This window comes from Alosa pseudoharengus, unplaced genomic scaffold, assembly GCF_046254945.1.
Source record: "Alosa pseudoharengus isolate Yale_2024_CS ecotype anadromous, Long Island Sound unplaced genomic scaffold, YU_APseudo_1.1 YU_APseudo_1.1_scf_23, whole genome shotgun sequence".
Taxonomy (NCBI): Eukaryota; Metazoa; Chordata; class Actinopteri; order Clupeiformes; family Clupeidae; genus Alosa; species Alosa pseudoharengus.
Window position 1 is genome coordinate 24,785,585 of NW_027468685.1, and position 72,089 is coordinate 24,857,673.

The 72,089-nt window shown below is 40.7% G+C and overlaps 1 protein-coding gene across 4 annotated transcripts; it reads right to left on the minus strand.

Moving 5' to 3' along the window:
- Positions 1-395: 395 nt before the first annotated feature.
- On the minus strand, positions 396-16,936 carry ago2 (argonaute RISC catalytic component 2). 4 transcript variants are annotated; one of them, XM_076302125.1, is made up of 20 exons: positions 16,750-16,936; positions 13,648-13,834; positions 13,420-13,540; positions 11,607-11,788; positions 10,019-10,155; positions 9,609-9,743; positions 9,253-9,340; positions 8,909-9,056; positions 8,432-8,551; positions 7,700-7,822; positions 6,720-6,853; positions 6,178-6,362; positions 5,664-5,823; positions 5,354-5,444; positions 4,953-5,147; positions 4,650-4,784; positions 4,444-4,545; positions 4,055-4,254; positions 3,349-3,488; positions 396-2,716 (listed from the first exon to the last, which is right to left on the minus strand). In XM_076302125.1, exons 1-19 carry the CDS (start codon positions 16,772-16,774, stop codon positions 3,380-3,382), a joined length of 2,577 nt encoding a protein of 858 aa, XP_076158240.1. In that variant the 5' UTR covers positions 16,775-16,936; the 3' UTR covers positions 396-2,716; positions 3,349-3,379. The 4 variants fall into 4 exon arrangements, with proteins under 4 accessions (XP_076158240.1, XP_076158238.1, XP_076158239.1 ...); XM_076302123.1 differs by having other exon boundaries at positions 4,941-5,147; XM_076302124.1 differs by having other exon boundaries at positions 7,694-7,822.
- Between the last annotated feature and the right edge of the window lie 55,153 nt (positions 16,937-72,089).

Sequence of the window (72,089 nt, forward strand, 5' to 3'; positions counted from 1 at the left end):
AAGTGCACCCAAATGAATATGTTGCGATACCAGCGCCAAATAATTACGAGGAAAAAAAAAAACAGCTCTCAAGTACTTGATTAACATAAATGCCCCATATACATAGTCAGTTGGTATTTGAGTCAGTTATGAAAACGGACAAAAAAAAAATCAAAAAAAATCAATGTGACTGATTAGAAAAGCACAGGTTGAAAATAATTATAATCTTAGTTAATAAATCAAGAACCTCTTGGACCTGTCCATTTTGAGGTTTAAGGTGACGTTACATTGAGGGATGAAGTACAAGTTTTCCCCTCTGTATACTGAGGGGCTCTAGCACCTACAATTACAACATCCATTTGTGCTTCATATACTGTGGACATTGATAATGGCAAATGTTGTTTGGTTGGGGGGGGGGGGGGGGTATTGATACGGTACAAATAATTACCAATTGTCTGTGTCATCAGAATATATATCTATAAATATATATTTGGAAATGAGGACATAAAAGGCAAATACTGCTACAATAGGTTAAGGGGATTTTGTGCTAAGCCCACTACAAAAAAAAGAAAAACTCACCCTTATCTCCTTATCTACTATGCTAAAAAGTGATCTAAAATGCATACAGACAAACTTGTCACAGCTAAAATCTCTTTAAGAATGCATAGTTAGAAAAATATGTCCTAAACTAAACGGAGTCTTTCCAGGCAAATAATCAATTTTAAGAGGGTAAATACAAGCACAGTTACCAGGGCCTTTTCTGTAATTTTTTTAGACCTTAATGAATGCTTTTCAAAAGGCATTTAAACTTGCATGATCAATCAGTAAAAGCTTGTAAAAAAAATGCGGACTAGTCTTTTTACTTTGCTCTACAAAATAATAATATAAAAAGACTAAAATTTCAGACCCTAGCCGTAAATGGCACTGGAAAATAAATGGAAAATAAATATCTTTTTTTTACCCCTTCTTAACGTGAGATGCTAAAACACAGATGCTAAAACACTGGAACAGAGAAAGTGGCATTATGTTAAGGGTCTTGGCATCCAATCTAAGCACAGTGAGACCATAAATTGTATTACTGGGATTCAAACCCAAGCACAGTTTCTTTGCAAACACACACGCAAGTGGTACCTAAAGCACCTTCTATTTGTTAGATTCCATTTCAGTTTTCCGTTTTGTCAACTGGCATGCAGTGTATGTTATCACCATTGTCCTGCAGATGTAGTGGGCTAAAGGCATACATGTCCAGTCAACACCAACCAGAAACTTAACAAGAGACAGTCATGAAACTGGATCTGACTGGACTGCATAAGATTCTATGCCAACAGCAGAGCATCCCAATGGGACTACATGCTCACCATATACAAATTATTCTAAAACACTGGCCAACTTATTGCAGGAACTTGGTGTATTTAAAAAATTTTAAATGCAACAAAACAAAAACACAAGCTCAACAGGTCAAACACCCAACTTATCTAAATGCCGCACTACGAGATTGAAAGATAAAATCCTGGTCAAATGTGCTCATATATGTATATTGGAAAAAATATATGATAAAAGAAAAAACGTGACAATTCATCAATAAAAGGGCATAATCATCTTTGTGATTATCTTGGCTCAGAGCACCATTGGTATAAGAACTGGGATCCAGTCCCACATAAGCAGTTCGAAGCCTCCCACAAGGGAGGACCACTTACTGATTGTACAAACAAATCCAAAGTGGGTGGGGGGTGGTGTGGGGAGGGCATAAAACAAATGGCGGTCAGATCCTTTTCGTACATAATTTAACCACCATCATCTCTGATTCATCCTCCCCAAGCTCTGTAAAGAGCCAATATCTTGATTTTCGATGTTACAGTTTTCTTTGCCTTTCAATTCATAGCTTAGCAGTCCACCATTTCATCAGATGAAATTGTAGCTTTCAGTCTGGCAAAAAGCCTGTTTTTGGTCACCTTACAAGAAGGGCGAATACAGTAGGTCTAAACAGGCCGTCAAATGACACTAACTGATGAAGTTCTGTTACACACACACACACTGATTAAGTACTTATGGCATGCGCCATATGCCGCTTTTCAGGGGCACAATGCTGGTTAAAATCTTGTTCTACATGGGAAGCAGTGAGGACTTAACTGACTTCCCAACAGCATAGCTACATAATTCATGCTCTTTCAAGTTCATGCCCCTTAGGTCTGTGAGTGCAATGCACACATAGGACTGAGTCGCCAACGGTTACAATCAGGTCAATGTAAACCCACCCCCCCACCCCAGTCCACTCAAGATAATAAACGCCATAGTCAGTGTAAAAGGGATTCTGGATAGGATTGCTCTCCTATGTAAACAAGTTAGCCCCTACATGTACAAATATAAAACATTTACAATAAACATATATATATATAAAAAGAAAACACACACACACACACACACACACACACAATTTAGCGATGACCCCTTTTTTACATGGCCCTCCATCACATCCATTAGATGTTTGGATGGGGTGGGGGTGGCTGAATTTGTTTGGATTTTGGAATACATGTTGTAGCCTTTTGGGAGCGCAACGGGGTAAAGTAGTTTTGTTTTGTTTGTTTGTTTGTTTATCCATGTGGGGTCTCAGACATGGCGCTGTGTAACCTGTTCTGATGAAGTCCATAGAGCACAGAGTGGCCAGGGGAGAGGCAAATCTGGCCTTTGCTAGATCCATATTTCATTCCTTCCAGGTGTGATGCTGCCCTAAGTGTTGCTGGGACAGAGGAAAGAAAGAAAGAAAGAAAGAAAGAAAGAAAGAAAGAAAGAAAGAAAGAAAGAAAGAAAGAAAGAAAGAAAGAAAGAAAGAAAGAAAGAAAGAAAGAAAGAAAAATAGAGAAAGAGATAGATAGAGATAGAGATAGATAGAGATAGAGATAGAGATAGATCGATAGAGACACAAACACACACAGACAGAGACATAATTTAATTTAGAAAACAGTTGAGAAAGAGAACAAAAATGAGTGAGTATGTGTGGGTGTGAGAGAGTCAGAGAGAGACAGAAAGAATGGGGGTGGGGAGACACAGAAAAATTGAGTCACTGGAATGTCATTAGCCTGTCTTACAACATTAACATTCATTTTCCAGATACACGTCTAGCCCTTGTGCCACGGAGACTTCCATGGACATGTTGCCATGAAGCAGGCAAAGCAAAAGCAAACATCACAATCTTGACAACACGAACCGGATGTTACACATACACAATCAATTCCTGACAGAAAAAAACATATTGCAGCACAATAACCCTTTTTTCGACCATTCCAAAACACACACACACTAATATATACAGGCAAACACACACACACTCTCTATGGAGTAGATCAGAGAAGCATGCTCCATCCAGCTTACCCATGGCTGATCTGCCGGCTTTGGCTGGTGCTCAGGCAAAGTACATGGTGCGCAGGGTGTCCTGGTGGATCTGTACCGCCTTGGCCAGGGCCTGCTGGTCCCGTCCATTACTCTGGCCTGATGTATGGCTGCCCTCCGCACTGCCAACAGACACACAGAACAATTAAGCAGAGGTTCACACTGCCATCTAGTGTTCAGTCTGGATCACTAGCCTTTAATCCACAAAGGTGACTAGGCACCTGGTGAAATGTAGCTTCAAATAATCCCCCAAATAAACTTATTGCAGCACTAACAGCTCGTCATCTTGTTGCAGTGTACCTTGATTGTTTCCTTTTTTTAAGTCGTTTTGAATGAATGTGTCAGCTAAATGACCACATGTAAATGTAAAATCTTTGTGATGCGATCTGAGAAAACCCTTCACATAGTACACTCTGTTTAAAACCTCTCTGGTGAAATTTCACCAATTTAAGATTCTGATCCCATCCTAGCAACATTCTGGACACAGTCTCCTTGCCAAATCCAGGATACTATCCTCCCAAAACCTTGGATGTTGCTAGGATGGTATCAGAATCATAAGTTGGTAAAATTGCACTGTGTGAAGGATTTATAACTTGAGAACGCTTGTTATAAATTATCTACCCAATACACATCTTGTTAATAAAGACCACCTCCGTGTGAAAATTGTCTCTGTGCCCTATAAACTCACCTGTCATGCTCCTTGTCCACTAGATGGTAGCGGGCACGGAACGCCACCAAGTGAGCGTAGTAGGCTGGCGCGGGGATGGAGACGGAGCGGGTGCAGCGTACGTAGGTGTGGCACAGCTGGTAGGTGAGCACCTGCAGCTCGTCCGACGTAAAGTGGTTGTCGTCCCACAGCACGTGGTAGTGCGAGGGCCTACTGGTACCCTAGAGACAGGGAAGGCCAAGATTATATATTATTATATAAGATGACAACATCAAGGTGTCTGTTTAAAACACATGTATGTATGTACACAATGCATGTACAATAGCCTGATGTGGCAGAAAGAGAGATCTCAACAGTCTTCTGAGAACAGAGCACTGAGGTTGCACAAATGGACGCATTGCAGCAGCTACCTGGATGCCTGCATGGCTACAGAGGTAGAAGTCAAACTCTGATGGGTGAGTGATTTTGGTGTCCACTGTGGTGCCTGCAGGTATGTTGCCACTCTTTCCCACCTGGAAATAAAAGTAAACCCATTTAAATAATAATAAAAAAATAGGGCTCTCAAAAGAAAGAAAAATAAATTTGCCAATTTATCGCACTAGCACAGATGACCCACCCTCTCATTCCTGTCCATGCAGAAGAGCCTGGTGTGATGTCTCTTCTGCACCACCACAAAGGTGATGCCTGGCTGGTAGTCCTTCTCCAGCTTGATGCATGCCTCGCGGATAGCTAGCAACTCATGTTGGAGGACCTGTGCACAACAAGCACCATACATCTTTCAGAAGATTGACAATCAACACGAGGCTGAACAAGAACAATTCTATAGAACTGTGTTCAGCAAATGGCATTACACCTCATGATCGAATTAACAAAAGAAAGTGAAGTGAAGAACAAGGGGTTGGGTCACCTGTGGGCTCACCTGGTTGAACTGGCCCTCGGAAATGCCATCGCGGTAGTAGATGATGCGGGTGGGCTTAAAGCGGGTGGACTTGTAGAACTGGATGAGCAGCTCCCGCACCATGGTGGCAAGGTCCTGAATGATGTCCTGCCGGTGCTGCTGGACACGAACCGTGGCACAGTAACGACTTGGGTGGGCGTCCATGCTGCCCACCACCTGCAAACATCACACAGAGAACAGACAGGTGAGGATTAGACACGGGAGATTACAGAACAGGAACACAACCTCCTGTCCTGTAAGGATATAAGTCTGGCACTACGCAACCTATTCGGCACATATTTCAAACCTAATACAGAAAATCGTCAATAATGGTGTTCATTTTCACTGCATTGTACATTCATTTTTCTTAACATATGCCTTACCGCAGCGATAGAGGGTTTCTTCCCATCTCCAGCAGGGGGGTGAGTGACATCTGCCCCCAGGAAGATAACAGGCTGCTGGAACACCAGTGGCCTGCAGACAAAACACAAATCCGTAGCACTGCTTAGTGATCATGAACCCCCATTATATTATTAATCCAGAAGAGGATTCACAAAAACACTTGAAGTATTTCAACATGACATACATTCAAAAAAGTATGCAAGAGGAAGTATTCCATGAACACTACATATAAAATCATGCATTCAGACACCACTACAAGTTCCTGGTGTTGCCATTTCAAGTGACACTGACCTGCCCTGCGGGAGCAGTATGTTGTTGACTCCTCCTAGTTTGACATTGATCTTCAGGCAGAGGTTGGATAGGGTCTGGGGTGTGGTCTTCAGAACATTCTTCACCTGCACACACTGAGTGGCCATGCCCAACACTGTATCACCCACACGCTTCACCTCAGCTGCAAGACGAGAACATTGTGTCAAGATTAGGGGTGTAAAGGTACACGGAATTTTCGTATCGAACCGTTTAGGTACAGGACGTTCGGTTCAATACAGATGTGCACCGAATGTAGTCTTAAACAGCTTAAACAGTGTTTTTTAGATTAGACACAACGATGTGTTTCCCCTGCTCAAGTTCCTTTCCCTTCAACTCAATAAGTAAAATGTTTTAACCTCAAAGTAACAAGACATTGAGGTAATTTTACCCACAATAAGCATGATAAACAGAATATCTAACAAAACATAATTGCATAGATTAAAGACAGATAAAAGATACCCCATTAACGAAGGGGACCCAGGACAGGCAAGCTTACCATAGACTGGGGTCTTGCCAGGCAGAATGACCACCACGAGCTGAAGGCCCTGATAGGTATATTTGAGATGCTTGAACATGGGCTCCACGCTGTCGGCTCCCTGGGCGTACTTGCAGAAGCAGGGCTGGCCCTGGATGGGCATGCCAGCGTCTCGAGAGATCTTACGCAGCTGGTCTGTAAACGCCCTGGAAAATGAGCAAATGTTCATCAGGTAGAGAAACATGAAGTCACTACTACATCAACATTTATCCGTTTCAAAGACAATGCTATAAATCTCTCCTAAGTTAAGTTATTTCTTAAAGCATTATTTTGATATGTAGGTCTGCCCCCCCCCCCCAAAAAAAAAAAAAAAAAAACATCTAAAACACACATAGTAAGACATTTTGCAAGGTTCAAGGAAAGGGTGTATCCAAAATATTCACTGTCAATAGTTTAATTCAATAGTCACTGAACAATGCTTGTTTCACTGTAGTGCTGCTGAGAAAGTGAGTGTAACAAAAACTTCTGGCCTATTTGCTGATGAGGTGTGGGGCTTGGCTTACTTGAGGAGCAGCTCTGTGCACTGCCTCTGTGGAGCGAAGCAAGCGATGGCCCAAACCTTGATCTCGATCCCTGTGTGGAACTGCTTATTCCTCATGTCCCACACCCCTTGGATCGGGGTCGCTATTGCTTTATTCTGCAAAGCACAAGGCAACAATTCCAGAGTTTAAGGGAGAGTATAGGGGCATTCAGACACAACAGTTAGGAATAAAGTTCTCATAACTACTAACTGGAGAGGCTACCCCAAGAACTATATAGTTCCTATGGGGTTTTTCTGTCTGCATTCACACAGAGTAGGAACCCTGAGATGACTGGAGCACTCACAACATTGGACAAAAACATTGCACACAAACCTGTCCAACTTGTATAAGCAATGAAGTAAAATGCTTTCAAGATGATGCATTTCCTGAGATTCCTCTTGCATGACTGTTAGCATCTAGTAAGCAGCATGTTTTAGATTTCTCTAGCTCCACATGCAGACCATAAAATGCTACATAATGCTCAATATACACACACACACACATATACACACTGACTATACATTCACTGGGGCTGAAATCACTTGTGGATGTCATGGTGTAGAACAGTGTTTCTCAAAGTGTGGTCCGGGGACCACTGGTGGTCCGCAATCTATCCCAAGTGGTCCGCGAGACGTAAAATATAATATAGATGAGTTATTTGCAATATTGAATCAACTTGTATCCAAACAGTTCTGCAACACTGCCTATGTAAGCTATGTCAGTTTTAATCATATGAATTCTCTAAGCAAGGTGCAAAGACAAGGTTGTTCAGTGAGTAGGTCTATTGTGTAATATAGCCTACTGTTGTAGGTCCTTTTTTTTTTTTAGCTAGGTGGTCCTTGAGGCTTTTTTTTATTGGTTAAGTGGTGCTTGGTCTAAAAAAGTTTGAGAAACACTGGTGTAGAATATACTATCTGACTAACAACATATAGAAATAATCACAAAGTGAGACTCACACATACCCGGCCCCCGTAGAGGATCGATGGTGCTTGGAGGACACGGCCGTTGACCTCTGTCATTTCATCTCTCACCATGACCCCAAACTCACGAACGTAAGGATCAGTGTTAAAGTTGGCACTTCTCATCTGCATTGAAGAGAAAAGTGGAGGTCATTGCATTGCACTGCACAAACAATAATAATAATAATAATAATAATAATAATAATAATAATAATAACATGCTTTATTTGTATAGCACCTTTCATAAACAGAATGCAGCTCAAAGTGCTTTACATTTGGAACACAATAATAAAAAAGAATCAAGTCATTAAATGGCTTTGCCCATTTAAAAAATGCCTGCTGATGTTTGAGAGTGGATGGCTCATTCAGGTTCTTATATATTGTGGCAAGTATGTGCTTCAGTTAGCTGATTACTACTTTCCATGTTTTTGGTTTACTTTGCCAAGCTTCCAACAGGTGATGCCTCTACAAATGAGTTGATTACTGCCCTTTGTAAAAAGCCAAGAGACTCCATGACCTTCAATGCCACTAAACACATAAGGATCCTCAAGGCCTTAATTGGCTTAACTGTTGAGCTAATCAAGAACAGGAAGCCACATTCTTCAGCTCATAACAGCTTGAGACGGTGAAAAATACAGTTATAATCAGGGGAGTTCAAACAGGCCTAGTGCTGCATGAAACACATGCTTCTTCAGGAGGAGGAGGAGGACTGGGGCGACCCCCCACCAGACTCACCAGCTTGCTGATCTCGTCTTGGCGGTCAGGCGCGGACCGGGCAGTGGCACGAATCATAGTGGAGGTCTGATTGTCTGTCAGCTTCTTTATGCACCTCTGCCCCGCAACTATGTTGCACACCTGTAGGGAGTCAGCATGACAAGTTACACAAGTACACAACCAAAGGGAGTGAAAACCTCTTCCTCAGGATCTGGCCTATCTATCCTATTTAACACTTGACTAACTAACTGACTACATGAGCTCTCTGGCTAAGCTTAACAAGGGGAAATCTCACATGGAGGTGAATTGGAACAGAAAGACAGGGTTGTGGTCAGCTCATATTAAGTCAAATTTCTACAGGGATGATACGGACAAAAATAAATTGGGAGGTCAACCGTTCTGCTTTCTAAGAACTATATTGCATGATATTTCTCATTGAATAATTCAAATTTCTTTCAAGTGAAAGGAATGTATGGGCGAACAGATGGGTCAACTTACCTCAAGAGGAAGGTATGTGTGCTTCTGCTCCTGCCCCACCTGTAGGCATGGCAGGTGAGGATACCTCAGCACCAGTTTGTACTTGTCTTTGAAGTACTGAGCTACAGTGCATTCAATGGTCTGGCCATTCTCCTGCTGCAGAGGGAATCTGTTGCCCCCAAAAAAAGAGAACAGATTCAGAAAACACTTAGCACAGACTACCGTCTACAGGGACTGCTTGACAAAATCAACAAAAGGCATCCATTCAACACTACACTCAGCCAAAAGTGCTATTCAGGCTGAAAGCCAGCAGTTAAAGGCTTGTGTATGCCAACAGTAGAGAAATGAAGGGATTGGCCTCTTACGTCTGATGGCTGGCGGGTCTTCTTGTCACATTGCATACCCTGTACTTCCTCTTCATCTGTCCACAGTGAGTGATCTCAACCTTCAGGCCTGCGGGAGTAAGGAACAGTGCAATCAGCACAGCAGCATTTGCCAGCAGAGTTCCACAAAAACACCGACATGCTCAGAAATGACAACTTGCATAACAATGAAATAAAATCCTAGCGCAACATAGATGGTATGTGATAATAGTAGGGGCGGTGAAGGAAGAAAATGAACGGCAGTTCATACAAAGCATCACAAAGTCATCTGTCGTCACAAGATGTGCCTTCAGGTAACCCTGACCTGTACCATCTTGGTAACCAAGCATACGTCTCACCTTTGATTTCCTTAGTAAACTTTACTCTCTGGGAGTCGGTTAAGGGCTTCTGTTGTTCTTCAATGCTTTTGAAATCCAAAACTTCACACATGAACTCAATCACAGGCTGGGCTTTGTAGAAAGCAGTGGCCGACACTGAAAAATACAATTCAGAAACATCATAATTAGGCACACACAAAGCACTTGCAAGTTCACAAACACACACTGAGGACAGAAGAGTTTGTTGTGTTACTGTTGTATTATAAATAAATATACAACAATTAGCCTAATTTAGCTGTAATAATTCTGCTTTAAATTACTTTGCATGCTGCTTATACACTCTTATATTCCATAAATATAATAAAATTACACTACAATCAAACTAAATATCACTATACATTCTTTATCACAGTTATTATATTCCAACCCACCATCAATATTCAGCATCATTTTCCACAAGGAGGGTCTGACGGACTGGTGGAAACCAAACCAGACCTCTCTCCCACCACCCAGGGGGTTGGAGCAGCCCTCTGAGGAGGTGAAGAAGGAGCGTCCAACGGGGGTATAACTACAGCAGAGGGGTGGGAGGGGAAGGAAACAAACAGAGGAGTCCATTCAAATGATCCACACACTTTATAGTATATATACACTCTTTTGATCCCGTAAGGCAGCGGTTCCCAAACTTTTTCCCCCGCGTACCACCGCCTACATTCCGACTCAGCTCGCGTACCCCCACCATCCGACACATAAACACATAAAAACGTAACGCATTGACAATATTTGTCCGTTTCCCGGTTTTAGGTGCGTGCATTTGGTCAGTTAAAAAGTTATGAAAAGTAGCCTGCATAGTAGCCTAACTACATCCACATACAATATCTTATAATAGGCCTACAACAACGCCTGACAAGGATGTATTCGTTTGGACAACATTAGGCTATACAGCCTAGAAAGACTAAACAGGCTACCTTTAGTTTGTTAAATGTAAAGCCTAGCTTAATGTTACCTTTCTTTCCCATCTGAAATAACTCGTAGCTTTGCTCCTTCCCTCCTTTCTGTTTTTGTTGTTTTCAAAAACCTGTTATATCCGCAAAACTTTCCCCCCACGGACCATCCAACGCATTCAAAAGTAGCCTAACGCATTCTATTAGCTATTCCAGGCGTCATGTTTAATAAGCTGCCCTTTTTTTGATGAACACATACAGAGTTTATAAATTATATCCTTTAATTTCATGTTTCCATATCATTATGACCTGATTCGAAATTATGTATTTATTCATGAATTAATTACAAAAGATTTAAAATGTTCATTTTACACCTGTCCGCCATAGCCCTTTTCATCTCGCGTACCCCCTAGAAGCAGCTCGCGTACCACCGGGGGTACGCGTACCACAGTTTGGGAATCCCTGCCGTAAGGGAAATTTGGTCTCTGCATTTATCCCAATCTGTGAAATAGTGAAACACACTCAGCAGCACACAGTGAACACACAGTGAGGTGAAGCACACACTAATCCCGGCGCAGTGAGCTGCCTGCATCAACAGCGGCGCTCGGGGAGCAGTGAGGGGTTAGGTGCCTTGCTCAAGGGCACTTCAGCCATGGCCTACTGGTCGGGGTTTGAACCAGCAACCCTCTGGTTCCAAGTCCGAAGCGCTAACCAGTAGGCCACGGCTGCCCCTACTTCCAGAGTATTGCTGAAATATCCATTCATGTGATTTGTTTACGAGTACATATACAGTGTAGATTCTTAATAACGGTGTCTGCCCCTTCTGACACTTGACTGATGATTCATTCAAATGTGGCAACAACAAATGCAAACAATCATCAGGCAGTGGCATCAACTAGGGGGCAGCAGCAAAGACAGCCCCACCAGTATGAATACTTGATTTCTGGCCCTGCCAGCTTCACGTCAGCCTTGGGAGGTCACTCTCTGATCTGCTGGCACTACCTCAACCAAAGACAGTGAAGGCAGGGTGTATAGAGTAGACACACATTTAGACACACACACACACAATTTTACTCACTTCATTGAGGGCAAATGCCTCATGACCACATCCAAGGCCTGGATAGTCTCGAAAGGGATACTTGGCAGACGTCCAGACAGCGCTTCGTGGAGGGCTTGCAAGCTGACACACGACACCCACTTAATGGCCACCTTGAAGCTCCTGTCCTTCCCCTCCCCAGGGATGGTCACCTCGAGCTCCACCTGTGCAGGCGGATTCCCACATCAGTCAGCACACTTCAGAGCACAATACTCTGGCGTCCTTACCAAACTTATGTAGCTCAGAATAACACCACCAGTTGTTGTAATACTTGCAATACAATACAGTGTAAATGACTAATGCTGACTGCTTCAACCTCAAGCATTAGATGAGAGTAGGGCTGGGCAATATGGCAGAAAAATTAAGAAAAAATCTTTTTTTTGTGCTGTGGATGATTCTAATTTTTAAACAAACGTTTCCCTCTCTCTACCACAACTCAAATTTAGATGTGATGTGAATGATTCTAAGTTTTAAACAAATATTTCCCTGTCTACCACAATTCAAAATAAAACATGATTTAAACATTCTAAATCCCTTCAATCTCCTTTTTTAATACTATTGGCTAGACATCTCCAGTAACCAGGGGCCGTATTCACAAAGCCTTTTATCTTACCACTAGGAGTACTCCTAAATCGCACTAAAAGATTTTAGCTAGGAGTTTTCTCTTAAAAGTTATTCACAAAGCCTTTCAGACCTACTCTTAGTAAGGAAAAATGACAACTCTTAAACTAAGAGTGAGTCTTCGTTGCTATGGATGACGTCATTACTCATGCACAAGCTTTACTGAAGTGACCACCTTGATTGGCTGATGATTGTAACGCGGGAATGATTCCAAACACCTCCCTTACAATGATGAGTGACAGGTGACAGGTCTGAGAATGCGTGCGCTACACAAGTAGTGCGAAGGACGGAAGATAAAGGCCTAGCCTAAATGAATAAAGAGTAAGGCAAAACAAATAGCCTAGTAGCCTAATGAAACATAGGCCTACGAATTGATGCAGCATCTTTGCAACATTATTAAATTAATCTGTCACCATATGCCTATGTTTGCAAAGAGGAGAACATTTTAATTTGATTTACAATGAAACGTTACATTTAATTTACATGTTTACAATGAGTCGTTTGGGTTGTTGTTGGTGGCGTTATTGCATCCCTTTTATGCCTAAAATGCAAAATTGTTCCCTCGCGATTGGAAGCTCCTGTTGCCGCATACGCATTTCAAAACATGGCGACGTGAAATGCCGCAAAAAGCTGTTTGTGAATAGGTCTTATATATAGTGAGTTAGGAGTCCTCTTGACTTCTTTTAAGCCGTTTTGGTTTTGGTGCGATTCATTTGACCGTTGACTTTGTACTTTAAAAATGGCCTATGAACTATTAATAAGACTAAGTCATTCATAGACAGAGAAAAGGGCCTATCAGGATAACATGCAAAACAGCACCGAGGGCGTAAATCTGCGTCAATCCTAAATTACCCATTTTGCCATGTTGCTTAAGTCACCTCCAAAGTTTAATTGGTTCTTGGCTCATTACTTAGCTCAGAGCCTACACCGCCGTTGTTGTGAGCATTTGCATTTGTATGCATGGTGCTTCTTGCTACGCAATTCATCACCAAAACAGTATAGTTGGACAAACAAAGCATCTTGTATGACAAGTGCTGGTGCTTGACTGACAGCTGAAGAAGCACTTCTAACCTTGATTTCGTGATTTAGACTTTTTTTCACATATTTGCAAACCATACACTCAAATTAATTTCAATACATCTCCCAGCCCTAGATGAGAGCGAAACAGACTTACTTTGTCCCTCCCTATGGGCAATGGCATAGCTGTGTAGAGGTTCTTTCTCCCATCATAGACAGGCTTCCGATCTCCGAAGATCTGTGTTTTAAAGTGCTGCACCATGTGCGCCACAATTTCACTACACAGAGAAAGGGGGAAAAAAACATAACAAAAAAATAATTAACTTGGCAGAAAATATTTAACAGTAACAATCTAAATGAGGCGCTTCTCACAAGTAGACCATACCGATTGACTCTTCTAGGGCATTTCTCAGGCTTGATGTCGATGTCGTAATGGTACACCTCCAGTTTGGGAATCTCCATCTCAAAGAAGTTGGCCTGCAGCTTGATCGGTCGGCCCATGGTGCCGAAATCCGGCCGCGGAGGGGGTTTGAATACATACTCTGGAGGTGGAGGGGGGGGAGGAGAGGAATCTGGAGGAACAAACAAAAACACACGTTTACTGAACACGTCCACTCAGGATCTGGCAAATGACAGGTGGCCAACAAAAACTCCTGAAGGCCTACCTAAAATATCAGGTGATTTTATGGAAGAAAAGACGCCAAACTACACAGAGCAGAAGCAAACATTTCTCTTACGCAAATACTTAATACTTGCACCAACATGAAATTAATTTAGGCTCTTTCTATTATTTTATATGCCTGCGTTTGTGTGGTTAAAACTCCTTCTGAGGAACACCCTAAATTAGCTCAACTCTAACCTACAGTAACACACACACAGAACTCTGACCATCTAACAAAACAAAGGGACAACTTTCGAAACGTTCCTCAAAGCAACAAGTGACACTTATACTATATTTTGCACAATAACATGACAGTCCTATGGTCCTACCTACAGCCTTGAAGACGAACATTCAACAACTTGTGGGATACCATCCTCAACCACAATACCAGTAATAAACTTGATTTGGCCTCAACCCTCTTGGACTGTTGCAATGGATGCCATAAAAGGATGCAACTTAAGTGAGTGAAAAAATTGTCTAACTTCCCATTTCTGATAGCTGGAAGGGAGTTTGTTCTCCTGGGTTGCCAAAGACAAACACATTTCATTAACAGACTCGCTGATCAAGTACCACATACTATGCAGGACTTAACCCTTGCATTTCAAAGCTCTTAGAAAATCCAATGTAACAGTTAAAAATATATTTATTATGGTTCCTTCCCACATTAACTTAATATTAGACAAGAAAACAGCTCCCTACTTCAATCCCTAAAACAAAACAGTAAGATGAAGAAAAATATGAAAATGCTAGTCCTAATGTGTCATCATTAATGCATTAAAGTAACCAGAACCGCGTAAGCAGACATTGAGGGGAAAACACAGAAAGGACTGCTGACACTCCCGATCTAAACAAACTTTTGTCTAATCCATTTTCCATGTATTTTGTGTGAAAGTGATTCATGACCAGACATGAACTGACCAGATATGACATGCTAACCCTACTTAGTTTTCCCTCATTTTTTGCCTAGCCCAAAACACAATTAGTCATAACCTATAAATAAATTATGGGCAGGCAAGAAAATGTTTAATGCACATAGGCCTACTTAAAAACATAGCTGGTTTGTTTGGCGCTATAAGTTACAAAAAGACCAAATAATCAGCTTTTTTGGTTTTTGTTATTGATGGCCTATGGCCCAGGTCGCCAACACAGGAGGATCACAAAAGGAAAACTACATCATCTTTAAAACAGCCAAACACTGATGTACCTCTCCAATAACCTTTCTGAATCCCAGTTCATCGCAACAGTCTAAACAAATACAAATCATTTTGAATCACTTCTGGTCGAGTTAGTTACTCAAACATCTCTAGACACTTCAACAAAACTGCAACTATCATTTGGTCGACACCCCACTCCGCTACAACTTTGCTAGGATAAACAACACAGCATCTCTCTGTGCAACAGGTGCACAATTCACTTGCTCTCAAAACAGTGCCAAGATCCAGTCCATGCCACATACCACAAATTCCCCCCAAAAGCATAAATGTACAACCACACAGCATGATCCGAAAAAATCAGGCCAGGTATGTTTATTTACAACAACATAGAAAGAAAATGAAACAACTTTTTCCATAATGAGGACAAGCCATTAAAGGAAGGCCTTCGAGAGCTCAGAGAGCCTCGACATGCACTGGCTTTAAAGTGACTCCTTGCCCTTATCGGCCACTGACCAGCAACTTGTGAGAAGAGATTCTGAGAAGAACATCAGAGAAGACGCCCTGAGGGCCTTATCGACAAGTTCACCCCAGCAACTTAAAAACCTGGAAATCTAGTTAACTTTTTGCCACGCCTTAAACTAGTCAGGCAACTGAGGACACTATACCAGGCTTCGTTATAAAACTTGATCAAAGCATTAAATGTAATTTGTGTGCCAAGGCGTCGCATTAGTGGGACACAGCAGTCAGGCTAAATGCAGACTAAGTGCCGTTAACGTTGTCGTTTGTACGAATGAAATGGTCCAAATTACAGTGTACAAAATTAGGCGTAAATGGGCACTGGGTCATCCTGCAACAATCACAACATAAAACTCAGGTTAAACCCACAGCAAATCGAAACCCCCCGAACATACGACACCTCTGAATAGTTTTTCATGCAATAAAAGTAAGTTTCTGTCAGATAACATTAAATTCTAATGGCACAATTTGCTACTATGTAGAATCATCTAAAACGTTAGCAGGACTGTAACTAAACTTAACAATAATTTAGCTAGTCAGCTGGCAATGTTGGCATACAACGAGCCCACACAGGTAGCTAGTGTTGACTTGCTAACTGGCTAATTCCAGAAACGCGTTTCTTCTGTTGCCAAACACTAGACTCTTTAAAGATTGAGCTTTCTAACAAGCTAGCAAAAGTATCAGGCTAGTTAAGCGAGGATTGCTGATTTTACCTACCAAACATGTTCCTAGTTATTCAATACAAAAATACGAGGGAAACCACAAATCGAACAAATTTGAGGGTATTCCTCTCCTTCCAAGTGTCGAGTTCAAGCTCGTTAGAGTTAACCAGGTAACGTTATGCAATTTACCGCCTAATGAAAACAGATTAAGTTAGCTAACATGGTAGCTTGCATGGTAAGATTGCTAATGTTAGCACAATGCCTACTAGCCAACCTTAGTGGCAAGAAAAACAACTAGGCCTATATCTTAAATACTGACGACAAGCGCGACAGCAAACCCTTTAAATATTACGTATGATATCATATTGTAAAGGTCGTTAGCATTTACACATACTTCGTGCATTCGTGTTCAACAAGACTATCGTTTCATCGCTAATGTTAGCTAGCGAAATTATGGAAGCAAATGTTTGCTAGCTCGCGAGCTAGCTACTTACCCCCAGCTGCTCCACTCGGATACATTTTGGACGTCCTCCTGCAGCACCGTGTAGTTGCAGTTATTCCACTACAGTTATTAATAGCTATAGGAACACATGCACTGGTAAATAATTACTTTAAAACAGTATGGTCTGGCAGGGACAAAAGGTTTAACACACTAAAATATTCCACGAGAGGCTGTTGATCCCTGCCCCTGCTAAAATGGCCGGCTGGCAAGAGTTCCTTCAAAATAAAAGGCCCAAAGTGCACGCCTCTGCTGGTCTACCCTGCTGCTGTGCTACATTTTGCTACATTTTGTGCATAATTTGTTGCATATATTGTATAGAACTAGTACACACATAATATTACGTAGTTAACATATTTACATACATTTTGAATGTTTAGAACACAAATAGAAATATGAATGACTAGGGCTATGGAATTATTTTCATGATTGATTAATCTGTCGTTTATTTTCTCAATGATTGATACATTGTTTGGTCTATTAAATGTTAATTAAAGCTACAACGTGTTTTACAAAGGCATACAAATAAATCAAAAATTCATTCACAAATATACATTCAGTATAGGCCCTAAAGAGAGTCATTTTCAAAATAAAATAAAATAATAATTAGATGTGTAAAGCAATACACCACGCATATGGAGAGCCATGAATCAATTAAGGCTTACAGATAAGAAGACAATTGTGTAGGCCTAATAAAATCAATTCATTTTGAAGAAATTATCAAACTTAAACAAAAAATGTGTTTTGAGGAGTGACTTAAAAGAGGACACTGACTTAGTCAACCTGATTTCCTCTGGTAATTCAAAAGCCTTGGCGCCCTGACACTAAATTACCTGTCCTGTTGTCTAGTCTTGAAGTGGGCTTAAAGAACAGTTAAAGAACAAATGCTACCAGAGGATCTCAATGTAGGCTATGTAAGCAGTGGTGCAGTGGTAAAATGAGTGGTGGGTAAACCATGAATTCTGTAATCATGATAAGGTGAAATGTGCCATGCGTTATTGGATTTTTTAAAAAGGCATTCAGAACATGTTTGATGATGGTGGAGGTTATTGTCCAATGTTTATAATAACACCAGTGGTATTAAAGAGTGTTGATGAGTGTGCATATTGTGAATGTGGAGGATAATGTGATTTTTGAATGTTAAAAGTTGCAATTAGTGAATAAACTCTTTTGAGAGGTGGATACACTCAAATAAGAGGTGGATAAACTCTATCTGAAATTTTAGAGGATAAACTGCATTTACTTGTATTTAGCCATCACTACATCCCTGTACGTAAGGCACTAGGTCAGATATAGCTGGGAGAGAGAACATATAGTTTTTTAAGTATTTAGAAGAATCTTGGAATCTATTCTAAAACAAACTGGGAACCAGAACCACAAAGCTAAATCAGGAGTGATCACAACTCTGGAAATTCACAATTTCGTCGCCGTTTTTTTTTTTTTTTAAACATAGTCCAGTATTTCGTTCGAAATTGAAATGAAGTTGTATGGACTGGACTATGTTTTTTTTTTTTTTTTTAAACGGCAACAAAATTGTGAATTTCCAGAGCGTGTTACTCCACACTTCCCTGAAGTTGGCAGCAAAGATGGCAACATTTCCGGAAAGGTACTGGCTTGATGAAATTCATTCTGGACTCTCTATCCGACCACATAAAGACCTCGGGATACTTCGGTTTGGCTATAGGGACCCTCTACTCACTACCACGTAAGTGTAATGTTGTTTGGAACTGTAGAAGAGGTATAAAAATTGCGTTTTGTAGCGGCGAAATGACATGCCTCAGTCACTTCCAGGCTAACGAGTTTTGACTAAAAACGGTAAAATCGAACTTTCTTAAAACACATCCGAATGACATGATTTGGATGTCAACTCAACGTATGTACTCCCAATCATCCGTAAATTGATCTAAAGTGCATTTTACTCCGGATAATTCCTTTAACCCTTACAAATACGACCGTTCTAATTTCGTTAAAATTTTAATGATGACCAATCATTTAATATCTCAGCTGTCCAATGACTGATTTTATTTCTGAAATCTTCCCCGTAATGCTGACAACATAAGCTTCAATTTGATATGATTGGTTAAGGGATTTATGGCGCGAAATGTTCTGGATACTTGAAGATCAGTCGTGAAAAAAAACTTTTCACTTCAGTCGTATATATTGATATGGACAGCCAGATGCCACCTGCACTTCATTGGAGTTTACCTCGACTGGAAACCACACAGCTGGATAAATTGAGGTAATATATGTTCTTACATTGGTTATAGTTATGGTTAATCTTAATTTGTAGTCCTAAAATCATGTTATTTGACAGAAATATGCTTTCTCATCAACGTCAACATTATGGCATAGCGGGGGCTAAGTGCATCGTCATGTAACTTTAGCTAGCTGCATTACTCTGAACTGCTTGCAGTACTCTCGTTTGCTTTTGATGTCAGTTATTTTCATTTGACAATTTCATTTAAAAACCTGTTAGTATATAACCTGTAAGTAAGTTTGTTTTCTAGTACCAATTTGTTAGGTAAGCATTATTGGCAAGTTGGATAAAAAAAGCTGGATAAATCAATGGGCGCTGCGTTTGTTTGCGTCGGTTCTACATGAAATAAGTTGAGCTATATTTGTTCTCCTCTCAATATGTAGTTGTAGAAAACAAGATGTGAAATCACATATTCTGTCAGAAATGTAGTGCTAATTAATTTATTGCCTGTCCTCGAGTTGTTACCTCGCTAGGCAGTTTGTAGTGAACTGATTTGGCTTGCTAACTTCTAAATGACAAACATCAGACGTGCTTGTCTCAACATTTTCTAAAATGACATGACTTGATAGCTTTTCTAGTCCTCTCAATATGTAGTTATAGAAAACATGATGTGAAATCACATATTATGTCAGAAATGTCATTATTGCATTTTTAGCAGTTAGTTACTAGGTGAAATGTAATCTGTCTTTATCTTGATCAGATTTAGGGCAGCTAAACCCATGTGTAATAAAATGACTTTTCATACTTCTGAATATTTTTGAGTTACTCAGAATGCTTCAATAGTTTCAAGGCTACCTCTTCTGGTGTATGTATGTGCACACACACATACATCGGTAGTTTTGATTTTATTTTGTAAATTAATAAAAGTATTACATTTGTATGATTTTACTGTTGTTTCAGATGGAGGATAAAAAGACCTACACAGACCTCGTTGCAGGCCTAAAGAGGTAGCTGACTGCTGATGAGCTTGCGCTCACAATGTTGAAGACCATGTGAGGATGGAGGAAGGTATAGATTTAGGTGGCGTGCATAGGGTGGTGTAGACTGCCACTAAAACACTGTGAAATAGACTTGTTATGTTGTTTTTTATATGTTGTTGTCCCAGGCATATGTGGTTTTATCAACCGGAACGGGTGGGAGGTTGTGCTTAGTAGGCCGTCGTATGCAAGCACACAGTGCAGGGGCATGGGACGAAGAGACTCCAGAAGACTTTCACAGTTTTCTAGGATTGATCATTGACATGGGGCTTCACTTCCCTCCCTAATATCCATTGCTACGGGGGAACCAAGTCTCTGAAGGGATCAGGGAGCGTTGACCAAATGATAAATACATATTGTGTACACTTTTTCTCCATTGACATTGTCGTTGTCAGTAGTTTCTTATTATTTCAAGTTTGGCAATGCAGAATCTGGTGTTGAACCTAGGTTTGGTAGCTACAGCCAGAAAGACTTCACAACAGCTGGCAGGCCTTCAGCTGCTCCAACTTCTAATCTGTCGTCTTTTCATCAAGTACATATTCCTGTACAGCAGGAGCCAAAAAAAAAAATGGTTGGCTTTGTTATAAAAATAATACATAATAACACTAGTAGCTTGTATGGCCCGGAGTTTAGCGGTAGGTGACTTCGTTTTTTTGGTTAACAAAATTGCTGTCAGATTTGGCATTCTACTAACCTGACTCCGCCAGATGGATTTGCTCCGCATATCCATCTGGGAACTTTTCATTGAAGAACTTTTGGGAAGGGGCGGACATACTGGTTAGCTGATTGGATAAACCATCTGTCTATCACCACCTTTGTTGGTTATCGACGGGCCAAATCAACCAATTAGATGAACAAAGTATTCTTCTAATGCCGTTTAACATACAATTGAGTTAGGTAACGTGACAAACGTTAAGATGTTTTAACTTACCATTTATGAACCTAATCAACGTTTCGTTATGAGTCATAGGTCTTCTGTGTTCAACCTTCAGGATCCCCACCCCACCTTTCCCTATCCTCCTCTTTGTGTGTGTGTGTGTGAGTTTGTGTATAAATGTGTTTATTCTCAACAGGCTTGTTCTATGTAATCCACTTTCAAATGTTTAGAACACATTGATTTTTGAGTGATGTTGAAGTTGATTGTATTCCTAGCTTTTCATAAGTAATAATACATTTTATAGATGTATATAATATAAGGAAGTTGTATCTGTTGAATCAAATGTATTTTATGTCTCTATTCGAAATGATCTTCAATAACTATACAGTATACTTACTTCCCGTATTACTGGTAAGGTACATGGTTTTTTTATATATCATTATTATTGACTGTAGCATTTGCTTATATACAAATAAATGGTTTATTCTTATGGACCAAATAAATCTAAACCATTGTGTCTGTTTGTTTGTTTGTTTGTTTAATTTAAGGCCATTTCCGCAACTAAGGTTATTTAATGGCCAGAACACTGTATTACAGAAACTTAAATATGTTTTTTAAAATCTATGCTAATAAGATATTCTAAAACCTTCAAAGGTGGGACCTTACTAAAAACATCAGCTATAGAATTTTGATGATAAAATTGTTGTCTTTTGGTTCTCAAGGCAGGGCAACAGATCAAAATATGTCTCACTGACAGAGGCATTTTGCAAAATTGGCATAATGGAGAATCTTCACCACTCAATAGAAAGCTATGAGTGAGTCTTGAATGTCCTATACGGCACCTGGTATAGACTATTTGATCGTGTCTGGATTGAAAAGAAAAAAATAGTCTCTTCCTTACAGTAGGATGAATTTCATATAGCTTATTGTTGGTACATTGGTCCCATTCAGACTGCCACTTATCTGTGATGTAAGAGTTCAACATAGGTTTAAGGTCTGAGGCAGGGACTTGACATTCTGTGAGTTCTTCGTTAAGGGCTTGCTTAGCAGCACTGTCCGCTTTCTCATTTCCTCTCAGACCAACATGGCCTGGGACCCAGCAAAAAACTACATTAAAGTTCTGGTTCTTTAGTCTTTCTAGTTTATCAAGGATGTTGACAATAATAGGATGGTCAGTTTTTAAGGATTCCAATACCTGGAGACATGATCTAGAGTCTGTAAAAATTAAAGACTTTTGTTGTTTAGTCTGATCTATATATTCAAGTGCCAAATATAGGGCACGAGCCTCAGCCGTAAAAATAAAACATATTCCTGGTATTCGTAGTCCACACTGATTCTGTCCAACTACCATTGCTGATGACACACAGTTATCTACTCTGGAACCATCAGTATAAATGGGAATGTGGGAGGGGAAGCGACATCGCACGTCCATATACTGCTGCTGGTACTCATTTGGGTGGGTTCTTGATTTCTTCCTGTGACTTAAATCCTTAACAATTTCAGGTTGTCTCAAATTCCACGGGGGAATAGAGCAAAAATGAGTCTGCGTTACACTGTCCAAGTTGATGTTCAGATCCTCAAGGTAGGGTCTTATTCGGATTCCAAAAGGACTGATATACTTTGGTCTAGCTTCATACAACGGCAGTTGCTGTGGCTGAAAAACTGTTGAGTAGGCTGGGTTATCTTTGCATGCTTTAAGCTTGACTGCATATTGAAGAGAGAGTTTCAAGCGCCGATTTTGAAGTGAGGGTTCACTTGCCTCCACATAAAGACTCTGTACTGGGGAAGTCTTGAAAGCCCCCAGAACCAGCCTTAGACCTTGGTGATGAATAGTATTCAACATCTGTATGTATGTTTTCCTTGCTGATCCATAAACAATACTCCCATAGTCCAATCGGGATCTCACAAGCACTCTGTATAGTCGCATTAGCACAGTGTGTTCAGCCCCCCACTTTGTTTTTGCCAATACTTTTATAATGTCCAAAGCTCTGAAGCATCTATTTCTCAAACACTTCATATGTGGAATGAAAGATAGTTTGTTATCAAAAGTAAGTCCAAGGAATTTAACCTCTTTTACTACTTTGATGACTTCACCATCCAAGTAAAGTGAAGGGTCATGATGCAAAGATCGTAGTAGGCAAAAATGTATGCATACAGTTTTTGTTTTGGAAAACCTAAAACCATTTTCAACTGACCATTTATTAATTTTATTTATGCATAGCTGCAACTGCCTTTCAATAATGCTCATATATTTCCCTCTGTAGCAAATACAGAGATCGTCAACATAGAGACTACAAAAACAATTTGGACCAATTGCACTTACAATACTATTGATTTTGATGCTAAAAAGAGTAACAGAGAGGATGCTTCCCTGAGGAACTCCTTGTTGTTGTAAGTGTGGATTTGAAAAGGTAGTTCCTATTTGAACTTGAAAATGTCTGTTGGACAAAAAATTTGATATAAAAAGGGGCAAATGTCCTCTAAAACCCATGCAGTGCAGATCCTTTAGAATGCCATATCTCCAGGTGGTATCATACGCCTTTTCAAGATCAAAATAGACAGCTATCACATGTTCTTTTCTGATAAAACCATCACGAATGAAAGACTCTAATCTTATAAGGTGGTCCATTGTGCTCCTTCCTCGTCTGAAACCACATTGGAAATTATTCAAATGTCCTTCAGATTCAAGCATCCATACGAGTCGGTTATTCACCATTCTCTCCATGGTTTTGCAAAGGCAACTTGTCAAGGCAATTGGGCGATAATTATTGGGATCAGTGTGGTCTTTTCCTGGTTTTGGAATGGGTATAATTGACCGATCCCAAGCCCCGCCCCCTTTTACTATGTCACAATGAGGACTTCGGAGGACCTCGGTCAATTTTGAATTTTCTAGTGTCCATTCTGTATGACAATACGCCGGTTATGCGAATGCTATAATGCTTCTTTTGCGAGTAGCCTAAGTAACTAAATAACTAAAGAGCTCAAAAAGGTTCAAAGATAAGCCTGGGATACTTGTAGAAGTGACATCCGATATCCTGACCGTGTGAAACGTTAACACACATAGCATAGGCCTAACTTTGCATAACTTTGGATAGCTACTTTTCAGTAAAGAAATCTGAGTGTGTACGAAAATGTTGCCTTTATTTGAGTTCATAACTACACACAAAAACATAACTAAATCTGGTTTCCACTGATGAAACGAGAACATAAGCCTACGCAAAAAATTATACCTACCTTGCAGGAACTGAACTCGCACATTCATACGAAAGACGCGCAAAAGGCTACACCTTCAATCACGTATCGCCTTACACACAACAAGAATAAGCCTACTTTCAGCTTTGCTACCTTGCCATGTTTAACTTGGGATAGAAGACTGTTCACAGAAATAAGCTAACGATCATTTTTTCACATGAACGCAATAATAGCCTACTACTGCATGGCTGAACGAGAGATAGCCAATGTCTTCTAAAGATCGAATCGTGCAAATTCAAAACTATGCCTTGCTATATAGGCTATGCAGTCTCGAAATCGCCAATATTAGACCTAGGCTACTACATTGCCTATGTTTAAATTAATTATAGCATAAGCGGGCACTGATGAAGTCTAGTGCAAGACAAATCACGTCTACAAACATATGTCATGCGTGATATGGGTTTGAACTCGGAGTGGTTTCTTTTCAATACACTTGTATCATGTTTATTTGAACTCTTCCTTCTAAAGCAGCCATTCAAAATAATAAGTAGGCTATCGGCCTACCGAAGAGAAGCTATCTCTCCACCCCAACATGAGCTGCTTAACAGGCTAGTCACTCTCCTAAGTTGCGTGGGAACTTGGATCTGCAGCACTCCCGTCTTATTAATCCTTGAAATATGGTTAGATGTTGTTATGGACACGTCGACACCATATTTTTGCACAGACCTGTTTATTGAATCAGAGTCACATCTGCAGCAAATACGGTAAACTACCTGCTCGTGATAACGTGCTAATTGTTTATCCCCAGTTAACATGCATAAGATCCACGACACCGGATTGGTTTGTCCTCAATTTGTGGTGTTCCACCTCGTTGATAACAGCGGACATTGTGAATGTGTCCATCTGCATACTGAAGGCTTTTCTGACCTCTGTTTTTTGAATATATCAATATTACTTGACGCCCAGAAATCCAGCATACTGTTGCACTCGGCTAAATAAGGGTGCTGCGTCCCCATGTTGAACACGCGTTCTCGCACACTTTCCTGCAAACTTGTCCGACTTAGCAACAGTAACTATGGGACTGACAATGGGAGGAGGGGCTTGGGATCGGTCAATTAAAGCTTTTTGCCAATTTTCAGGTATGTTTCCTGTTTCCCAGATTATATTAAAAATGTCCAAAAGATGAGATAAAGCATCATGAGGCAAGTGTTTTAAAAATTGATAATGGATTTGATCTGGGCCCACCGCAGTATCATGGGAATTTCTTATAGAACATAAGAGTTCCTCCATTGTAAAAAGTTGATTGTATGGTTCAGTATTATCTGACCAGAAATTCAATTGTCTTTGCTCTTCCTTTATGCACAAGGCTTGAAAATCCGGGTGGCAATTTTCCATGGATGAATTCCTTTCAAATGTCTCTGCAAGCTGGTTTGCTATATCTTGTTTTGTAGTTAAGAGACTGTCTTGGCATTTAAGGTGCTGAACTTGTGATCCACCTCCCTTGCCTTTCATCTTTTTAATCAGACTCCAGACCTTCTTTGGAGATGTATTGGATGTAAGGCTTGATACATACTTCCTCCAACTTTGTTTCTTTGTTTCATTGATGGTTCTACGTGCTTGAGCTCGGCAGACTTTTAATTTGGTGAGATTTTCTGTTGTTGGATGTTTATTAAACAGTCTCTCTGCTTTTTTCCGGGCTTCAATGGCCTTTTTACAGCTGTTATCAAACCACGGATTAGACCTGCGGTACGGCTTTCTAGTAGTCTTTGGGACAGTTTCGTCTGCAATTGCAATTAATGTGTCTGTAAAGACCTGTACCGGGTTCTCCATGTTCTGGGGCATCTGACTGAGTTCATGAGTCCATAGGTCTTGAAACAAATGCCAATTTGCTTTCTTTAGTTGCCATCTTGGGGCTCTTGATTGTATATCCGCTTCTGTAGATGATACTATCAAGGGGAAGTGGTCACTCCCACAAAGGTCATCCAAGGTTCGCCAGGAAAAATCCAGCAGTATATCAGGATCACATATGGATAAGTCAATGGCTGAGTATGTGCCATGCCCTGGATGTAGGTAGGTATAAGATCCATCATTCCACAGACATAAATCATTCTTAGAAATAAAGTCTTCTAGTGTTTTGCCTCTGGCATTAGAGTGATTTCCACCCCATACAGGGTTATGTGCATTGAAATCTCCTAGAAGAATGAATGGGGATGGTAGCTGTTCAACTAAATGTTCTAAGTCTTGCAGTGTTATAGACATATCAGGTGGGATATAAATGGAGCACAAGGTTATAGCTTTATGTAGAGTTAAACGAACTGCCACTGCCTGTAAGTTGGTAGTTATAACAAGCTGACTATGAATTATGTCATTCCTTACTAAGACAGCTGAGCCACCAGATGGATGTTGACTGTTTGGGCCATATGCATTATACATTAAATAATTTTTCAGAGACATAGGGTTGTTGGGTGATAAGAAAGTCTCTTGAAGACAGAAGGCCAGAGGGTTAAGCAAAGCAATTAAATTCTGTAGTTCATAAAAATTGGCTCTAAAACCACGACAATTCCACTGAATAATATGGCTAGTAAGCATAGGGGGAAAGACTGGAACAGGCCCCTTGCTCCTACATTTGGGGGAGGAGCTGCGACTACGTGAGGTTGTAGCATCCATCATCTCTATATCCTTTAAATTCCCATTTTTGTTTCCTTGGCTTGCTCTGGATTGACTTGTAGTGCTGGATGGTTTCTTCTTTTCGTTTGATGACTGAATGGGTTCTACTGACACAACTGAAATTTGACTTGCAGGGGTCTGGCTTATCATAGCCTGACTTTGAGTGCTCACAGTTTTGTTTTTAGTTGAGACTCCAGAAGTTTTGCTACCACTAAGTGGTTGTGGTTTGTCTTTGGTCACCCAAGTTAAATCTGTTTGGCAATCAATAGTTTTCATGGTGGGTTTAACAACAGAGGCAAACGTTTGTTGGAATTTGAACACAGGGAATTCCTCCACCTGCTTCCGTGCCTCTGGGTAACTTATCTTCTTGGTAGCCCTGATTCTTTGAATTTCTTTTTCTTTGACCCATACAGGACAATCCTTTGATGAAGCTGTGTGATCTCCTAAGCAATTACAGCATTTTGGTGGTGTTGCACAGACAGAGTCATGTCCTTCTTCACCACATTTGCAGCAAACTGACTTGTTTTTACATCCAGCAGAGCCATGGCCGTATCTTTGGCAGTTAAAACATCTCAAGGGATTTGGGATGTACCTGTCCACAGGTACTCTTAGGTAACCAATCAGGATTCTTTCAGGGAGTTCATGCAGGTTAAAGGTCAGGATATAAGTGCCTGTCTTAATTATTTTATCTTCTTTCCTCAAGGTTATTCTTTTCACATGCGTCACCCCTTGTTGTTTCAATTCAGCAGCTATTTCAGTTTCTTCCATATCATGCAGATCCCTGGTACGGATAACACCTTTACAACTGTTTAGTGAGGGGTGAGGGAAAGTCCGTACTGGTACACCTCCTAGTGCATTGCAGTGCAACAGACTTTCTGCATGAGCTTTTTTTGAACATTCAATCAGAATTTGTCCAGACCGCAGATTTTTGATATCCTTAACTACACCTGCTATTCCTGTAATGCCTTTCTGTATAGCAAAAGGGGACAGCTTCGTAAGAGGCATATCTGGTGACAAGGATTCAAGGACTATAAATTTCTGCCAATGATCAGTTTCTGGGGGGGGTAACCACGCTATTGCTGGGGCATCATCCAAATCTCGACTCAGCAGTCTTCTTTTAGTGGGTTGTTTAGTAGCCATATTAGTAAATTTGGGATTCATCATCTCTGCTCCTCACCCACCTCGGAGTCCAACAAGGGGATGCACAGAGCCGCGGTTCTCCTTCAGATGTGCATCAAGGATACAGGGATGGTATACTCGAGCAATTTAAACAAAAATAGTTCATATCACTCAATTGACCCTCAGCCAAAGCCTTCTGGGGATAAAAAAAAGAATGGTCCTATGAAATTGTCCCAAACTTTGACAAGCCGATTGATTGGATCGGGTCATTCCAACCTCCCGTCTAAATGAAGTAGGAGCCAAAGCACTGTGTTAGACTTGTGCCAGCCGCAGCAAGACACATTCCTCAAGTACCAGGATCTCTTCCTCCATTGACACGGGTAGCAACTCACGGCAAACAAGTCGCCCCATTTGTCGCCTCTTACGATCAGCAAGGGGGTGCTGGGGACCTATTCTACCCCGGGTCCCCACGGGGGCCATTGTGTCTGACTTCATTATTAGTTTTTATGCATACTTTTATGTTTTTGGTGAGAAAGAGAATGTGAATTCTTTCAACATTCTAAATCCCGTTTCCTGCATTTTTTTACACTGATCACTAAATTTATCATAACTTTTGAAAGGTTAATGATATTCCAATTAAGTCTTTTTTGTTAAATAGCCCACAACTTGCTGAACATGTCATACACTCTATATTTTTCTCTATCTTGTATAGAAATATGATGAAAATTATTTTTTATGTGAATGAAATAAAATGTTAACGAATTTTGGTATACATCTGGAGGGTATTTTCAAAGACTGTTCATTACTATATCAACATTACCATAGGTATTTTACACCATTTGATAGAACTGATCCTTCTGATTACAATGGTATGTATATCCCATTGATGGTATGTAATATACTCAAGAAATACGTTTTTTTGTGTAAGGAGGTCATCCAGCACCAAAAATGGAATGTTCGGCACGGGCACGAAAGGGTTAAGGCCCTCTCTCAAAACAATGATCCAACATTGACCATTGGACAAGATGTATGCAAAAACATGTCACATGGCTTAGAATTTAATTCCAGAGTGAAAGCATATTTATTATTGGTTATTTGTTTGCATTTTGTCTGATTTGTCATGGTATTGCTGGCGTCAATGCTATCTGATATTAATCCACGTGTTTATAAAGAGACCTTTTTGCATATATGCAGACAATATTCTGTCCATTATTCAGCAATGTGTCTTAATGTGAGACAGATGCAGATTTTTTCTTTTTCTTTTTCAGATTTTTTACATTCGATTTCATATTTCATACTTTGATCATAAGCAATTTCCATTCCAGTTTTAACATTAATCACACATTATGCATATTTTACCTTGTCAGCTTTTGAGGTTAAAGTGCACTAAATTTGAATACTGAAATGCAGTAGTCATCACAGTTTGTCCCTTCAACATTATCCTGCTTTAATCATTATAGCTACACCAACAGCAACAGTGTGTCCAAAAATTCTTAAAAGAAACTCCTCAATTTCTTGATGATTTTAAAGTTTGGGGGGAGAAAACATTTAGGGGTGGGTAGAGCAAATTGTGCCTTACACCAGTAGGGGGTGCCTCACATTGCAAAACCTTTCTTTGGGTGAAAATAATAACTGTTCACGAGACAAATACTTACATAACAGTCTAGAGGTGCATGTACAGCTACCAACACACACACACACAGAGATAGAGAAAATGGGCAGTATTTCTGATTCACAATAGTATTTCGTAATTTATTGGGCTGAAGAAAATGTTGTGTTATTGTTGTGTATTTTTGTATATTAAAGATACTGCAAAATACATGATGCATACAGTCTCTGATTGGTGTTGACTAATGCTTGGTAGAGGGAACACAGGGTCCCCGCATTGATAGCTACTTTTTAAGAAGTGCATCAGGTCAGTCGGTTGAAGTTCAGCGACAGGAAGTAACCCACAGTTCGCAGGACATCAGCACCCTTGTTGTTGAGGAAAGTTCTAGCACTGAGGTAGAAAGAGAGGCCAGTCAGCCAAGGAGAGAGAAGATTAATGGTCAGGCCTTGGGTCAGATGACCAGGCGCAGCAGAAGGTAGAATATGGGAAGATGTTAATTAGGGTTGGGCACCGAAACACGGTTCTAATATGGCACCGGTGCCGACACAAACGGTAGTAACTGCATCGAATAACAACGTGGATTTCGGTGCCTCATTTCGGTGCTTAAATAGCGTTTAAAAAAAAATATATATATTATACGAGGCATCACTGCATGTCATGCGCCATCTCTAACGTCTTGCTCTGATAGCAACACATCCAGATACAGTTAGCTAACATATGATAAACACTGGATGTATAAACCAGAGGGGTGCACCACATAGGCGTGTGGACAGTGTTTGACAGCTTGCGTGAGCCCAAGTAGCTTACTTTAAAGCGACATGCGAGCTCCTGTCAAAATCTAGCAGTGGGCCTAACTACACACAAGCAAAAGGCTATGAAACAACGTCAACAGTAGGCTAGCCTATACATTACACAATATCCTTGCTAATGCGCTAACTGACATTTATTTGAAATGTTATCAGCAAAGTTGTAAGGTGAAAACTTTATTTCACGGTGTGTTAAACAACATAATGGCATGATATTAATCTTTCATGTGCTTGAGGCCCATATAGCATCACAATGAATATGAATATCATGTTAAAAGTTAGCTGGCAAAAACATAAATATGTAGGTTACATACCTGATGTCACTGAGCTGTCAAAGAGGCTATGAAACCATCTCCGTATGTTATCGCTAATTAAACTCAGCTGACTGGTGTTAGCGAATAGCCATAGTTGCTGTTGTTACTAGGCTAGCACTGGGAATCTAAACACTTCAGAACCGACATGTAGCCTAACATGTTCAAAACTACTGCGTGTTATGGGTTAAGACAAGACATTTCTTGAAGCATTTGGGAACACACTGAATTAACTGGAAAATAGAGTCCCTGTTAGATTAGCTTGCTTTCAAATGCCGTTGTCCATGACCTGGCAGTTTTATGGCAAGCGGTTTTAACATGCATTATGGCAAACCGCCTACACTGGGTAAACCATAGACTGTTCTATATACAGTCTATGGGGTAAACTTGAAAGCAGAGCTCACCATTGTGTGTGCATGCATGGCAAGCTGTTTTAACATTTAAATGTATTATTCGTAGGAACAATGAGATATTGATAGTAAATTGAACATAACAGTTCAATTTCATGTTCAAAATTGTCTTATCAATAAAAAAAAAAGCAATTCATGCTTTAGACCATTTTAATTTAAAACATCTTAAAAACAAAGTACCGGTTCAGGCACCGTTTCGGCACCGGCACCGTTTTAAAAGTATGGATTTAGCACCGGTATCGGATAAAACCCAAACGATACCCAACCCTAATGTTAATAGTAATTTGGTCAGCATCCTGGGTCAGCTCAAGGGGACGGCTGAAAACAAATTAGAGAAAATGGGAGTAATTATTAATAGCTATGGTAAGGAAAGATTTGGGATTATTGAGATAAGGGCAAAACGGCAACATAAGGTAGTCAAATCTAGTCGCCAGCAGGAGATAGATAAACTCATCAATGAGAGGAGGCAGCTTAAGAAGCGGTGGAGAAAAGCTACAGATGATGAGAAGGAAGGTATTGACTGCCTACAGGCAGATGCGAGGGAGCGGTTGGGTCATTCCACGCCAACTCAGCCACCCAGGCAGAGGTGACTCTTTTAGAACCCCATATTTGGACCCCCAAATGACCATGTGGACACTTGATGATCCTAACGGGATTTATACCAGATAAAGATACATATTTGTTTTATCTTTTAATGTTTTAATGTTCTTTTAACAGATGTTAGGGCTTCCAAAAATGGCAGAAGATGAAATGTGAAATTCCAATGTGTCAATTTGAGCCGTGGCACCCGAAATTCAAATGGACGCCACAGGCAAACCGTTTGAGATATTGACCTGAAACTTCAGATTCCTTTGTTTGGTAACATAAGGCATATTCACTGCTTTTCAGCAAAATCTGAGAGGTGTCATGTACATGATACCCTGATATTGGCTGTTTTCACATGGAATGACCCGGTTGGCAGTGCTAAGAAGAACTGAAAATATTAGGAAAAATAGAGAAGAAGAAATCACAAGGTCGATAAGCATACTAAATTTGTTAAGTCTTTATTCGTAATGCAAAAGAGTGGTAGTCTTTTGGAACCTAAGCAGAAGCTTGAGGAGTACTTAGAGGGAGTGCACAAAGATAGGGAGAGGTTCAGAGAGATGGTACTTCCCGCTGATATCCCACCTATTGGTGAATTAAGTAGCCAGTGTGTTGATAGTCCACCAAGGTGGAAAGAGGTGCAAGAAGTAATAAAACGTGCAAGGGCCTCTTTAGCCCCGGGACCTAATGGAGTGCCCTACCGGTTGTATAAGAGTGCATCAGATGTTTTAAGATTTCTATGGCAATTAATAAAAGTAGTTTGGAAAAAGCAGAGTATTCCCAAGGCTTGGCGTAGGGCTGGGGGAATATTTATTCTCAAAGAAAAGGATGCAGTGGACATTAATCCATTTAGGCCAATTAGTCTATACCAGTGTTTCTCAAACTTTTTTTCTGGGGACCCACTTTTTAAAAATGACAGACTATCGCGACCCAACTCGTGACTGTGGTAGTTAACAAACTAGATCAGTGGTTCTCAAACTTTTTCTTTCATTCCCCACTTTGATCAAAGGGGCATTCTTGAGCCCCACCTGTCCCTCATCGCTCTAAAAAAGTGGTAGGTCAAGCTTAAAGGAACACGCCACCCAAAATCAGTAGTGATATATGTTCTTACCGTAACTTTCACGAGTTGAGTCGTACCTCTCCCGCGTCGGTAGGTGCACTCAAACGCTCTGTTCCGTGGCTCAAATGTGTTAGCATGTTGCTATGCTAGCGGGCTCTGCCGTGGCCGTAGAGAGAGGCACATAGCAGTATTCAAACACCTCCACGTTTTACCTACTTAAATACAGTTGCACGAGTAGTTGATGAAAAATGTTAGGGCACACAACATGAAACGTGACGATTTTCCAAGGGAATAAACATGAGAACTACAATGTGTGGCGCAATAGCACTTGGGAGTACTTCGACCTAGCGTGGTAATATTATTAACACCTAATTGTAGATCCTATCCACCACAGAGTTTAGAATCCATGCTGGATCGACCCTCAGCCTCTCCCTCCCCTCTGAGCGAGAGAGGCACACACACTAGAGATGCGCTGATGGGCTATTATTTCAACCATAACTGCATAGCAAAACTTATCATCCATCAGCACCAAAGTTTGTTGACCAATTTTCAAAACGGCACCTGCCCACCATCCGCTGGTTGTTTTAATGTAGGCTATATGGGTGATGCAGCGCTGCTGACGTGAGGCTAGAAAGCCCTTGCCTGTTCTAGAAAGACTGATCTAATGCAGCAAATATATTAAAAGGCAAAAGTCGTACATTGGCTAGGCCTATCCCCAGAATATCAGCAGCAAACTCATTCTCTGTCGCGCAAAACAGTCTCCAAATAAAACGCACATCGGCCTGTTGCCTATTCTGCCAGCTTGTGACAATATATCGTCCAAAATGCTTGATTGCATTGCATTCTCCACATTTTTAGCTACATTTTCATGTACCACATCAGCATTTTTGTTCAGTGAATCTTTTGTAAATTGCTTTACAATTACCGTCGGGCCCTTGTCAGCAGACTTCGGCTTGCCTCTTGCCATATTCACTCCTTGTCTTCCGATGTCATTTCTGAGTCATCTACAGATGTTCACCTCCCTAAATAGAACCAACTTCAACCTGTGTTATATCCTAGATGAGACTGCCTGGGTTATTTTGTTTAGATATTAGCCTATATATAAAACACATAATTGTAGCCTACCATTCAGGGAATAGGCATTTAAAAGAGAGACAGAGAGTGATATGACTAATGACATCGGGCGATGGCAGTGCGAGATGTTCAGAACGTAAGAGCTAAAACTTCTACAAACTCACTAACATCCACAGCGGAAAAAGAAGGTAAGAAAAATAGTCGGAAAACTTAGATGTGTAAGGCAAGCAAGCAAGTTTGGCGGTTGTTACTAAAAATGTGAACATGCACGTTGCATTGTTGTGCGGTGGACTTTCAGAATGAATGGAGTCGGAGTTTCTTTAATATCGAGGCGTCATATTTGTCCGATGGCCTGCTATAAAATGAATTGCGATGTCTGTCTGAAAAAGACGCGCTCGTGCAGTCAAAATGAATGGGAGTCTTCAGAACAGGCTTGTCAGTCAACCTGACATAACAGTGTGTAAAGTAGCCTATAATGTGAATGACTTGTTATTTTATCAAGGATTTCTTTCTTTTTGCAAAAAATAAAGTACAATAGGCATTAATTAGTAGGCCAGGAGCATGCTGAAATTATGTGGCAAATTGCGTTTTTTATTACAATGATAAAATTGTAAAAGGACGTGACCGAAGCTGAGGCAAGCCAGGCCTCAAGCCTATAGGCCCGACGGTAATTGTAAAGCAATTTACAAAAGATTCACTGAACAAAAATGCTGATGTGGTACATGAAAATGTAGCTAAAAATGTGGAGAATGCAATGCAATCAAGCATTTTGGACGATATATTGTCACAAGCTGGCAGAATAGGCAACAGGCCGATGTGCGTTTTATTTGGAGACTGTTTTGCGCGACAGAGACTGAGTTTGCTGCTGATATTCTGGGGATAGGCCTAGCCAATGTACGACTTTTGCCTTTTAATATATTTGCTGCATTAGATCAGTCTTTCTAGAACAGGCAAGGGCTTTCTAGCCTCACGTCAGCAGCGCTGCATCACCAATATAGCCTACATTAAAACAACCAGCGGATGGTGGGCAGGTGCCGTTTTGAAAATTGGTCAACAAACTTTGGTGCTGATGGATGGCTGATGGATGATAAGTTTTGCTATGCAGTTATGGTTGAAATAATAGCCCATCAGCGCATCTCTAGTGTGTGTGCCTCTCTCGCTCAGAGGGGAGGGAGAGGCTGAGGGTCGATCCAGCATGGATTCTAAACTCTGTGGTGGATAGGATCTACAATTAGGTGTTAATAATATTACCACGCTAGGTCGAAGTACTCCCAAGTGCTATTGCGCCACACATTGTAGTTCTCATGTTTATTCGCTTGGAAAATCGTCACGTTCATGTTGTGTGCCCTAACATTTTTCATCAACTACTCGTGCAACTGTATTTAAGTAGGTAAAACGTGGAGGTGTTTGAATACTGCTATGTGCCTCTCTCTACGGCCACGGCAGAGCCCGCTAGCATAGCAACATGCTAACACATTCGCGCCGCGCGACAGAGCGTTTGAGTGCACCTACCGACGTGGGAGAGGTACGACTCAACTCGTGAAAGTTACGGTAAGAACATATATCACTACTGCTTTTGGGTGTCGTGTTCCTTTAAAGGAACACGCCACCCAATGTCAGTAGTAATATATGTTCTTACCTTAACTTTCACAAGTTGAGTCATACCTTTCCCGTGTCGGTACGTGCACTCCAACGCTCTGGTGCGCGGCTGGACTGTGTTAGCATGTTATGTGAATGACTTGTTATTTTATCAAGGATTTCTTTCTTTTTGCAAAAAATAAAGTACAATAGGCATTAATTAGTAGGCCAGGAGCATGTTGAAATTATGTGGCAAATTGCGTTTTTTATTACAATGATAAAATTGTAAAAGGACGTGACCGAAGCTGAGGCAAGCCTGGCAATAGGCCTATAGGCTTGACGGTAATTGTAAAGCAATTTACAAAAGATTCACTGAACAAAAATGCTGATGTGGTACATGAAAATGTAGCTAAAAATGTGGAGAATGCAATGCAATCAAGCATTTTGGACGATATATTGTCACAAGCTGGCAGAATAGGCAACAGGCCGATGTGCGTTTTATTTGGAGACTGTTTTGCGAGACAGAGACTGAGTTTGCTGCTGATATTCTGGGGATAGGCTACAACATAGCCAATGTACGACTTTAGCCTTTTAATATATTTGCTGCATTAGATCAGTCTTTCTAGAACAGGCAAGGGCTTTCTAGCCTCACGTCAGCAGCGCTGCATCACCCATAGCCTACATTAAAACAACCAGCGGATGGTGGGCGGGTGTGGTTTCGAAAATTGGTCAAAAAACTTTGGTGCTGATGGATGATGAAGTTGAAGCTGATGGATGATGAAGTTTTGCTATGCAGTTATGGTTGAAATAATAGCCCATCAGCGCATCTCTAGTGTGTGTGCCTCTCTCTCGCTCAGAGGGGAGGGAGAGGCTGAGGGTCGATCCAGCATGGATTCTAAACTCTGTGGTGGATAGGATCTACAATTAGGTGTTAACAATACTACTACGCTAGGTCGAAGTACTCCCAAGTGCTATTGCGCCACACATTGTAGTTCTCCGGTTTATTCGCTTGGAAAATCGCCACGTTTCATGTTGTGTGGCCGTAGCATTTCTATCAACTACTAGTGCAACTGTATTTAAGTCGGGAAAACGTGGATGTTTCTGATTACTTCTACGCTTAGTTACCGTCAAAGCCCGCTAGCATAGCAACATGCTAACACAGTCCAGCCGCGCACCAGTGCGTTGGAGTGCACGTACCGACACGGGAGAGGTATGACTCAACTCGTGAAAGTTAAGGTAAGAACATATATTACTACTGACATTGGGTGGCGTGTTCCTTTAAAATTGTAAAATTTATTGAAATAATGACAAGTTCTAAATATATCCTCTTCAACAGAGTTAAAATCAGCTGGTGCTGCAGATATAATAATAAATAAATACATAATAACACACATATTTCTGTTTTCCAGCAACATATTAGGAAGCATAGGCTTTTTACAGCATTGTACAATATATTCAATGAAAACATGCTGCATTAAATGGATCCATAATCCAGTCATACTGAGCACTGCTGGTTGGGAAATATTTTTGAAATAAACTTTGCAGGGATGTGATGTAGGCCTACTGTTTAATACATGGGATCACAAGAGTGGCTCCCGAATCAGACGTTTCAGACGATTTCGCTCTGAAATCTCAGGCATAATACTGTCGCGATCGAGGCACCTAGCTGTCCCATACCTCAAGTTTTTTTTGGTGAATGCAGTAATCTTATTTGCTAGGTGAGGTAGGTGCTTGTCTTTGTAACTGGACATTTAACTCAAATGTACCTATCGCTAAGATATATCAAATATATCGCTAAGATAGGCCAGCTTCGTCAAGAAATGTTCATTAGTGAACGTGCTTGCAGATTCAAACATGCACTCTTCCTCCAAGAAGAGGCGACTCATAGCTCAAACACGCGCGACAGCACTTTACCTCGGAAAAGCCACCTTGCCTCGCTGTGAAACAGTACACCCTTTTGGTCAGCTACCATCTCTTCGCAAAGTGCGGAGAATAGACGCGCTTTTAAGGGCCGGGTTTTGATGAAATTCACCACTCTCACAACAACGTTCAAAATCTCATGTAGGTCGGGACTAACTAAGCTGCCTTGACACGAGCGCTTCCCTATGAATAACACAGTGTGTCCATTGCGCATCGGGTGCTACCTGGGCCCATGCTACAGATAAAAAAATTTGCGCCCCAGTAGTGGGTCGCGACCCACAGTTTGAGAAACGCTGGTCTATACTGAATGTTGAAGGGAAGGTTTTCTTCAGTGTTGTGGCACGGAGACTGACAAGTTACCTTGAAAGGAATAAACTAATTGATACCACGGTGCAAAAAGCTGGAATCCCTGGCTTCTCCGGTTGCTTAGAGCATATCAGCATGATTTGGCACCAAATTCAGTTAGCGAAGCGTGAGAGGAGAAACCTGCACGTTGTGTTCATGGATTTGGCTAATGCTTTTGGATCAGTACCACATAATCTGTTGTGGGAGGCCTTTGTTTATTTCAGAATCCCAGGTAGCATTAAAAGACTAGTAAAAGCATACTTTCTGGATATTTAACTATGTTTACTACAGCTGATTACACCACAAGGTTGCAACAACTCGAGATAGGAATCAGTGCGCGATGTACCATCTCCCAACTTGCTTTTACAATGGCAATGGAGGTCATTATTAGGGCCTCAAAATGGGTAGTGGATGGGGGGAGAAGTTGCAGAGAAGGCCACGCCTCCCCCCGATTAGGGCATTCATGGACGACATGACAACCTTGACATCAACCATCCCATGCACAGGTTGCTGGATAAATTAAATAGCAATCTGCAGTGGGCCAGAATGAAGGTGAAGCCAAGTAAGTCTAGAAGTCTCTCAAAGAAGGGAAGGTAATAGACAAGAAGTTTGCTATAAATAAAGAGGTGATTCAAACAGTCCTGGAGAAACCAGTGAAGAGTCTGGGAAGGTTGTATGATGCAAGCCTCAGTGATAAGTCACAGGTTGAAGACTTGAGACAGGACACTAAAACAAAATTGACAAATCAGGGCTGCCAGGTAAGCTCAAGCTGTGGTGTCTGCAGTTTGGTTTATTGCCTCGGCTAATGTGGCATTGACAGCCAAGGATACAAGGATACAAGGAAGTTTATTGTCACATGCATATAGTTACTGGAAGTAAGAAATGCAGTGAAATTATGTCTGGTGTTAGCCTATTTGTGCATTTATGGGGGGGGGGGGGGGGGTAAAAAGTGCAGTAGAAGAGGGGTTTAGTAGATTAAGTGGCAAGGGCTGCATAAGAAAGGTGGGGGAGGATTGGGATTGGGGGGGGGCACCAACAAGGAGCACCCAAGAGCAACAGGGGCAAGGAAAAACTCCCTTACCAAGGAAGAAACCTTGGGCAGATCCACGACTCAAGGGGCTAACCCAACTGCCAGGGGTCTTGGTGTGTGTGTTGGGGGGATGACAAGGGAGATGGGATAGTGTGCTGTGTATGTGGGGAGAGGGCAGTGTGCAATATGTGTGTCGGAGAAGCTTCCTCATGAGACAATGTGCTGTGCATTGTGCCATTGACAGTTTATGAAGTTCCTCTGTCAAAGGTATGGAAGCTGGTAGGATCAGATTTATGGTTAGGTGCTACATGATGTACTCCTATCTCTCAAGAACATAAGTCAATGGTTTGGTGAGGATGATAAATGCACACTTAAATGTTTATGTGTGGGCAGCCTCCACCATATCCTCAGGGTGCAAGGTCTGTCTCACCCAGGGGCGGTATATGTGGCATCACAACCAAGTATTGAAATGTTTGGCAGCTGCAATTGAGGATAAAAGGAGAGAAGTCAATTCATTAGCAGCTAGTAAAGGGGTTAGGCAAATTAACTTTGTACATCAGGGGAATAAACCTTGTTCCGCGAAGGCCAGGTGTAAAACTGGCCAGTTGGAAAATGGAGCGGGCTGGGAAATGAAGGTTGATCTTGGCCAGCAGATGGCGGTACCTCCACATATAGTGAGTAGTAAATTAAGACCCGATTTACTTCTGTGGTCGGATTCAGTGAAGATAGTTTACTTCATTGAACTTACTGTTCCTTGGGAAGACAGTGGAAGAGGCCAATGAACTGAAGAGAGCGAAATACACTGAAACAGCAGAGGAGGCAGCCAAGCGAGGTTGGAGTGCACGACAGATCTGCTATTGGCTTGCTGTCTGAATTGGGCATTTGTGGACAAAGTCTAAGGCAGGTGGTTAGTAACATGTCCTTGGCAGCAGAACGAGCAAGCAAATGGTTGTGGGTAAGGAGAAGTTACCCTTCCTGGGGCGCAAGCTAAGGTAAGCTTACTGGCTCGTTTGTGTTGTTATTGTGACGGACTGTGCTTAGGTTGATGGTGGTTGGTTAGGGTTTTTAGGGTTATGGTTCAGTCCACATCAACGGGACGGACCAACCTAATCAACATAGACCATGCCTAGGTTGGTTAAGAGTATTTGGATATTTTATTGTGGCAATATGGTGGCAACATGGGGCATAAGCTAAGGTAAGCTAACTGGCTCATTTGTTTTGTGTTTGTGTCGGACTGTGCCTAGGTTGATGGTGGTTGGCTAGGGTTTTTATGGTTATGGTTCAGTCCGCATCAATGGGACGGACCAACCTAACCAACCTAGACCAAGCATACACAGTACAATTCTGACCCGATTTTAGCCCAGAATCAGACAGATCCAATAACTTTCTGAATCTATTCCATCTGATTTGTCATGTAGATTGAGCAGGGTCACGACGGGCATAAAACGCAATGTATCAGATACAGTCCAATCTGATTGGATATCTGGTATGTCTGAATTATTTGTCTGTTGTCTTATATTGTTGTCTGTTGTCTTATATAAGGGCTTTCAGATATAACCTCCGGAGTATAAGCGGAGGTTTGTCAAACGGACGTTCTACCCCTCGGATGATTCAGATATGTTGCTAACCTGCGGACCTTATGCTGACCTTGTACGGACCTATGTGTGAACCACATACACGCACATTACAGAATCTTCGTGTGGTTGACGAGTGAGGGATGGGGGCTTGCAGAGTTCGCAAGAGGCGAGATATGACGCAGAATATATGCGGCCGCTGTCACAGCTGCTGTTTTTGTTTATAAAATGTATGCATTATGTAGGCTAAAGAAGAAAAATCTATTCTGCGTAGGCTAATACTTGAAGTGGTCACGTAGTTGTGCATACTTAAAGCTGACCTACAGTATTTGTATGTGTGCTTCAAATAAACACATTTATCTGTTTTCAACGTTATGTAGCAGAATTACTTGGCTATGTAACCCTAATCTGGTTTGCGAGAGCATGCACGAACTTGGTACCAGCCAATTCAGTAGGCTAACTGAAGACTTCAAGGCCATTATATACAACGTTTTTAAACAACAAACAAAATACTAACATAACAGTAAAGTGGTTCGTTTTTTTGTGGTTTATTTTTCCAAAAGCATCCTCTCCCATATGTCTATAGACCCCTTTGCAACGGCAGTGAAAACATAAACATTCGGGTGGGCGTGACGTCACTGGAGGCAGAAACAATCGTAGTGAGGCGGCTAAAATTAGACAGTAGCCTACTCTAAAATCTTTGCTAAAATGGCTAATATAACACAATATGTAAATTAGGGATGTCCCGATCCGATATTTGGATCGGATCGGACGCCGATATTAGCAAAAAATGTGGGATCGGCCTGCACGGGAAAATCCCGATCCGGACTCCCGATTCAGTTTGCACCGATGTAGGTAATCCATTCCAGTTTTTTTCAGCTTTTCCCCCCAAATCCGGTCCGCGTTTTTCAGCACACTTAGCGACCTGTCCAGCATCCCACTTGTCTGTGCATGTCCCACTAAGAATTTAAAGTTATCGAGCAAATATTTCATGTCACAGTTGAATTAATATAGCCTAATGTTAACCGCGACTGCGAGTGTGAAAGTAATTGTGGTGAATAATTACTTAATATTAATCTTAGACTGGCAAACTTCTCTGGCAAGCAGAGAGGGTACAAAAAATGGTCTATGTAGGCCTAGCCCAGGCCTGTAAGGCCTAGGTTGGCCTGTAGCCAACCTCTCCTCTCTTCCGTTCTACATCCTTCTAGTCTTAGTCTAAGTCCAAGTCTAAATCTAAATCTGACAAACATTGCCGTTTAGTTACTTTTAAATGCTTTAAACAAAGAAGAAAATGGCGCCAAAACAAGCCCACATGATTGGTTCTCCAGTTGGCATCAGACACACCTACTCACACCCACTTCACACCTATCTGAATAGCATGAGGAGAGATATCTTATATATCAGAAATATCACTTATAGAATGTTCCAAACATTCTCACAATCAAATCATTAAAATCCTTGTACTGAGACTATCACAATGATACCAGACATGAATACATTTACATTTCATGACACATGGATACATTATATCAAGATAACATCCTTTGTCCTGTGTACCTGAACCACTACATTAGCATTTGATTGGGGGAGGGGAGGGTGTCTTTGTTTTAAGCCAAGAAGGGCCACATGGCAATTCAATTATTAATAATTTTAACCGTAAACTTATTGCTATCAAGTGTCCGCGAGACCCTCTTACTATTAAGGCTCTTATGCATGTTGCTGCTGACAGCTTTGCCTGTCTAACGAATGTTATCTCCGCGATTTAAGATTGTTTGTGTAATGTATAGGCACAGCACGCACTTTAATTTCCCTATTTTTACAATTGGCTAGCCTAACAAATGCATTTCATTTCAAAAAGCAACCTGGTCAATCGCTAACAATTAAGTGCACCTAGGCCTACAACTCTACACATCCAAAAGGGTAAAAGCTTCCAGTAGGCTATCATAACTTTTTTTACCGTTTAGTCTGTGCATCGGCGCAGCCTACGACGATATGAATTAGTGACAGCTGTTGTCGCGGTAAACTGGCTCCTGTCACTAAATAGTGTAGATAGGCCTACGTGCTATGTTGCTTGATTTTCTGTAATAAATGCAGCCTGTAGCCTAGGTTACTTCCGCAAACCCAGACCAGTTGTGGCATCAGTTTCGCTTTTAAAACGCAACAGTGAGAGGCTTTTTAGCGCAGTCTCACTTATCATTGATGAGCACAGGAGCAGGCTGACACCTGAGCATGTTGAAATGATCACCTTTGTGAATAGAAGAAGAATCTCCCCATCATGCTCAGACTGCAGCCAGGGAAAACAGTAGAAATTGAAGGGAGTATGGAGATGGAGCAGTAAAGTGTGGAGGAGATAGCAATACTGTAGAAGGCGTGACAGTTATTTGGGTTGTTATAGTGTGTGTGGTAATTTGACTATTTTCTACTCAGGTTTTGTGTGTGTTGCTTTTATATATCATTTTATATTGTTTACAATATTGTTTACACGAATGGCTTTTTTAAGCCTTGGTTTACACTCTTGACCAGAGCACTGATGCCAATTCAGTTTGTGTGGTTAATTGACTATTTATTTTCTACTCAGCTTTTCTGTGTGTTTTGCTTTTTTTATACAGTTTACAATATTGTTTGCACTAATGGCTTTTTAAGCCTTGGTTTACACTCTTGTTGTTCAAGAGCAGAGCACTGATGCCAATTCAGTTTGGTTAATTGACTATTTATTATTTTGTGTTTATTTAACCCTGTTAAAATAAACAGGTCAGCTTCTCATTACCAACCACTGTGGAATATTTAAACTAACCTAATTAAGTTGGCTAGTTGTTCTTAAGAGTAAAACCCTTTTCAACATGAGTATAACAACAAAATAAGTAAATATCTTTAATCTTTAATACATGCTTGGATCGGCCGGTATCGGTATCGGCCGATGCTAAAAGCTACAATATCGGTATCGGATCGGAAGTGCAAAAAGCTAGATCGGGACATCCCTAATAAATACATTCGGTGTACGTGATCGGGAGGATTATTTTAAAAAACTGACATTATCAGGTGGGACCATCCTGACAGACCCCTATACCCTCACTGATTGGAGAGAAGACGTGACAGGTTTGCCCTCAGTTGAATGGCCAGACATTTATAATTACCTTATTGAAAAACCTAGCGTCTACAGTAAGGAGAAGCTGAGGGTGTATAAGTCATTGGATGCCTATAACTATGTCGTAAATGGTCATGTCCAAGACTTACAATACAATGATGTTTCGGATGAGTTTTGTGTTGTAAGAGCTGACATATTACCGAGCCAGCGCCAAGGTCACAAGGCAAAGATGTACCAGGCTTGGGTTATCGTGAGTCGAACGAACAACTACGTTCTCACTGGAAACTGTACTTGTATGGCAGGGTAAGTAACCTACATCTCATGTTTTATAGCATATTTTCACAGTATGTGATTCCAATGTTAGCACATCAGTTATTATGACAGCATAAAGCAGACCAGATCAGTGTAACATTTAACAGGCATTTAAATTAAGCTCAGTCAATCTCATCTGTTAAACTCAGTCAATCTCATCTGCTACAAATATAAACACACTAACTAGTTATGCTGCCCTCATACTGCGTCACCAGCAGGCAGAACTAGACAGCTAGATAACACTGTTTGTCAAAAGCTCCAAATAAATCCAAGGCTTGACTTTTCTTGTTTTTACTGAAGTTTCCAACAATAATTCAATTTGTTTACGTTTTCTCTTTTTTTAAACTGTAAAATAATACAGAAAATACATATAACTAATTACATGTGAAATACAAGTCTATGTTGCTAACCACATAGCTTGTATACAGATCGCTAGCAAATAGCGTTTTCAACATGACTCGTGACCAACGAGAGCTAGCATAATTTAGCAAACTAAAGTATGCACAAAACATATATCCAAGTTACAGAAGTACGAAAACCAAAGATATATGACGAGGAATATTACTCTAACACAAATAATCTACTTACAGACAAATAATGTCCAAAGCTCAAACGTAAAAAGTAGAATAGCTGGCACCTTGTTCATCCGTGTTAAAACTCGTGGTAGACTGAAACGTGAATCAGGAAGTATTGACAGGAAGTAGTACTTAACTAAACAGTTACCCCAAAAGACCAGAAGGTGGCAGCATATACAAAGGAATGTGAAATAAGGTAATATCACAAATACAAAATAGGATGCATTCTTATGGAAGGCAAAACACTAGTTATCTAGCACTCATCTAATCACAGATCACTATCACTCATCACATCTGATTTTCCATCTGATATTGCAGCCTAGGGTCCTGTTGCAGTCATGCAGCAGCCATACTATGTAAGGTGGAGTTGTATGTTAGGATGGGAAGAACAGCACAGCCAGCAGTTACATCAGGGGAATGCCTCTGGAAAAAGACAAAGAAAGAGGTCCAACCAGCCAGGCTCAGTGACATCAACTTCCAGAGGCTTTCAAAAGTAAAGTTGACAGCAGCTCCAGCCAAAGTCAGAATGTTAAGCAGCAACGCTAGAGGTACCAGTATTAGGCTTAAAGGTTCTGGCCAGTCATGATCAGTGTTGGAGGGGTGGAGGGAGAGAAAGGAAGGAAGTGTCGGGGAAGGGTAGAGAATATTAATATAATCCAAGCTATATATTTATTTATATATTTCCTTCATCTTCCTCTAGAACTCACAGAGGAAAACCTTCTAGAGTGCCGCTCAGTTGCTCCAGACGCTGCCATTCTTACCAGCATAGAGGGCAGTGATACAGACACGGCATAAGAGTCTGAACAAGCAGAGGATCCAGAGGAGTTGCCCGAGCCTCTCACTGCCTTGTTCGAACCAACACTCAACCCAACTGGCAGTTGAAAAATGTGAAGAGGCTTACCTCAACATCAAACGTAACATCGACCCTGAACAGTGTGAGAGACTGGAACAGAAAACAAAACAGCAGGCAAAGTGCCAAGACTGGCACACGCATAGGGAAGGTAGGATTACCAGCACCACCTTTCATAGTGTGTGCACAGGTAATATAGTATACCACAAAGCACCCTCAAGAAGATAATGCATTATGATGACGCAAACCTACAGGTTCCAGCAGTTGTGTGGGGAAGAGAGCAGGAGGAAATGGCTAGGGAGTGGTAGAGAGGTCAATAAAATCCACCAAAATGCTAAGGTTACCCTGTGTGGTTTTGTAGTACGTTCTGATGAACCCCACCTTGGTGCATCTCCTGATGCTTGAGTAGTATGTGATTGCTGTGGGGAGGGGGTGGTGGAGATCAAGTGTCCATACAAGTATAGAGACGGCCTACTGGGTGTCAGTGTTACTAATGATTTCTGCCTTGACCACAACTATGACCTGAAGAAGACACACCCCTACTACTACCAGGTTCAACTGCATATGTATGTCTGCAATGTACAGCACTGCGATTTCGTTGTGTGGACAACTCCAGAGATGTGAGTCGCATCCCACGAGATGAACAGTTCTTGCAGAAGGCTTTACCTGTAGCTAAACAGTGCTATCTCCATACCTGTCAACACTCCCGTTTTTCCCGGGTTTCTCCCGTATTTCAAGGTCATCTCCTAGCATCCTCCCGTTTTGTTATTTCTCCCGGAAAACTCCCGTAATTTGCATGGCCATCAAACTACATTTTAAAATCATTGATCCATTCAGGTTGCAAGATTGTATATGAAATACACCCTACACATACACGATCACTTAGTTTCAATTTCAACTGTTTTGTCATAGGCTAAAACCTGGCAACCCAAAACCCAAATAAGGAAGCGGGTGCCAACTGCGCAGCCTGAGTCTCGTCGTAAGCAATCGGGCTAGTTGAATGGCCTACTCCAGAACTAGCTGTTGTGAAATTGTTGGGAATTTAATTGATTAACACATCACATAAACTGTTATTGAGTGTTGTTGATAGCCTACACCGAACTTGTTCCCTCGGAACCAAATCTGACAGCAAGCAGCTTTGGAGTTTTGGAAGTAGGCTGCAGGCAGGCAGCAGCTGGTGGATACATAACTGGCATGCGTAAGGTAATGGTAAGGTAAAAGCAACGACCGAAATGCAGTGTTGAAACACGTGTATGAAACGTATTAAATATGCAAACACTGATCTGGTATAAACACTGACCCCCCCCCCCGAAAAAAATCTCCCGTTTTGGAAAGCTTTATTTAACCCTGTTAAAATAAACAGGTCAGCTTCTCATTACCAACCACTGTGGAATATTCAAACTAACCTAATTAAGTTGGCTAGTTGTTCTTAAGAGTAAAACCCTTTTCAACATGAGTATAACAACAAAATAAGTAAATATCTTTAATCTTTAATACATGCTTGGATCAGCCGGTATCGGTATCGGCCGATGCTAAAAGCTACAATATCGGTATCGGATCGGAAGTGCAAAAAGCTAGATCGGGACATCCCTAATAAATACATTCGGTGTACGTGATCGGGAGGATTATTTAAAAAAACTGACATTATCAGGTGGGACCATCCTGACAGACCCCTATATCCTCACTGATTGGAGAGAAGACGTGACAGGTTTGCCCTCAGTTGAATGGCCAGACATTTATAATTACCTTATTGAAAAACCTAGCGTCTACAGTAAGGAGAAGCTGAGGGTGTATAAGTCATTGGATGCCTATAACTATGTCGTAAATGGTCATGTCCAAGACTTACAATACAATGATGTTTCGGATGAGTTTTGTGTTGTAAGAGCCCCCCCCCCCGAAAAAAATCTCCCGTTTTTGGAAAGCTAAATGTTGACAGGTATGGCTATCTCTCTTGTGTACTGCCAGAGATTCTAACCCGCAGCCAAGATCCTGCCCTTAAACCACCAGTAACTTGTTACACATGCAATATGCCAGAGGTAGGAAAAATTATCAAGTGCAAGATGTTAAATCACACCTTCCATTATCAATGTGTACAGGTGAAAAGGAGGCTGAAGAACTGGCACTGCAGTCTGTTAGGTGAACTGTACACCTCACACATCTGCATCCTGCAGGGTAGAGAAGGTGCTTTTGAATGGGGTTTAGATTTGGTTTGATTGCTGCATTGATCCCACATGCAGCTAGTGAACACAGCAGAGTATCAGTATGAGCCAAAAGTCTTGATTTGTTTTATGTCCCAATCAAAATAACAATACAGCACTTGTTTATATGTTTGTATTTCTAGACAATGCATTAATATTTTCTTTGATGTTATGTATCTATCTGAATGAAATACAGTAACAGTTGTTGAAATTGACATTTATTAATTTCATGTAATTTGTAATGTAATGTAATTTATTCATTTAAATTGACATTTGGTCATTTGCTGTACATTAAATGAAGACACAGTAATTCAATCCAAGTTCTATTTGGTGATTATTTCCATCTAATCATCAATCATACAATCATACAACAATCATTTATGCAAATAGCATCACAATTATCACAATCTACAAAAAAGCTTATAGTATTAAAGGTTTCTCCAAAAGGAGCACTTTAAAAGTGAAAGACTAAAAAAGCATTAATGTTCTGAGTTCATCCTTTTACCGGCACAATACATTTGTTACAACTCTCCCTGGTGGTCAGAAGACCAGGGATCATACATACACATACTTTATCTGGGCACTACAGATTTGCAGAAATTCGTAAGGGCACCACAAACTATCACCATATCATCCAAAAGGCTCACTTGGGAAACTGGAATGATAGAATGCAAAATTTTAAAACTCTTCCATCGGCTCATAACTCTTTCTACATGTATTCTCACACGTGACAGTCGTCTTGATGAGTTTCACATGCAGGTAACTGACTCTTTCCTTTCGTGAAACTTGGTATACGCAAGGTGGCACCATATGCTGCGAGTTCGTCTCTTATTAAGAATCCCCTGTCTGCTAAATATTCATCCATTGGCTCTACTAGGTCCAAAAATCCTGATTCCCGTGTTATTTGTTTATCCGACACTCTCCCACCCCATCCTTTGGACAGGAATGAAACTGCCCCTGCAGGAGTTATTCCCACCAGGTACTTAACCGTATTATTATGTTTGTAGTTGGACCAGGTCAGAGCTCTAGCTGTCAAGTTGGTAGGTCTCTCCATGAAAATCTCTGTACAGTCAATTATACATTGACATCTCTTGAAATGTTTCCTGAATCTCTTTGGCATATTTTTAAGGACAGCACCCTTTGTTGGCCACTTAATAGCAGATTTTAAAATGGTTGCCATCACAGGTAGCCAGGATCTCAGAATGTTAGAAACTGTGCTTTCAGAGACTCTAAACCTAGGCTATATCTCTATTACTGATTCCCAATCTCAATTTATAAATGATCTTCTAGTGTGAGAGATGCATATAGCTTCTGCACACCACCTTTTATTTTACCCAGTAACCAAATGAAGAGGAATGATGTTAACCCAGTGAGAAATAGCATGTAATTAGCATTGTCTTTGACCGTGGAAAACGAGAAGCGTGATTTCTGAAGCTCTTTTAATCTTGCATTCTCCTCTCTGAGTCTGTAACAATCTTTTCTCAGGTTAACATAGTCAGTACTAAGCTGGTCATACTTTAGACTGAGACTGTTGTAGGCTTCTTGTGGGACCATATTCTCTTCTGGTTCATCTGCTGTCAATAGGGCATCATCAGCTGAAAGATATTAACACAGTGTCTCCAGTCAGTGTCAGCGCAATCTAATGGCATAAATATGAAAACAACTGAATTCAAATGTTCTCACCATGGACATGCGAAGAAGCTTCCTCCTGCTCATCTGTCCGAGTAGCGTTATCCCTTTTCTTTTTTCTTTCAAGCCTTGGAGAGAGAGAGAGAGAAAGAAAGAGATGGACAGAAGCAGAGTTAGGCAGTTATTATAAAAAAATAAACATGCATACAACAAAGAAGGGTAAGGACCTCTTCATACAAACAAGTGTCTGTGACTAGATGTACAGATGTGTCATGGCTGCCCATCTGTACTTTTTGTCATAGGCTAGAGATCCTTATGATGATATCTATACATAAATAAAATATATGTCTGGTTCTATACAACTTTAGAACAAGTAGGCTACAGTTGTCTGAACTTGAATTTTAACTTCAGCAGTTTATAAACCTCGATTTGACTAACCTTGCAATCTTTTCCATAGACCTGGCACTCTAACCTGACCCTATAGCCAGATGAATTTCGTTCCGCTTAGCTCCGCCTAGCTTCACTCACATCCATCTGGGACCTCTTCCATTGAGAGTGATTTCTGCAACCGATTTTATGGTACAGCCAATCAGGACGCAGGGCGGGAGTTTCATAGATGTGACATAGCGTAGAAGCGACTGTAACCTAGCGTTCATGGGCTTCGGAAAAACATTTCTCCGAGTGAAAACATCATCATTCCGCGTCATTCATGTCACTTAATGTGTGAGTCAGAGGTCGGAAACTGGGGCTAGAGTTGCCCAGTTAGGGGCTCGTCATCACTTTTGTCGTCACGTTGTAGTTCGATTGTAGTCCATGTGGCCTTTCATGTCCAACAGTTTTAATGTGAACTTGGGAATTTGCCCTTTTTATCACTTGAAAGCTGCATATCTTTCTTTCACGAGCGTCTTACTATATTTTAAGCAAATACAGTTGTTTGTTTAGGATTAGTGAGTGTATGTTTTAACCTTTGTTGTGGCATCCGTGTTTGTCACACATTCAGATGGCAAAGCACATGAACACTTGCTGTCGGAAAAACAAAGTAGCCATGGGGGCGGTCCTTGTCATTCCGAGGTGCTCTGAATGCACCATGAGACTGTTATCAGCGTCATGGGTTGGCTTCGATGTGAGTGGTTGAAGTAGCAAGTGGCTTATTCAATCATATGCAAGCATTTTTTGATTAGGCCCAGCCTTCTGAAGCAACACTTCAATTGATCGTTTCCAGAAGGATGAGTGGAGCTAGGCGGAGCGAAATTCATCTGGCTAGGGTCAGGTTACTGGCACTCTGCCGACCATAGGAGGGCAAAATCTGGTTTGTTCTCATCTGTAGAAGCCTCGCCTACAAAATAAGATGAAAGCTATGTCAACCTAAAAACTGAAGTAAGCTAGCTAGCTAATGTTAGCCTAGCATGCCACATATTGTTATTGGGCTGGTTAACATCAGCAAACATTTGCTACAAAGTTAGTTACCAAATAAGAAGATAAAACTAGGCATGATCAAGATACACCAGAAAAATATGTATTTAGCTAGAAAAGCAAGTTTACCTAGCTAGCTAGTAACATCAGTATTTACCTGTTATGAAGTGTGCGCTACAAACACGAGCATTCTTGATGATCGCCTTCGTCCAGTCCTTTATTTTGATGGCATTTAGCCATAGTTGTCGTCTTTTTTTTTGACTGACCGGCGGAATTCTATAGTATTTCAAATTTAAACCATTACTTTTTCCGTTCTGGCACCCGACAGCACAGCATGATGACACCATGATAACTGTTCGTTTCAGCTTTCCAGCTGAGGTGATGGTTTGTTTTGCCTCCAGTGAACGTTATGACGTAGGCTCAGAAGGTACCTATATTGCATTTACGTAAGGAGCTTGGAACAAAGTTGGGTTTTCTTTGTTTTCATTTTCTCTAGGCATTATTCATTCTCAACAATATCTGGCTCAGCAGTGAGGTCATGAGAAGGCTATCAATGAACAGAAAACCGACCGTGTTGGCTAACAATTTATTAAATACTCCTGTTATTGTCGTCAACGACGTCGTTGTAGGCTACTGCCTTTTTAGCGCCTTCTGATGATGATTTGGTCTTTTGAATTCCTTTGGCCTTGCGATGCGGTTGTAGGCTACATCAACATGTCTCTTGCCATTCCCATCACAAGGCTGTCTGCCCTCATGGACAGTAGCTCCGTGATGTCTGCATCTTTCCAGGTCGGAGATTTTCTGGACAGCACTATATGCCACTCCGATCATGACACTGGAATTTATGGCCTTAAGTCAGATTTAAGTGCCCCCACCACATAGACGCACGAAAGAAACGTCATCAACACGCCCTTTAGGTGTGAATTTTAACCGCATGTTCTACGCTTCGTTCAGACACAGCACATTTACATAATGTCCGGAGGAAATTCTAGGAGGGGAGCAGTAGAACAACCGGCTAAGTTCGGACTTCCATATGACCGTTTATGTTGTTCAGATATATGGCCCCACCGTTTAACATCCGCAGAACCTCCCGGTTCCGGCATTCTGATTCTTGGTAACTGATGAGTGTGAATGTTGATTGGCTGATGTCATTCAGGTGCTGTTCAATGGTGTGAATCTTAAATGACAAATCCTAAAGCTCTAACAGGGATTCGAACACTCAATCTAAGAAACACCAGTACATAGTGCTGGGCGGTATGACCAAAAATGTATATCACGGTATTTTTCAAAATTCTTACGGTTTCACGGTATATGACGGTATTTTTTTTTCATGCATAATCAGATGTTCACAGCATTTTCAACAGGTTGAGAGAGGAATTGCTGCAGTACATTGACTAAGGATGGTCTATTTTACTGTCATGATGTAGAATAACTCCACAGTAGTGGTAATGCAGTTGCATGGCCCCAGAAAATGATGCTGTTTACAAAGAGCCACTCATGATTCTAATGAAGAATCTAATCAGAATGCAAAGACAATTGCAGTCAAAATACAGAACTTTTACTGTGCAAATTTCACAAGTACATCTTGTATAAAACCAATACAAAAAGTCGTGCAACTTGCAATAATTATACTTTTTTGAAAATGATACAATTTAAAATAAAACCTCTCTGTTAATATGCTTACTCTGTCAAATAGGCCTATCAGAAATGTATTGTTATTGTGTGGTTTACATGACGTTAGATGTGGATGTCTTGTTAGCCTGCCATGAGCTTCGGTTCGGTTCGCTAGGCAAAACATTAACAAAAAAGTTCGTTTTGGTGCACTGATGACAGTCAGGATCATTTCTAACTAGCCAGCTAGTATTGCTCAGTGCATGTCTATAACATGCTTTACTTGCTACCTGGATAATTTCAGCAAATATTCTTAAGGTGAGATGAATGATAAGATCATTAAACTTCACTGTGTTCGGTGGGTTGCTAACTAACGACATCACCTACTACTAGCCAGCTATTTACAGCTGTTGAACAATCTCAATAGAATTTTCGTTACAGTAGGCTAAATCCTTTTCAATGCAGTATCCCTTAACACTCAATCTAAGAAACACCAGTACAAGGCATTATCCCACTGAGCCACTGTCAATCCAACATGTTGGCCAGTCACATTCACATGGTCAAAATGTGTGTTGGTAAACACCCAAGAAAAACTCCAAGCATACATTTGACAATAAAATGAAGGGCTTTCCTGAAAGAGTACACCTGAAATCTTTTTGAAATTCTGGGGCAATTAGACATTTGTAGAGAAGAACACTAATGGATGAAATATAAATATGATAGACTTAATGATGAAGGAAAAATAGTAAACAAAGAAGTTCCCCTAAATGTCAGAGTGTCTCGGCATTCTGATTCTTGGCAACTAATGACTGTGTATGTTGATTGCCTGATGTCATTCAGATGCTGTTCAATGGTGTGAATCTTCAATAAACAATAGTATTCGAGCTAGAGCCTAAAGCACTACCGGGGATTCGAACTCTCAACCTAACAAACACCAGTACTAGGCATTATCCCACTGAGCCACTGACAAACCTATATATTTGGCAGTCACATTCACATGGTGAAAATGTGTGTTGGCAAACACACAACATCAAGAAAATTCCTAGCATACATTTGACAAAAGAATTAAGGGCTTTATAAAAAAGAGTACAGATCTGAAAATGTGCACTGTTAATGGTATCCACATAATGATGGTTGTATGGTTGTTCTCAAAGGAAAAAAAATACTCATATAGGCAGGCGCGCGGGAACCTATTTTTGACCAGGGGTGCTGAATAACAAAAATAATGGATGTCCGACGTGTTTCGGATTTTGACTGCTAAATAGCCTACATCATTTAAGTGCGGTGTGCGGGTGATAGCGAGAAGTTTTAGAAAAGTCCTGGGCAGCCACAAATTCCAATGTTCCGCGACAGCACTCCGAGTCCACTGCGCCTCCCTAATCCCACAGAAGCGCACTTGACATCATTAGCCTATTTCAGTATAGCTAAGCAAAATTACTTTTCTGATCGTCAAAACCACACCAGAGATGTTAGGTAAGGGATAATGCCCGACGAGGTGTCCATTATCAGAAATAAATGAACGACGCGGAGGCGTGAACTGTCCGACGCAAAGCGGAGGACGGTTGCTTCTGCGAAGTCCATTTATTTCTGATAATGGACGCATCGAAGGGCATTATCCCGTTATACCATGGTCACTTACGAAATAAATAAATATGAAATCAATTATTATAATACTAAATGAGTTTTAGAGTTAAAATCGTTCGTTTTTTCAGCTGTTTTTGCAATGCTGTGGAATGTTGATAAGTCACAGCTGAGCGGACTAACTCAGGTGTTGTCAAGCAACGTCATAATAATTTTATAGGTGTAGTAGGCCTATATCACTTTTTAAATGACACCCTTTTCAACCTAGACCATGGTATAAGCTTTAAATAGGCTAATAATCAGGCTGCAATGATCTCGCAAATAATTTTTGGATAGCCTAGTGTGTCGTCTCCACAGCAAGTAGGCCTATGTGTTCTAATTTCTATCTTAGCGACTAGTAGGCTATAGTGAAATTATTTCACTAGCTATACATTTATTCGTTTCTTTCAGCTTATCCATGCTTTTTTTTAATGTGTAAATCGCATAGAATATGTAGGTCTATATCAACCGTAGGCCTAGGCTACACACTTGATCGCTATCACATAGCTGAAACCACGCTACGGTTCTAACTGACTCACGTTCACGTTGATCTCTATAACTGTTAATTTTTAGTAGCCTATATTCGAACCTATCCATAACCCTTTTTTGCTATTTGGCTCATCATTTCACATACAAAAATATAAATAATGTCAGACAGCGAATTAGTAATTATTTAAAAATATATATAATAATTTTTAAAAATCTATCTCCTGCCAGCAGGGGGTGCTGCAGCACCCTCAGCACCCCCCTTCCCGCGCCCTTGCATATAGGAATATAGGTGATATAGGAGAAATGGGCTGAGTGGTCGAACTTTATTGGTCTATATCTCTGAAATGGAACAACATATCCAAATTCTTTTGATAACTTTTGTGAGGCTTTGTCTAAACATTGTCTGTGAGAATTTTGGTGAAGATTTGATCATTTTTGAAGCCCGTGAAACTTTTTATGATGTTTGGCTTTTCTCTGAAATTGTGGCAAAAGTAAACATTTTTAGAGCATAAGACCAGGGTGAAAAGATGCATCTGAATGTAGAGATTAATATGATTAAAGAATATTGAGTCTAGGTCAATCTGGTAAGGAGAAATAAGCATTTTTGACAAGAGCGCCACCTTTGGGTGCAGTACCCCAAATGTTGGGTTATGGTTAGTGGGGGGTACTGGTAACAATACTTGAAAATGTGAAGTTTATAGGACTTACAGTTTATAGGAATATAGGTGATCTAGGAAAAATGGCCTAAGTGGTCTAACTTTATTGGCCTATACCTCTGAAATGGAACAAAATATCAAAATTCTGAGCGATAACTTTTGTGAGGCTTAGTCTAAACATTGTCTGTGAGAATTTTGGTGAAGATTTGATTATTTTTGAAGTGTTAAACGTTTTATAATGTTTGGCTTTTCCATGAAATTGTGTCAAAAGTAAACATTTTTAGACCATAAGACCAGGGCCAAAAAGATGCATCTAAGTTTAGAGATTAATATTATGAAAGAATTTTGAGTCTAGGTCAATCTGGAAAGGAGAAATTAGCATAATTAACTTTTTTTTTCAATAGCGCCACCTTTGGGTGCAGTACCCCAAATTTTGGGTTATGGGTAGAGGGGGGTACTGGTAACCATACCTGAAAATTTGAAGAGTTTTGGAGTTAAGGTTTAGGCTGCAGTATGACTTTTACAGAAATTTGGACAAAAATGAACGGTACAGAAACAATAGGGGTCCTGCAGCTATGCTGCTCGGACCCCTAATAAACAGAAAGAAAAGAAGGGGAATGTATAAATAATAATAATCAGGGTGCGATTTGTAGGGGGGGATGGTGAGGATTTCCCCACCTCTGGTTTTCCTATCCCTACCTCTGCTAAATTATTTTTATCGTCGGGGGGGACAACATTTATCCCCCTCTGCCCCTCATATTGATTAATGCTACTTTATAAGTAAAACGCTGCAACGTGAGAACAGTCTAGTAGGCTAGCCTACATAATAATCTGACATCAGAAACGCACCGTCACCGTCAGCACTGATGCTGCTGACACAGTGGCTGCGTGATAACTTAATTTGGCCTTGATCGTGCAGGACATTTCAGAATGTCAAGTGTGTAATCCATCATAAATGGCTAGGTTCAATGGAAAAGTTAGCTGGACAAATGAAAGAAAACGAGAAGGATTCAGTGAAGCATAATAATGTTTTAGAACCTTCAAAATTAGAAAACTGATGCAACTGAGATGGAGGACAACTGCACGTAGAGTAGAACGTAGGCCTATTGTCCGAAGGAACTTACATTAAATGATGAGATATTTGCTGAATGTCACAAAAAGTGTTACAGAAATTGCTTGGCATCGCTTATTCAATGGCTCTCTACCGAAACACCTGTAGTTTGCGGAGGACGAACGAGAAAGCACTCGTTTGATAAATCAGCCAGTAGTAGACAAATAACTTTTAGAAATAATCTGTACTGCAAAAACGAATGTTGGTGGGTATTTAAACTATCTAGCGGGTGTTTTAACAGCTGCAAGAAATAGAAGCTTCATGGTCTTTATGTTCTGGTTCGTAAATTATTTTCATAAAACTTCAAGTTGCCCTATAACTTTACTCTCCAAACTCTTCACTGCACTGTAGGCAATTAACTGACAGTATTTATTTATTTTTTCAACTTTTGCAATATTACGCACTTGGCTACTGAATGCAAATCAGCAGGAGAGAGAATGCACGTAGCCTACGCAGCGTGTAGCGCAATGTGTAGGCTATTTGGTTACCAACTAACACTGTTAGCCAATTCACTAACTTAAGACTTCAGTGCCATCATATACAACGTTTTTTTACACAACAAATACAGAAAGGATGGAGGCAGCAAAAGTAGAGAAGTCATTTCAGATGGGGCAAGAACAAGTGAATTTGTATGCTTGTCAAAACTTAGTCCTATACCCTGCATTAGAGGAGCTGATCATCATACCAAGCACACTCGCTGTTTAAAGTCATACACCACGGTAAACTAAAACTAAAATGTTACAAAGGTGGCAAAAATAATATAGGGTATTATTATGACATTACTAGGCTATGAATCGTTCGTTCATTTTTTTTTTTTTTTTTTGGGGGGGGGGGGGGGGGGGGGGGGTTACAACCCTTATTGTACTTATTCAAAATCATCCCCCCCTCTGGTTTTTACACAAATCGCACCCTGATAATAATGATATAAAAGGTCTAAATATCAGTCAAAGCAAGAACATTGTGCAACAGCCATATCATCAATCATACCCTTAAATTGGTCTAGTGACACAAACCTATCTAATTTCGATAACTCTTGCAATTTGTTCCAATTATTAGATACAAAAAAATTAAAACCTAATTTACCAAATTCAGATTTAATTTGAGGAGTTTGAAGAGATATAAAACCCTGTGAGCGTGTATTGTGGCAGATTGATTTTATGTTCAGAAGAGAAGTTAGGTAAAAAGGTAACTTTCCCAGTAATGCCTTATAAACAAAAAGGAGGCAGTGCCTTTCCCTCCTATCATAGAGGGAAGACCATCCTACATTTTGTTATAAAACGTAGTAAACTGTGGTAAACTGCATCAAGTGATTTCAGAGTGAAAGGGGCTGCATGCATATACACAATGGGTGTGTTCGAAACGGGAGACAGCTGCCTACTGCCTCCCTCCCTACATAGAGAGCTGTCTCACTAGACATGACTTTGGATTAAATGCATCTTTTAAAAATGAGCGTAGCACTCTAGAATCTTTGGTTAACCCTTTAGCCGCCAGGGTTTAAAAAGAATAAATTGGATTTGTAGATAAAAAAGGCCATGGCTTGCAAGTGGTCAGAGATAAAGTCCTACTGTAAATGTGAAAATCATTTAGTATGAACAGAAGTTTATGAAGGGGGTAAATTTACTCATCTAATTTGCATATTATGACGTCACTGGATGGTAACCACCGTGAATTATGCACATTTCAGTAAATACTAGATGTTGAACATATTTGAGCAGTTTTTCTTTCTTTTTTTGTAATTTCACCGACATAACAAATGAACAGGAATACAGTCACATGTAAACCAACAATAGTAAACTATTACTATAATCACAAACCCTATGCTACTATACAATAAAGTAGCCTGGTCAAATCAGTTCCATATCGCGGGTGACTTTGTAGTTCTTCAGAGCCCTATTTTTACAACCCCTGCTGTCTATACCACGTCCATTACGGACACTATCATCACTATTGCCACTGGCACCTCCAGCTATGTTGGGCAGAGGGTCGAAATCGGTCGAAATAAGCATGGTATGCTTAGTGGACACTGTCGCAAAGACGTACCTCCATTCACAGACGCACCGTGACTATCAGTCAATAGACGATCGATCATATTCTCCAAAAGGCAGATATTCTCCTTCAGAATCAGAATAGGTGAATAACAGATCCAAGACTTCATCACACGTGAATTTTTGAACATTTGGTGTATTTCTGCTTCAATTTCTGCAAAACTATGGCCCGCATCGCTTCCGCGTTATGGAGGAAATGCACGTCTTCTTCGTGTGTTTCTCGCGTGTTTTCGCATGCTTCCTGAAAACTTTGAAAAAAAAGGTTGAGCTTGAATCGAAGCTCTGGGTGTCTGCCAACTAGTGGTCAAGAGTACAAATGAGATTTTACACTGTACTCACGTCTATCGTCTGTTTTATTCAGTAATGACGCTTGTCGCAATATTGCGACAGGGGCGGTTAGAGGGTTAACACTACGGTATGACGTTAGCAAAGGCCTGACGTTAAACTAAATTAGTTTACGTAAGCTAGCAGGCTAACGGTATAAATTAGTTTTACGGCCGGCAGATATATCAGACCAGACGCTATTAATGGTTACAACAATGGCATAATCAGATAGTAAATTGTTTATTTCTAATCTGTAATCTACAAATCTAAGCAAAATAAGGTCACACAAATGACATTTTAAACAAATTCAGCAGCCATTACCGATGTCATCCGCCATGTTTGTTTACCTTTCACAGCTGTTTTAGACGTTGCCGCAAGGGATTATGGGTAGGAGGGAGCATGAAGTGTGCATCGATGCTGCCTTCAAAAATGACCGTTATTTGGGAATTCTAAGATATCTTAAAAGGCAGCAGAATTTGTTTTTTCGGTTTCGAACCGCACTTGCTGCCTTGCTCCCCTGTTATATATCTTAAAAGGCAGCAACTTTACCCGTTTCGAACACACCCATAGTCACCATAGTCTAGGGGTCTGTCTCATTCCGCCTACTTCTACACTTCGAACACTTAGTTTTAAGTATATAGTGTAGATAACACAAAAAGTCAGTGCACTGCAGGTACCCGGATGACCCCCTAAAAACGGTCACAAAATTCAGTGTGCAACGATGGTCCCTACTCGCACTAAACGGACGCCATCTTGACTACAAAGCGGAAAGGGAGGGACCAGGGACGTCGGGAAGATTTTCCAATTTTGAAAATAATGGCGGACAATTCAGCCGAGACAGCCGGAGCTGCGACACCGCAATCGTATAAATGTAAGTAATGGTGGTAATACGAGGCATTGTACTGTCGTCTAATGCATCACTTACATGTCCCTCACTGACTGAAGCCGATATAATAATTTGGCGAGTTAATTAGCGTAAGTTACATGTTAATGCTACCTAGCTACCTACAACGTTAAGCCACGTTAAGCCAGCCATTGGGACGAGCACGTTATAAATGTAAACTCTATCGTATTAATGCAAGTAACAGCAGTAATACGAAATGTTTACTGACTTATAATGCATTACTTACGTGGCCTCACAGATTGAAGCCGACATAATCATTTGGCGAGTTAACGTAACGTTATATGTTAATGCTACCTAACACGTTAAACCATCCATTGGGACGAGCACGTTATCTGTGTGAACGCTAGTAAGTTATGAAACTGGCTTCGTGACTATGTGCTCGTGAATACAGTATTGTGCCATTGTAATGTTTGATATCACGTATACTATTGACGGGCAAGGGGAGTTCCTTTTGTCTCATCGAGGTATTTTGATCGGTTTTAGGGACGGACGAAGATACAAGGGAGCTTATCCCATGGCGTGCTGCCAACGCAGATTTGTTTACGGGGAGGAGAAATGCGACCCTTACTGGATTCGAGTAAGTACATTGCATTACCAGTTGTATTACGCTACGTTCTTTACTTCAAACTAACGTGATCACATATGCTCGTTGTTATTGACAGTGCTGTAGTGGAGGCTAAACACATGTAAAGCAGTCTATGCATCTCTGGCCCAACCCCAGGATAAATAATCTCCTCAAAATAAATGTTGTGATATTGTTGTTGCAAACAAAACATAAGAAATATTGTAGTTGCATTTCATGTGTAACATAACATATTAGGTGGGCGAACCCAGTACTCATGCCATGTTAAATGATCTGGTAGTGGGCCTCTGTATTATTTAATGCATTGATATGATCTGCTGTTGTGTTTCTTACCAGGGAATTCATTAAGAAAAAGGGGTTGGAGGGGAGGCTGGATGCCAAGGCCATCAGGAAGAGATGGGAGAACTTGGTAAAAGCTTTACAGATATTGGTTGTACACTTGTGTGTTTACCTTTGAACTAATTGGTAAAGTCAAATTAATGATTGATCAATTCCTAAAAATACTACCTACCTACTTTATCAAACTGATAAGAAGTAGACAATGTATTTACCTCTGGTGTATGAATTGAACCATACAATGCTTAATACAATGTTTAATAATGTTGAACACATTAGATTTTGCAGAATGGTCATGTAATTTATTCAGATTTGTTTTGTTTTTTAACATGCCAGACGAAATCAAAAAACAATCATACATTTTAAATTTTTAAATGTAATCATGGTCAGGGACATAACATGCCATTGCCATCCTCTGTCTCTGCTCTGCACCAGAGACGGCTCCTGGAGGTGCTGGTGCTGGTCTTCATGCCCTCCTGACATCAGCATCTGGCTCCAGCAGGTCTCCGTTGCTCATACATATATTATGCAGAACAGTGCAACAGACGATGACGATAAGTCACATCCACTTCCAGAGCCTTGAAGAAGATGGACCTCCATCTTGTCTTCAGCATCCCAAAGGACCGCTCAACAATGCTCCTGGCCTTTGACAAGCTGTTGTTAAAGCGAGCCTGGAGGTGGTTGCGAACGGGCTGTCTGAAGGGTGTGATGAGGCTGATGGGCTGGGACAGGCAGGGGTAGCCCCCATCTCCAAGTATGCTGTATCCTGGTGGAGGGTAGGACTGCTGATAGTAGATGGGGCTGTTCCTCAGTACTCTGGCATCATGAACTGACCCACAGTACCCCACGAACACATCGAGGAACTTCCCCACGTTATCACAGATGGCCTGCAGCTGGATGGAGTAAAAGAGCTTCCTGTTAAAATAACAGGCGGCATCTTGTGCTGGGGGCTTCACTCTGACATGACAGCCATCGATGGCACCAACCACACGGTTGAAGGCTGCAGATCTGGCCAGACGGGCAAAGCGACCCCCGAGGTGAGGGAGCTCTTCTGCGGTGGGATGTCGGACCACTCGATACAGTAGAGCGGCGATCTTCCCACTCGCCCTGTGGACTACCCGGTGAATAGTTGCCCGGGGCATGGCAAAGGCCCTGGCAACCACACGGTAGGAGGAGGGCGTGGCAAGCCAGAAAAGAAAGATCAGGGTGTCGATTTCTGGGCCCCAGCCATGGTCGCATTCCCTGCCCAACACATCCATGAGTGCGTTGAAGGACACCCTTGAAAGGCGATAGTCAACCCTCATGTCACTGTGGCCATCAAAGTATAGTGCCAACACTGGCACTGTGTTATTAATCTGGCAGTACTTTCTGGGGCTGGGAGGACGCTGTGAGTGGGGAGAGGAAAGTGAATTAATTATGTTTTTTTTGTTGAAAATAAAGTGAATATCTGGTTCTGTTACTGTGTTTTCCTTAATTCATTGTCTTTTCTTAACATTCATCAGAATTAGTACATGATAGAGCATATCAATAGGCCTGTCTATTCTGTTGCCTATTGCTTGGTGTATGTTAGTGTAAAGATCACTTAACATTTTGAGCACAAATTCATACACTTTTGTGAAGTCTTATACTGATAGAGCTTTTAATTGTTTATCCACTTGGAGCACACTGAAGTACTGATGGTAAAATAATAACTAGCAGCTTACTGTCACTGTCCTGCATAACATTTATATAGACAGTGAAAAAACATTTAGTAATTGCATTGAAGTATTGTGACATGAAATGGTAAAACGTCTGTGAACCTGCTGTGTACATTTAGTAATTCATCAACTTAATGCAAGGAACTGCTCCTGACTGTTTTGAAAAGGTAAAGTGATTGATTAATCCTACTGGTGTAGCCTACTGCTGCACTGCAATTTGTGCATGATAGGTGTTTGTAAAATACATGAACATACCTCATGTTCAGCAAATAGTAGGAGGATCCTGCGTTGGCGTCGGAGGCGATGTAGTTTCCACATGCTGTGAACGATTGGTTAATGAACGTGTGTGTTTGTAAACAAACGCCGGCATATATTTTTGGCGGCCTGAAAATTCGCGTTCACGTGTGTTGCGTTCGTCATGTCATACCGTCATTTCCGGTAAGCTTTTTAACATAAGTGTTCCTTTTGGAACAATACTAACGATCGAAAGTGGGCACTACGGCTGTAAGTGGTCAGTGCACATTAGCAGTGCACTGACGTAAGTATTCGGAATGAGACAGACCTTTGGACTGACATTATAGTTGCTTGAATAATGGTAATTCTGCTTTCAAAAGAGAAGCAAGACCTAATCCTGTAAAGTGCACCTAATTGAATTTTTACCTTTTTTGTGAGATCAAGCACATGTGTTCTAAATGATAATTTGTTATCTAGCCAAATGCCCAGATATTTGTATTGAGAAACTTGCTCAATTTGTGCCCCATTTAGGGAACAAATGTTATAGACATCAAGGTCACACTTTCTCAATCTAGTTTTTTGCTTATGTTTTTGCTTCATTTAGAACCAGTTTAAGATCTTTCAAGGATTTCTGCACACAATCAAATGGACATTGAAGATATGACACTGCTTGCTTTACAGATGGTGCATAGGCATAAATTATTGTGTCATCTGCATAGAAATGCACTTTACAATATTCTATTGAAGCACAGATGTCATTGATATACAATGTAAACAACAGTGGTCCCAAAATTGAGCCCTGTGGAACACCATTATTTAGTCTCAATGGCTCTGAGGTTGATCCTGTCACATCTACCCACTGTGTTCTATTAGAGAGGTAGTTTTGAAACCATTTAAAGGACATTTCATCTAGACCAAAAGAGGTTCGTTTTTCAAGAAGTAACCTGTGATTAACAGCTGCACAATGTTTCTTACTGTCAACAACAGTAGCTATATAATTTACTACAGCAGTTGCTGCTGTAATTGTGCTGTGGCCAGCTCTGAACCCAGATTGATAAGGACTTAATGTAGAATATGATGACAAAAAGGAACAAAGCTCTTCATTTACAAAGGATTCTAACATATAGCTAAACATGGAAGCTTGGAGATTGGCCTATAGTTATTCAAATCACTTGGGTCTCCTCCTTTATGTAAAGAGGTCACAAGGGCTGATTTCCAAACTTCTGGAATAGAACCAGAGCAGAATGTTAAATTAAAAATGTGAGTTAAAGGTTCAACAATGACAGGGGCTGCAGTCTTTAAGAGATGTGGGTCTAACTGATCTGCACCCAGAGCTTTTCATACACTTGGAATTACACAATCCATAAAGAACCTCAGATTGGTTTACTGGTCTAAATGAGAAGGAAGGGTTATTAGGCCTATTTGAAAATAAAAACCTCTCTTCTTCAGTGACACTGAAATGGACTTGTGTCTCTGGTGCCATATCCACATTATTCAATTGATCAATGAGTACCACATTTGAGTACCACACAGGGGCGTGCAAGACCTTTGAAGGGGCAGGGGCTCAAATTTTTAAAAAAAGGGCACATGGAACAAAATTTTCAGAAAACGTGTTAACTTTATTTAAAACTTAATTTTGATTGCAACCCAATAGAGAATAAATTAGGCTACATGCAAATTATATAAAAATAAAACATCTTCCATCTTATTGATTAAATTCAAAGCTAATTTTAATAGCCTAGAAATCTAGACGCACCCTAGTGGCAGCAAATATGTTATTGCCTAGTCTGGCTTGTCAGGCTATAATTATGACCGCCGCGCAGCGAAATTTCGCATGTCCAAATTTCCGTCAAGGATTCCCGGGACACTGAAAGACCGGGGTAGACGAAACATGGTGGGCATGTAACCCCATATGGATAGCATGGAACCATCGTTTTTCGTTTTGATCTGTAGCCCCCCCGCTGGACTGCACCCCCCGAAAGGAGGGTAGGGCAGACACAGTTTTCTGTGAATATCTCGAGAACCGTAAGGTTTAGGAGGACCATGTTGATCTCAAGGGGCCATGTCAACCCATTCCATAACCACTCATTTCATGTAAAGCGCCACCTAGTTAAACACAAAAAAGTAAAAATGAGGTGTTGTAATCGCAGGTATCTGTGACCTAACATAGTCAAAACTGCACGAAATTGGAAGTGTAGGATCATTATGACACCCTCTGAATGCACGCCAAGTTTCGTGGAATTCCGTTCATGGGGGGCCACACAATAAATTAATTTATGTTACTATACACCAACTGGCCTGTAGGTGGCCGGAGACAGTTTTCTGTGAATATCTCGAGAACCGTAGGGCCTAGGAGGTCCACCTTTTTTTGTATGTTGGTCTTAAGGGGGCATGTCAACCCATCCCATTACCACTTATTTCATGTATAGCGCCACCTAGTTAAAAATTAAAAAGTGATCAAAAAATTAGGTGTTTTCATCACAATATCTCTGGCTGACATGGTCAAAACTGCACGAAATTGAAGGATCATTATGACACCCTCCGAATGCATGCCAAGTTTTGTGAACTTTCGTTCATGGGGGGCCTTACAATAAAATAATTTATGTGTACATTTAGTGACCGTACACCAACAAGGATTCCCGGGACACTGAAAGACCGGGGTACACGAAACTTGGTGGGCATGTAACCCCACATGGATAGCATGGAACCATCGTTTTTCGTTTTGATCTGTAGCCCCCCCGCTGTACTGGACCCCCCGAAAGGAGGGTAGGGCAGACACAGTTTTCTGTGAATATCTTGAGAACCGTAGGGCCTAGGATGACCAATTTTTTCCGTATGTTTGCCTCCAGGGGTCATGTTAACCCATTCCATGTGCACACATGTGCATAAACAGATACACACGCAAACACATACATTCACAGTAATCATACGTATGACACACTCACACAGTAAACATATGTACACATGCATGCACATGCACAAACACACATACGCAGGCAAACACACAAGCACGCACACACACACTCACCCACACACATAAACATAAACGTGTACACGCACACATGCACACAATTCAAGAATTTCTCAGAATTATGAACAGGCAAGATGGGGGTGGGGTTGTATAAAATCAATTTTACATGTGAAATTTATGAACTAATCATGTTTTGGTACTTGTTGTCTAGCAGATACCAGTGAGAATTGAGTGTGGATAATGCAATTTAGTGAGACAGTTAGAATCATATAGGTCTTTCAGCATGATTTATTTTTGTGGAAAAAATGTGCTGGACTGGGCGGTACATCTAGTTTTAATGTTTAGCACAGTGAACTACCACCATTAGCAAGCTGGTGTCTTGCAGATTCAAGTGCTGTGCGTGTGGCCACTGAGTGAAATGACTAATACGATTTTGTCTTTTAATTTAGATTTTATTATGCTGGCGGCTAATCACACAATTTTAACGTAGTTTGAAAGGGACAGGATTCAGGAATAGGCTACTAAGACAGGTCCCTCTTCTGTCTGACTCACCTCATGTTACCCCTGTATGCATTATAGACTGGCTTCTGACAGAAATGACGTTTTGTGCCAACATGTAGAAACACTAGGCCTACTACAGCCTTTAATTGGTGAATGGAGGTGCAAATTCCTTTCTTTGGTTATTGTCCGCGATTCACATTAACTGTAGGCTGTATTGTAAACGTCGCCACATTTGATCACGTTTTGACTGCATGGATGCGCGATTGAGTGCGCATCTAAATAATATGCAAGATGCAACAATCATTTCTAAGAGGCCTATATACAGTCATTTCTGGCATTACTACTAGCATATGAATGAATTATTTATGTTGAAAGACGTGAAAGAAATGACACAGGCTTGCACAAATTCATCATTTAAAATAAAACGTTTCACTTTCGCTATCATTGCGAGAATAGGCTACAATATGGAAAATGTTCCCTTTCAGTCTGATCGGTTCCAAACATGCATGGGAGGTCCGTGTACCTTCTGTTCATTTGATTTTCAAGGTTGAAACAGTGATCAAAAAACGGATTTGAAGACCTTTACCTAAAACAGTACTTCCCAGAGAAAAATAAAACACAAATATTGAAGCATTTTGTGCAAAAAATAATCAAATATACAATGAGGGTTTGAATTTCAATATTGTAATTTCAATTAGTCATTATTCAAGTTAAAAATGAAAACAGGAACTCCACATTCACTACTGCATGCTGACAGCATTTTTTTGCCACTGCCCGAATGGATAATTGCTAGCCTATATGTTCATCAAAGGGAGCAAGATGGTGATGTTGAAGGACAGTGATCTGCACATAGAAAAAAAATCGCCAGAACATTCCAAGCTTCTCATTTTGATCGATATGTAGGCCTAATTTATGTCCCAGGTGTGCTAGGGATGGGATTAAGGTTGCGTGCACCCTTCGAAGAAAGAGGGGGAAATGTCACTGAAAAGACAATCGACATCATGCATTTATTTGCCTATGTTTTGTAGGTATAGGCTTAGCTTAACAGTTTAAACTGCAAAAAAAGAAAAAATCTAACGTCGGTGCGTTTGACTCGTGCACATGCATATGTGCATGTTGGAATGTGATATATCGGTTTTAGTAGGCCTATGTATTTGCATTTACCTTGTGGTGTGTTAGCATGTGTAGTCCTCCCTTGGTTGTACCCATAGACTGTATATATATATATATATACAGTCTATGGTTGTACCTCATGTGTTTATTCATGTGTGTTGTGTGTGACTACCCGTTCGTGTATTGTGCATGTGTTAGTGACTAGCCTTGTGTGTTCTATAATGATGTTTTGACCTGTGTTCCCCGCTCCTGACCCAATAAATGTAGGCTACTGATTTTAACCTTGTTGCCTCAGTTGTTACAATATGAATATAAATATAAATTAGTTGTAGGCCTATGTCATTTTTAACAGAAGCATCTGCGAAATACCATTATCATAAGCATAACCAAATAGCCTACGTCCTCGGTCAGCTGGCTACTATATGCTTCCTTAGGCCTTATCACGTGCACCCCACCCCCCACCCCCCAATGCAAGGACAGCTCATTCTCGATTCTTTCTCCATTGCTATTCTCCTTTACCAACATAATACAGGCAACGATAGGCTAGTCGCGCATACAAAACAACAGAGGAGCCCAAATGCATTATTTCCGTGCCTCATGCAGTGAATTGTTGTCAGATTTTTTCCAGCTCTGCGTTCAACGGCTTCCACTCCCCTTGCTCCTAGTTGATACAACGTAGCTGACATTTCTGCATAAGTTAGCATGTCTCTAATTAAAACGTCATAGGTTTCAATGTAGGACAGCCTAGCGGGGATAGGCCAAATGAAAAATTGAGGAAAGTGCCGATTTCACATTCTTGTTGTGCGGATTTTGGATTTCGGTCGTGGGGATACAAAGTTTAATATCCAAAACAAAAACACGAGGGAATTTCCTATTTTGTTTTTTAAAAATACAGATATAAGGTCGTTTTTTGATTTTCAATTTTCGTTTCGAATTTGAAAATCAAATGAACAGAAGGTACACGGACCATGGGATTTCCTTAGCCTGTGCTACACCTTTCCAAGAAGTTTTGTGAAAATTGTACCGGTAGCTTTTGCGATATTGTTGACAGCCCTACCTCACCGCAGTAGGGTGGAGTGAATGGAAGCTTTTGATAGTGCACGCCACTAACGAAAAACGGAAAATCACCAGGACAAACCACTCAGGGGTGTAGGCTACTCTAGAACCATAGGTCACTAATTTGTGCGTTATTTACGTTTGATTACATTTCAGATATGTGTTGGTTTCCTGTAGGCCTAGTATAGCGCTTTGATTCTTTCTTTATTTTTCTATGTCCGAATATTGGGGGGGGGACATTTTGGTCATATTTGAATATTGGGGAGGACACGTCCCCCTCTATGTCTATGGTGACTACGGCCCTGGGGGTCGTTTCTAGAAAAGTTAGCAAAGACGTTGCTCAACCACCATGGTACGACGCAACTTGCGACCAAACAACGACACTGTTACACCTGTTTCCAGAAAGCATCGTACCTATGTCGCAATTCACTACCTCCGACGTTCGAACACCGTAGTTCCAACAACGTTGTTGATGATGCAGCGATACATATCATTGGTGGAAACAGTGGCAACGTATAATACCCCACCCCCTAGAAATGTTCTGTCACGGCCTAGGCCTATGTCGACACTTTTCTAATCTAAACCGAGTGATTAATGCTGGCATTGTCATTGCCATCAGCCAAAACCTAAACCTATTGCAAGCATATAAAACAGTTAATTTAAGCAGACCAATATGAGTCATTATTTGTGTTAAATATCTATGTTGGAAAAAATATATAGCCTGGACAAATGTCTGGGTATCCCATAGCATATCAACTGTCTCGTGGCTTAACGGCAGCGCGTCAGTGCACTGAGCGCTCGGCCGGAGTTCGCATCCTATGTCTTCTTTTCATCTCTGACTAAGAGTAGGCCTACGAGACGCAACAATAGGTTTTGACCATACATATTTATGTATATAGTTACTCTACATCGAGAGACCATAGGTAGGCCTAAAATACATCAGTCAAAAACAATTGAATGTCACACTAGTTCACCTGCAGGTAGCGAGAAGCAAGAGGACAATCTCACATCATAAGAAAATCGAACCTACAACGTTGGGATAATAAGTCATCTGCTTTAGCCACTACACTATTTATCATGTAAGGGACTGTGAAGATTATAATACTAAAAGCAAGGCAATACTTGAATTAACATAAATAGCAAGAATGAGCCAAGTAGGGGAGTCAGTGTCTTAATCAAAATTAAGCTACAGGATAGATCGATCAATCATTGAGTCACGAGATAAACATCCACTTCGCAAATTTTGGTTAGGCGGTTGTGATTTTTGGTTAGGCGCTCCAGACACCAACAGGAACTACGACGACACAAGTGCGACTGCCTAGGGGCAGTAGTTCAAACGACCAAACTTTGCGTCCTTGTTTGCGATTGAGAGTTCGAACTACCCTTTCTAGAAACACCAAATCCAAGAACGATGGAGCGTACTACCAAGGTTGCGACGCAAGTTAGCAAACGATGCTTTCTAGAAACGACCCCCTGGTTTGATAGCCTACTTCATTAAACATGAAACAACTTTAAACATGTTATTCTCTATCTCTAAGCTGAATACTATTGTATGTTCAGATAGGCTAACTGCCAAGTGACCTTACCGTGCTCCCAAACGTCTCCTGCAGCACTGTGCCTGCGTGCACCTTCTGAGAGTTCACTGAATGTATGACGTCACGGATTGGTGGCCGCAAGGCATTTCAATTAACACAGAACATTTTTCTTTTTGTAAATTTCGAATTTCACAAACTATTAATGAGACAGTTTAGCGAATATTCACGTTGGAACTAGCGGAAGTATTACACATTTTAAAAAGTAAAAAACGGGTCTTGTCAAAAGGGCACTTGGACATCAAAGGGGCAAAAGGGCAAGTGCTAGAGCCCCTGTAGCCCCCCTTCTCTGCACGTGCCTGGACTACCACATTTGATTCAATTGATCATTAAAAGCATTACAAATCTCCATTTTCTCATTTACCACTTTAGCATCCAACATAATTTGTTGAGGAAGAGTGGTTGAAGAAACACCTTTAAGGGACTTAATCACTTTCCAGAATTTCGCTGGATTGCACAGTCAGACAGATTGTTCAAATAATAGGTAGATTTAGCCCTTTTCACAAAGAATAAGTGCATGTATTTCTAAGATGTCTGAATGTTTGCCAATCTCCATCACTACCAGTGGATCTTGCCAATGCCCAAGCTTTATTTCTTTGAGAAATATTCTCACCTAGATCATGACTAAACCAAGGGTTACATCTTTTTTTTATCCTAAATCTCTTAAAAGGGAAGATTTGACATAAAGATTTGGTATGGCCATATGCGAGTCCATATGGTTAAGTGTTGCCTCAGGGCAACATGCAGTTTTTTGTAATTTCCTATGACACCTACATTGATATGTTATAAAAGGTTGTTGATAATACATCAGTAAATGTACACCAGATAGTCACAGATAAAAACCAAAGGTTCCTTTGAAATTCAGTAGAAAATGCTTGGGGTCATTTTTGATCCCACGTATGGAAAAGTGTGGTATTGATACAAAAAATGCAATTAAAAAATATACCAATTACACAAATCCAAATGGCCTCATGTCAAAGACAACCTTTGAGGAATACATGGAAGATTAAACAATACAATTTTAAAATGACCAAGATATTGCAAAAGAATAACCGCTGGGCTCATTTTTGACCCCACTTATGCATCTAAAGGTTAACACAATCATCCCATTGTCTGCTCCAGAAGTGCATTTACTTTCCTTTGCTGGATTGATCAACAAGCTTCAACCGACTTTTCAAAAATGTGGTTGTACTCAAAGGCATCAAGCTAAAGAGACAGGATGCACATGCATACACACACACACACACACACACACACACACACGCACACACACACACACACGCACACACACACACACACACACACACACACACACACACACACACACACACACACACACACACACACACACACACACACACAAACATTCATTACACTCCCTCTCTCACACCCCCTCACTCAGTCCCAGTTACTTGCTCACCCACACACATTCAAGTGTGCCTGTTTTTGGTAGAACTTTTGAACTGCTGTGGAATTTCCGATGTGTAGAATTATTGGAGTTTTAATATTATGCTAAATGTTTTTTGAGTATTTTCAAAATACAAAAACATGGCATGGCTACAGTATTTTGTAGTTGATTTTGATACATTTAAAACAAGGGTATTTGGTCATTTATTTAAAAAAAAATATTGATGTATTTTTGTCCATCCCTGCTCGCTCACTTAGGCCAGCTATTGTTACATCTTGGCAATTCATGTGGAATTGTGTTGACCTAGATATCTTCTGACACACAAGCAAGTGCTCTCGGAGAGGGACCTATAGTCTGCATTTTCCTTTGACTCTGATAGCAATAGATGGTTCATTAATTAGTTAAGAATAGGCTGACCAGGCACCTATATTCTAAATGGGCACTTACATCCAAGTGCTTCTAATAGGTAAGTATGGTGAGTATGAACACAATCACCTAATACGTTCACACACTAGTTCAACTGACACTGATACACTTTGCTGCACAGGCAGCCCACAAGAAACATCAGCAGCCAGCATTGTGCAATGTCAGGATTTTGGACGCATTTTCAGCTCAGCGGAGAACATTCTTATCATGACATAAAGATGGATGTACCTGTCAGTGTCTGCTGTAAAACATGAGGTTTACTTGGAAATCTAGCATGAAGAGTAATATTTCTTATTAAATGTCAGGCTCATTGTATTTGATGCACACCACAAATTAAACGGCAAAAAAGTTATATCACCTTCATAAACTAAAATACAATGGCTCCATGCAGATTTGATCAATCTTTGTTCACATTTTGGAGGTTTTAGAAAGCACCCCAGGCTCATCATAAACTCTTAATTATTATTGACAATATGTATTATTTTAATACAATTTAGCTAGCAGGACTATATAATGCCCACCCTTGCACTCACAATCTCAATCACACACCACAAATACATGGTGATATTTGGCTGGATATTAACTTTTGGTGATGGTAATTAAACATGTGCAGATCAGAGGACTTTGAACCACCATACCTTAAACCTGATGAGTGACTTTCTGACTATATGCTTAAATGTACATGGGCATGAATAAAAAGCAGATTTGATTCAGAATTGACATGATAGATATGGGGCCAGAGACAGGAGGATAATTTATCTTTAACATTGAGTAATTTTGCTACATGATGCAACAGGGTCAAATTTAAGAGGAATGAGGAAAAGAAGAATGTAACATGTAACATTAATGACGTATGGCAAATACCGGGCTAAACGCGGCAAGTTGTTTGACCCATATTGAGCCGAAAAGTCATGCAAATGTTTTAACTCCAGCCTTGCACCAACAGACGGCGCTATTTTACCGTGAATTGGATCTAAGGGCGCACATAGGTAAAGGCATAGGCATGGGCAACTGACAGGCTATTGGGCAACTGAAGAGGATGTAAAGAACATTACATATTAAAAAAATTAAGATAGCTTGACTGGCGTCAAAAGGACTCCTGCTTACAATGTGCTTGGTATGACACGATTTGACTCAATCTGGAGGTTGATATGACACATGATTTTGACTCTATTCTCTTCACCTTTTGTTTCACTGAGTTGGCAATA

What these genes read in the sequence shown, in the direction of transcription:
- ago2 (XM_076302122.1), bottom strand. Translation starts at nt 16,774, where the DNA reads ATGTATCCGAGTGGAGCAGCTGGGG. An exon ending in AAGACGAGATCAGCAAGCTG is followed by an intron (nt 7,823 to 8,431) that starts GTGAGTCTGGTG and finishes TCTTCAATGCAG; the next exon opens with ATGAGAAGTGCCAACTTTAA. An exon ending in AGAAACCCTCTATCGCTGCG is followed by an intron (nt 5,148 to 5,353) that starts GTAAGGCATATG and finishes TGATGTTTGCAG; the next exon opens with GTGGTGGGCAGCATGGACGC.